Source organism: Ylistrum balloti, unplaced genomic scaffold (assembly GCF_031769215.1).
Source record: "Ylistrum balloti isolate Yb309-2 unplaced genomic scaffold, AGI_CSIRO_Ybal_v1 Utg369818, whole genome shotgun sequence".
Taxonomy (NCBI): Eukaryota; Metazoa; Mollusca; class Bivalvia; order Pectinida; family Pectinidae; genus Ylistrum; species Ylistrum balloti.
In genome coordinates, this window is record NW_026781987.1 from 594,248 (window position 1) to 665,221 (window position 70,974).

General features: G+C 34.5%; 4 protein-coding genes across 4 annotated transcripts; 2 read left to right on the plus strand and 2 right to left on the minus strand.

The window, feature by feature from the left end:
• Positions 1–6,991: 6,991 nt before the first annotated feature.
• On the plus strand, positions 6,992–22,408 carry LOC132545007 (protein tyrosine phosphatase domain-containing protein 1-like). Its single transcript, XM_060208670.1, has 13 exons — positions 6,992–7,070; positions 7,500–7,659; positions 9,230–9,310; positions 13,262–13,380; positions 13,793–13,814; positions 14,225–14,331; positions 15,121–15,208; positions 16,080–16,169; positions 16,673–16,772; positions 17,720–18,205; positions 19,079–19,180; positions 19,871–19,954; positions 22,091–22,408. Exons 1-13 carry the CDS (start codon positions 6,992–6,994, stop codon positions 22,406–22,408), a joined length of 1,836 nt encoding a protein of 611 aa, XP_060064653.1.
• A 10,189-nt stretch (positions 22,409–32,597) lies between these two features.
• On the plus strand, positions 32,598–39,013 carry LOC132544990 (prostaglandin reductase 1-like). The gene is made up of 9 exons (XM_060208655.1): positions 32,598–32,706; positions 33,191–33,236; positions 34,300–34,359; positions 36,000–36,164; positions 36,633–36,750; positions 37,116–37,268; positions 37,989–38,094; positions 38,567–38,685; positions 38,903–39,013. Exons 1-9 carry the CDS (start codon positions 32,598–32,600, stop codon positions 39,011–39,013), a joined length of 987 nt encoding a protein of 328 aa, XP_060064638.1.
• A 2,794-nt stretch (positions 39,014–41,807) lies between these two features.
• LOC132545008 (prostaglandin reductase 1-like) lies at positions 41,808–52,064 on the minus strand. Its single transcript, XM_060208671.1, has 9 exons — positions 51,944–52,064; positions 50,775–50,820; positions 49,823–49,882; positions 49,108–49,272; positions 48,783–48,900; positions 48,346–48,501; positions 46,827–46,938; positions 42,715–42,833; positions 41,808–41,995 (listed from the first exon to the last, which is right to left on the minus strand). Exons 1-9 carry the CDS (start codon positions 52,062–52,064, stop codon positions 41,879–41,881), a joined length of 1,014 nt encoding a protein of 337 aa, XP_060064654.1. The 3' UTR covers positions 41,808–41,878.
• Positions 52,065–64,428: 12,364 nt separating this feature from the next.
• Positions 64,429–69,275, minus strand: LOC132544986 (uncharacterized). Its single transcript, XM_060208652.1, has 4 exons — positions 69,179–69,275; positions 67,952–68,193; positions 66,616–66,772; positions 64,429–66,006 (listed from the first exon to the last, which is right to left on the minus strand). Exons 1-4 carry the CDS (start codon positions 69,237–69,239, stop codon positions 65,657–65,659), a joined length of 810 nt encoding a protein of 269 aa, XP_060064635.1. The 5' UTR covers positions 69,240–69,275; the 3' UTR covers positions 64,429–65,656.
• Positions 69,276–70,974: the final 1,699 nt, after the last annotated feature.

Below are 70,974 nucleotides of genomic sequence, written 5' to 3' on the forward strand. Positions count from 1 at the left end.
TGTCTATTTTTGTTCCTTCTCTGCACTTTCAAGTGTTGCCACTTCACTCTCCTCTTTGCTTTCTATTTGTACTTTTTCAGTGAATTTGTTCATCTCATTTTTTACGATTTCCTACACTTTCTCTTCGTCACATTTCGAATTTATCATAGATTCTAATGATACTAGTCTGTTATCAAACTCTCTCATCATTTCTTCACACTTCTCCTCGATCTTTCTTTCTATGATTATATTCTTTTCTACTGCTTCTTTGCACTTACCGCAAAACCACATAGCATCAGATGATTGGAGAAACCTGTACTCCCTCGCTCTTGTTTAAGCATGCGATGCAGTAGTGTAACCTACATTTTTGACATTCCAGCATTTTTGCGTCAGGATTATCGAAGATATGTGAGCAATTTTCACATTTCCAAGCTTCCTCTTCCTCTCCCTCATGATCACTTGCCCAGGGTGTAGTAAATGGAGATGCTGACGGCGATTGTTGCCTAGAGCCTGTTCTTGAGCCTCCTCTAGAGTTTGTTGATGTTTTTACTTTCTTTTTCTTGACTTGCTCTTTGACCCCGCTAGCTCCGCATAGTTTCTGGTTTGTTGACATTTTGCAAGTTGTGTTATTTTACATAATTATGGAAAATACGTGCAAGAAAACATTTAAAATGTAACTTACAACCTTTTGCTACCTATTTTTCAGCTCACAGTTAAGAATCCGCCTCGATGATCATAGATTTGATTTCAATTTCTCTGAATAATTTTGACAGCTTAAAATTTTAAGTGTTTATGTATTGCATTAAATCATATTAAAATAATAATAATAATAACAGATTTCTGGTGGGCATATACAGTGAAGTGTAGACTAATATTTACACCTAGTGCTCTTGTAGTGCACAACATTAAGACCAGATATAGACAAGGTTTAGACTACAGATAAACTATAGCTGGTACAGATGATGGCACTATCTAGATCTCCCCAACATAGGTCATGGACATTGCTTGTGCACATGGCTACCTGTAATTTTTACCTGTGTAATGTTGAAATCCTTACCAGTATAGCATCCTTCAGGTGTGTCAATGGCATTGTTTTATTCTTATGTAAATTCTTACGCATTTCATAATTCAAATAAAAATCAATGGAATAACTACATACTTGCAAGGATTATTAGGATTGAAAGATCTGTGATGAGTGAAAGTGATTGTGATTTGAGGAGAAACTTTTAATTCGCAGAGTCAAGATTGTTAGGAAATGAATTAATTGAATTTTTGTTTTATAGAAATAATATTGTCAATATAATCATAGTCCCCAAATTGATCATTCAGATAGAAGTGTTTTATTTCATTATATTAGGAATTCAGTTTATATTGATGTAGACCACTACTTTTTATAAGCAGAGGGTGCTGGTTCTACTATGGGAATAGAACTTTTCAGTCACTAAAAGTATATACAATATACCTGCTTACTCCCATCAGAAACCTAAATAACAGTTATTCAGGTATTTGCTATTATGTCTTTCAAATTTTCATCTAGTTGAGCCTAAATATTTACATGAAAAAATGGCAGGTTTTCTAGTATAACCACAAAACATATATACCTATTTCTTGTATTAGACCCTAGGCCTGATATTCATCTCGATAGGTTTAGATGATGCAATGAGGACAGTCAGAAATGTATCTTAAATGCATTAGGTAGAACAGGCACTAGGAAGTGATTAGCCAATAATGATGTAAAGAAACCAAGTGTTGAAAGACATTTAACAATTCCTTATATGGGCTAGGTGGCACCCCAGGCTGAGGTAACTGTAATGGGAGATCTTGTATATATACCAAATTAGTTTGAAGGGTACTGAAGGGTACTGGCTTTTGATAGATTGTTTAAAAAAGAAACAAATCTAGGTCTATATATGAAGTGAAATGAGAGATGTGATCTAATGGACACAAATTTCACATCTCTTATAGAGACATTTCATGAACTGAAATTATTTGTCTCATGTAGGACACAATGAATGTTATGGTAAAACTATATAATAAGCCTTGCAGACTAATGATGCAGATATTGGACCTGTAAAATACTGGAATGAATGGCTAATAAGTTTGTGTAATTGAAATGAATGACTTCGACCTACATTGTACTTTCAAGGTCAACAGGTCAAATGTGTTAAAAGATGTTCAATCCTCTTCTGATCAATAGCTATATAACTATGATGCTCAGGATATCACCATACTGATATCAGTTGTGTAACATGCTGGGCTACCAGGGTTGTTCAAATGAATGGCCTTGACTGTTTTCAAGATCAAAGGTGTGAAACATGTTAAAATATTAAAACAATTTCTTCTGAAGAATCAAATGGCCAAGGGTGCTGATGTTGGGCCTGTATTATGCTGGAGTCAAGGGCTACCAAGTTTGTTCAAAGACTTGCCTTGAAAGCTGGGATAAAAGGCTACATAGTTTGTTCAACTGATTGATGTTTATGACCTACTTTCAGGGTAACAGGGATGAAATGTGTTCAAATCTTCAAACAACTTCTTCTTAATAACCAAAATTTTATAGCATTAGAAAAATGGGATGAAAGGCTACCAGGTTAGTTCAAATAATTGACATTGACTGACTTTCAAGGTCGCAGATATCAGAAATTGAACCAACAAAGTTTTCTGTGTAAGCTGCAGGTTATTGATTAAGGCCCATTGGGCCTCTTCTGATTATTTTTCTCCCTTTGCCAGTTATTGATTTTGTTCCAGAGAAAATATTTATGAGTCCAACTTATCTGTGGCTTTGTTTGCCACAAGCATTTATTTATTGCTAAAGTAAACAGACGTTTTAATGTGTTCCTGTATTGACATTTCTGATTAAATAGAAAACTGGTCTGTTGCTATCAGCAAGGAAAACAACCATATATTATATCATTAGTTTTAAAACTGTTAATCTCATATATTTCAAACACCCCCCCCCCCCCCCCCCCCCAAAAAAAAAACAAAACAAAACAAAACAAATACCCCCCACCCCTTGAAGTTGTTTCCACTGACAATATAATTATTGTCAAGACTTAAATACAGAGACATAAAAATCCTTTCTTTATAGGGTTATGTCACAAGATTTATAAGTTGGTCATGTGTTGTCAGAAAATCAACTGATTGTTACAAGCTGTCACATTTACTTCCTGAATGTAAATATATATTAACATAGCATGTAAATGAGAAATCAACTGTTTACTTGAATAGTCTATTGCATAATGCACATGTTATGGAAACAAAGCCCAATCTTAACACAATATACCATTTGTAATAGATTACCTTTTAACTTGATGGTACCTGTTGAATCACACACACCTTGATGCTGCTATATATATATATATATATCTCATCTGGCCATGAGATTCTGCTATACTGGACTGTAAGAAAGTGCTGGCTTGATGCCCTGCCTATGTGCATCAATTATGTATTATTGACCCAGGTGATAACACTACAGTAATTATATATTACTTGGCTGCAAGGAAACCTCATATTTCTGGTGGTTCTTCAAGGTGCTTTAGTGTAAAATTAGCTGTACAATTGCTATTAGCTATCCTACTGTATAGATCATGTGACCTGATCTTATTACATACTGGTACTGCTGGGAACACAAGGAAGTCACCATGCCAAGTAAGTGTGAGGCTGGAGTTTTAAGGAGTTTTTACAGTGCTACAATTTTAACCTTGAAATGGTCCTGGTACAACCTAATGATATCCCCCTAACTGACACTCTCACCAAACAGTCTAACCAAACACATTTCCAGAGTCTTCAGGAGTCAAACTTTGGTCTCCATTAGTATGGAACTCCTTAATTCCGTATTCCAAATTATTCATGTGATGTCTTACAGAGCAGCATTTAATTTGTTTGCGTAATACGGTCTTTAGCAACAGTTATCAGTGTATGTGTTGGTACTTTCCGATTGGTACTTCTTGAGCAATTTTTTTTCTTTTTTTTTTTTTTTAACAGACCAGGAGTTTTTATTTAGCAATGATTTGCTTGACTTACTACAGCATTTCAGTTTTTGCGGTAATTTACGAGATCTTGAGTTCCTAACAACAATAATCTCTTTTGATATCTGTCCTTTAGAAACACTCTTGGTATTCAGTAGTCTATTATTTTATAAAGGAACTAGTAGCCCTTTAATAGCAACAGTTGTTACTATTGTGACTAAAATATTTCAATTTTTACCTGTAACAGACCAGAGGTCCTTAGCAGCAATCACCTCTCTTGGTGCTAGTAAAGTATATACATACATATATTTCATTTATTTTTTTGACGTAATAGACTAGGTCCATAGCAACGCTGTTGGTATCAGTACAGTATTTCAATATTTACCTGTAATAAACCATGTGCCATTTTGTTTCTTCCATTGTAATGGATAAAACTGGTCAAACTAATAAACAAATTACATGTACCCAGTTTTGTTTTTGTTTTGGATCGTTATTTTCAGTAGCTAAACTGGCATGTTTTGACTGAGCTTTCCAGACTGAAATAAGATGGCAGCTCAGGTTGAAAAGTAAACTGATGAAGTAAGAAATTCATAAAATTTAGCAATAATTCTTTGTTTATGCACATGCTAACATTGGTAAAAAGAAATTGTAGATTCCAGCATTGTTTTTTTTTATGATAGATGACATTTTGCCAATATATTCACTATATCATTAAGATGAATGAAGACAAAAATTTTATCAGTGTTGGTCATCATACTTACAGCAAATAATTTGATGAAAATGAACACTTTATTTCAGCTGTGTTTGAAATATTCTAATAATATTATTTGTTTTTTTTTGTTGAATACTGTGTTGTATTGGGTTGATCTAATCATAATTGCTTGATCACATTCCTATAGATAAGTAGGCTGTAGGTGAAAGATAGAAACTCTCAATCATAACATTTTGCAGAATGCTATGTATTTTCAGAAGTTTTGGAAATATTTTTTGATAATCAGAATAAAGGCTTTTTGGATGGATGTCTTATTTTCAGTGTGAAATTGAAGGCACAAAGTTAAAGAATTTTGTTTTATTCATTTTTAGCCAACCACAAAACGTGACAAGGTATGATGGTATGATGGCTATTCAAATTGCCCTATATCTGTGGTATGTGGTCTGTTGTCCCTTGCCAAGCCATTGTTTGTCTGTAGAATTCTCCTTATCACATTTTCTTGAGAACAAATTTCATATTTTCCCCTTTTCCCCTTTTGATTTTGGAACTAAACAAAAAAACAAAACTGCTGACAGTGGGCCATATTGGATTTTGACAAAGAAAGTCTGTTTTTATTAGTTTTCAAGAAGAACTGGATTCATCTTTCTCAAATTTCTTATTTACAGTTTCTCTTGGTTTCTAGTTGTGCCCTGTTAACTTTAGGATTGGTCATTATGACAAAATGGTTGACCGAGTCCATCTTGGTTTTTGACAATGGAAGTTTGTTATTTTGAAAAGCACTTGTTGGACCATTCTCACATTTCCTTTGTAGGTTGCCTTCGACTTCTAGTTATGTCGTTTTGATCTTGAAACTTGTAAGGTGAACAAAATGACTGAAAGGCAGCCATCTAGGACTTTCACCATGTAAAATTTGTTATCACTATTTCATAAGAAATACTGGATATGAAGTTTTCTTCAGATCTAATATGTAGGATCTCCTTGATCTTAGTTTTGTCATTTGGATTTTCTGACTGATCAGAGAAACAGGGGACTATCTTTGATTTGACAATTAAAGAATACTGTCACTCTTTCTTCAGAGAAATTTCCAAATCTCATATGATTAAGAGCAAGAACAAAGGAAAGAATGGAAAGCAAAAGATCCAACCGTTTAAAGAACAGATAAAAAACCCAGTTTTATGTACCAACATCCCTCTAGGATTCCTTATTCAACACCTGGGAAAACATGCCAATACCAATCCTTTGTCACCCTCCCATGTCAAGGTTTTTTAGGATCTCGGTGTAACTCAACTGACAATGAAGTGCATTCATATCAAAATACTGTATACCAGTTGAATTTTCTGTGGATTATGACAAAGTAAACAGCAATTGATGTTAAAGTTGATAAAGACTTTAACAACGTATTTTAACATTATGACTTTGTCAGTGTTTACATTCTACAAGATACTACCACCCCAACTTTAATTAGCTTTAAATGGTTCTAATTGTATATTGAAGATACATAGACCTAAACAGCAATGACAAATTGCATTCTGCAATGAATATGTTTTACAACACTGAGTAAGTATTATAAAAGATCAATTTTAAATGTCCTCCACTTAACCAGTGCTGAAGTACAAGACACAGTTGAGGGATTGTAATGGGCTGTGGATACTAGCATACACTTATATCATTTTATTCACCTGAAAATGTCGTGTGAAGGATCATAAACATTTAAATCCAATGACTTAAGTGTCATGATTGGTCCATTAGCACTTTTATAATTCATATGATGTTGGCCTACATTATTATTTCTATTTTGCCATACGGGATATATATGTTTAAATTTGTAGCATTTTAATCTAGAACTATATATAGACACATAAAAAGTTGCCCTCACCCCTTACTTCTGTTTTATCTAAATGTCTAGCATTTTAACCTAGAACTATATATAGACACATACAAAGTTGCCCTCAGCCCTTACTTCTGTTGTATCTAAATGTCTAGCATTTTAACCTAGAACTATATATAGACACATACAAAGTTGCCCTCACCCCTTACTTCTGTTGTATCTAAATGTCTAGCATTTTAACCTAGAACTATATATAGACACATACAAAGTTGCCCTCACCCTTACTTCTGTTGTATCTAAATGTCTAGCATTTTAACCTAGAACTATATATAGACACATACAAAGTTGCCCTCACCCCTTACTTCTGTCGTATCAAAATGTCTAGCGTTTTAACTTTGTACTATATATAGACACATACAAAGTTGCCTTCACCCCCATCTTCTTCTATATTTTGTAAATCTAGCATTAATGTATGTCTTTTCTCATATAGAACTAAAGATAAGAAACATGGAGCCTGACCAAGATGAGCATTCTCATCCTGGGGAAGAAGGACTGGTTTGGACAGAGGAACAAGCTCAAAGTTCACGTAAGTAAAATATATCATGGATATATTTTATGAAACATACAGAAAAAAATTTAATCTGTATCTCTCAAAACCTCCAATTTGGACTTGTTTTGTTTAAAAAATAATTTGGTTTACATGTAGGTATATAGATATTTATTATGCATTGCGTTTAAATGAATACATTCCATAAAGTGTATAAGGTCTTTTAAAAAAGACTCTATTGTTCAGTTTTTGCTAACATGAACTGGAGCTTTAAATTCAAGAGTTCTTGATTTTAACTTCTATGTTACTTTTTAACATAAACAATGGTGAAGTTACAGAATTTGATAGCAAACTTCAATATGAATATTTGATTGACATTAAGAACAATGAATAAATGATGAAAATATTTCTTATATGTGTTCAACTTCTCACTGAATCTACACACACTTAATTTGATTGTAGGTTTAGACCCAAAGGCAGGCTATAACAAGTTCACAGAGCAGGCACGGGGGATGATCTCTCAGGAAAAAATATGTGCTATTTTCTGTGGAGGAAAGAAATGCAAATACTGTAATCCAGACTTGTGGCCAAAAGAAAAAATGGCCATCAAGGGACTCTTTTCCAACTGGTAAGATAAAGAATGGTCTCAGTATGACTTTGCTCCCAACATGTGATAGAGTAGTTAGATTACATATTGGAAGTTTCAGGCCCGGGCTACACTCATCAAGTATTAAATATATCACTACATGTGATTTTTTATATTTTAACTTCATATATTTTCTGATTTCTGTGAAAAAGTTAACTTCCTTTTATGGTACTGAACAGCAAAATAAATCAACAGTGTCCTGGAGAATGTTGTATCATAATCATATTATATAACCCTTTTGTAAGATATTTGATCGACCAGTTGTCGTTGTGTTTTGTCAGTCGTTGTAAGTCTTCTGCATTTCCTGTCTAATTGTCCACTGTCAAAATTCTCAAAATCCACTTCTAGAATCTAGTTTAACTTTCTAGAGACCTTTAAAGTTTTATTATTTTTTGGGTCATCAGTGTCACCATCTTGAAAAACCTATTACAAACTTTACTTTTTCCGCTGGCATCAGCTATTTGAGCTGAAACTTGTCAGAGATATTAAGGAAAAGAGGCTGACAAAGTGTAATTATTCTTCAACCTGGCAAAAAGTTAGACATAGCAGCCATGTGTGACATTTTCCAACCGATTTATGCAGTTATGGTATTCCTGAACTTGCTTTAAACTTTTCAGTTTCCCTTTTTGGAGACAGCTCAAACTTGCCTAACACGATCCTGATATGATTCTGACTCAGTTTTGTTATTTAAGTTTTTTTTTCTGAAATTGAAGATATATAGCTGCCATGACAGCCATTCTGAGAAGATCAGGTTTCAAGTTTCTATAATTTCACTTTTGTTTTCCAAATTGTTGCCACTAACACTGATATTAAGATCTATATCGTGAAGCTAGAAGACAATTAAGGTGCATGAACTCATTATTTTTTCATTCTTGTGTTTACTAAATGAAATCTTAAATTTATGTACTTTTAAGAATCATTTGTATGTTTATTTTGGCTTTCAGTTTCAAGTTATGTAAATGAAAAATTATTTTAAATTTTGAATGTTGTGCCTTGTGTACTACATGTTTACTTATTACAATGACTTTTCGACAGTCTATAAGAACCAGCTCACTGTTACACATTCTGTGATTTGTTGACAGTCTATAAGAACCTGCTCACTGTTACACATTCTGTGATTTGTTGACAGTCTATAAGAACCTGCTCACTGTTACACATTCTTTGATTTGTTGACAGTCTATAAGAACCTGCTCACTGTTACACATTCTTTGATTTGTTGACAGTCTATAAGAACCTGCTCACTGTTACACATTCTTTGATTTGTTGACAGTATATAAGAACCAGCTCACTGTTACACATTCTTTGATTTGTTGACAGTCTATAAGAACCTGCTCACTGTTACACATTCTTTGATTTGTTGACAGTCTATTAGAACCAGCTCCCTGTTACACATTCTTTGATTTGTTGACAGTCTATAAGAACCTGCTCACTGTTACACATTCTTTGATTTGTTGACAGTCTATTAGAACCAGCTCCCTGTTACACATTCTTTGATTTGTTGACAGTCTATAAGAACCTGCTCACTGTTACACATTCTTTGATTTGTTGACAGGATTACAGAGAACATTGTTGCTATGTCCAGACCAGCTGATCAGCTGATTGACAAATATAAGATCATAGATCAGTTTAAAGAGTAAGTTTTATATAACAACAGTAAACAGTGGTAAGTAACAGAATGTACTGATAGTCAAGTCAGTACCAGTGGTAAGTAACAGAATGTACTGATAGTCAAGTCAGTACCAGTGGTAAGTAACAGAATGTACTGATAGTCAAGTCAGTACCAGTGGTAAGTAACAGAATGTACTGATAGACAAGTCAGTACCAGTGGTAAGTAACAGAATGTACTGATAGACAAGTCAGTACCAGTGGTAAGTAACAGAATGTACTGATAGACAAGTCAGTACCAGTGGTAAGTAACAGAATGTACTGATAGACAAGTCAGTACCAGTGGTAAGTAACAGAATGTACTGATAGACAAGTCAGTACCAGTGGTAAGTAACAGAATGTACTGATAGTCAAGTCAGTACCAGTGGTAAGTAACAGAATGTACTGATAGTCAAGTCAGTACCAGTGGTAAGTAACAGAATGTACTGATAGTCAAGTCAGTACCAGTGGTAAGTAACAGAATGTACTGATAGTCAAGTCAGTACCAGTGGTAAGTAACAGAATGTACTGATAGACAAGTAAACAGTCAGTACCAGTGGTAAGTAACAGAATGTACTGATAGTCAAGTCAGTACCAGTGGTAAGTAACAGAATGTACTGATAGACAAGTCAGTACCAGTGGTAAGTAACAGAATGTACTGATAGACAAGTCAGTACCAGTGGTAAGTAACAGAATGTACTGATAGACAAGTCAGTACCAGTGGTAAGTAACAGAATGTACTGATAGTGTAGTAAGTAACAGAATGTACTGATAGTCAAGTAAACATCTATATCAGTACCAGTCAAGTAACAGAATGTACTGATAGACAAGTCAGTACCAGTGGTAAGTAACAGAATGTACTGATAGACAAGTCAGTACCAGTGGTAAGTAACAGAATGTACTGATAGACAAGTAAACATCTATATAACACCTCAATCAGTAAGTAACAGAATGTACTGATAGACAAGTCAGTACCAGTGGTAAGTAACAGAATGTACTGATAGACAAGTAAACATCTATATAACAGTCAATAACAGTAAGATAACAGTAATGTACTGATAGACAAGTCAGTACAGTGGTAAGTAACACTGATAGACAAGTCAGTACCAGTGGTAAGTAACAGAATGTACTGATAGTCAAGTAAACATCTATATAACAATGTACTGATCAAGTAAACATCTATATAACAACAGTACCAGTGGTAAGTAACAGAATGTACTGATAGACAAGTCAGTACCAGTGGTAAGTAACAGAATGTACTGATAGACAAGTAAACATCTATATACCAGTGGTAAGTAACAGAATGTACTGATAGACAAGTAAACAAGTCTAGTACCAATCAGTAAGTAACAGAATGTACTGATAGTCAAGTCAGTACCAGTGGTAAGTAACAGAATGTACTCAAGTAGTACCAGTGGTAAGTCTATAGTACCAGTCAAGTAAGTAACATCTAATGTACAGTGGTAAGTAACAGAATGTACTGATAGTACAAGTAAGTAACAGAATGTATGATAACAAGTCAGTACCAGTGGTAAGTAACAGAATGTACTGATAGACAAGTAAACATCTATATAACAACAGTACCAGTGGTAAGTAACAGAATGTACTGATAGTCAAGTCAGTACCAGTGGTAAGTAACAGAATGTACTGATAGACAAGTAAACATCTATATAACAACAGTACCAGTGGTAAGTAACAGAATGTACTGATAGACAAGTCAGTACCAGTGGTAAGTAACAGAATGTACTGATAGTCAAGTCAAGTAAACAGAATGTACTGATAGTCAAGTAAACATCTATATAACACCTCAATCAGTAAGTAACAGAATGTACTGATAGACAAGTCAGTACCAGTGGTAAGTAACAGAATGTACTGATAGACAAGTCAGTACCAGTGGTAAGTAACAGAATGTACTGATAGACAAGTAAACATCTATATAACAACAGTACCAGTGGTAAGTAACAGAATGTACAGTACCAGTGGTAAGTAACAGAATGTAGATAGACAAAACATCTATATAACAAGTCAGTACCAGTGGTAAGTAACAGAATGTACTGATAGACAAGTAAACATCTATATAACAAGTCAGTACCAGTGGTAAGTAACAGAATGTACTGATAGACAAGTAAACAAGTGGTAAGTAACAGAATGTACTGATAGACAAGTAAACATCTATACAAGTCAACCAGTAAGTAACAGAATGTACTGATAACAAGTCAGTACCAGTGGTAAGTAACAGAATGTACTGATAGACAAGTAAACATCTATATAACAACAGTACCAGTGGTAAGTAACAGAATGTACTGATAGACAAGTAAACATCTACCAGTGGTAAGTAACAGAATGTACTGATAGTCAAGTCAGTACCAGTGGTAAGTAACAGAATGTACTGATAGACAAGTAAACATCTATATAACAACAGTACCAGTGGTAAGTAACAGAATGTACTGATAGTCAAGTAAACATCTATATAACACCTCAATCAGTAAGTAACAGAATGTACTGATAGACAAGTGTAAACATCTATATAACAACTCAATCATTTAGTAACAGAATGTACTGATAGACAAGTAAACATCTATGTAACACCTCAATCAGTAAGTAACAGAATGTACTGATAGTCAAGTCAGTACCAGTGGTAAGTAACAGAATGTACTGATAGTCAAGTCAGTACCAGTGGTAAGTAACAGAATGTACTGATAGTCAGTACCAGTGGTAAGTAACAGAATGTACTGATCAAGTCAGTACCAGTGGTAAGTAACAGAATGTACTGATAGACAAGTCAGTACCAGTGGTAAGTAACAGAATGTACTGATAGTCAAGTAAACATCTATATAACACCTCAATCAGTAAGTAACAGAATGTACTGATAGTCAAGTAAACATCTATATAACACCTCAATCAGTAAGTAACAGAATGTACTGATAGTCAAGTCAGTACCAGTGGTAAGTAACAGAATGTACTGATAGTCAAGTAAACATCTATATAACACCTCAATCAGTAAGTAACAGAATGTACTGATAGACAAGTAAACATCTATATAACAACAGTACCAGTGTAAACATCTATATAACACCTCAATCAGTAAGTAACAGAATGTACTGATAGACAAGTCAGTACCAGTGGTAAGTAACAGAATGTACTGATAGTCAAGTAAACATCTATATAACACCTCAATCAGTAAGTAACAGAATGTACTGATAGACAAGTAAACATCTATATAACACCTCAATCAGTAAGTAACAGAATGTACTGATAGACAAGTAAACATCTATATAACACCTCAATCAGTAAGTAACAGAATGTACTGATAGTCAAGTAAACGTCTATATAACACCTCAGTCAGTAAATAACAGCTGATGTTTTTAAAATTCAAGTTACAAAACAGGTATAATTTATCACTTAGTATGTTTAAAGATGGCCAGCAGATAGGGGTTTGTTATAAAGTATTCACTTGGTTAGTGAGATCATCCTGTGTGTACGTGTTGCAGTTCATAGTAATTTAAAACTGTAATGTGTATTAGATATCAATAACCTGGAAAATTGATTTGGTTTATATATATATATGTATACAGTAGTCACATCACACTCTATTCCTGATTAGAATTTTATGGCTACAGAACAATAGATTAGTTTTGCTAACATTTTTGAGCCTGTAATTTATCCTGTTGATATTTCCTGTATATTTATATATATTCAGATGATGTACAATGTTTTCTAGAAGTTAAATTATATATGTATACATACAGACACTGTAAATCGGGACTATACATGTATCCTGTTTGTTGTATTATACAATAGATCAGAATTATATATTTATGTATATGTATATTTTATAATAAAGTTTGTGTACATATAAATATTTATTATACTACATATTGACATTAGTGTGTGTTGTTAATATAGAATGGGTACATATAGTACAACTGTTATTTTACAGTATGGGTATCAGGACTATCATTAACATGCAGTCCCAGGGTGAACATGCTGACTGTGGCTATGGAGTACTGCCTAGTAGTGGCTTCTCCTACACTCCTCAGAGATTTATGGATAATGACAGTAAGTCTATCAAACACTCTAGTATTTGATAATCAGAAATGTAATTAGTCAATCACCTGTTGATGATGTAGACAGAAAAATCCCTGTTTACATCTGACAGTTTGTTGACAGATTTATTCACCTAGTAGTAAGCCTATATTTCATAATAATGCCCTCATCCCTATCCACAATCTTTTCCTTTTCTGCTAAAGTGCCAACAAAAACTATCATATAGGTATATATATATACAACATACACATGTTTCTCTACACTGAGGAACTCTTCAGGCAGATAAAATATGACAATACTGAGGCCTGATTTTAGGGATCACATTTCTTAAGTTGTGAAGCGAACAATTTTTTTCTCCTGCGTTTATGCAGATTTCAGTTAATCTTGTTGGATCTAAACCATTGTTTTTTCCCTATTTTTTCAGTTTATTTCTACAATTTTTGCTGGTAAGTATAAATTAATTCTCAGCAGTTTGACCACGGACTACATTACATTAAAGGGACATCACAGTAAAAACATATTATTACTGGTTGTACATGTTTTATACATTTCTGCTTACGTTTCTATGGTATCCCGATATTTACAGTTGATTTCCAATGTCCAGCTTGACCACTTCTTTGGTTCAGGAAACTCCTCTCAAATTTAGCACTGATAAGGTTACACAATGATTTTTAAAACTTGGCAGTTCATTCTGTAAAATTCTTTTACTCATGTCACCTTCAAGAGATTAACTTCATTTTTACTACTTCAGTACAACCTTGGTCAGCAAACTCTATACTTGACATGGTGAAGGTCGTACATTTATCTCTGAAGGTCATTATGTTGGTTAAACTTTGATATTTTACTCTGCCTTTAGGCCAGACTATGGTGTAGGATCACTAAGCTCTATACTTGACATGGTGAAGGTCATGCAATTTGCTATATCAGAGGGCAAGGTCGCTGTCCATTGTCATGCTGGTCTAGGTAAGTAAACTAAATTACTGTCAAAGTAAACTGAAATATTTGGCCAAGGTTTGAAGGAATCCATGTGGTTTGAAAACATTTACCTGAGCATGGCAACATCTTTTTTGGAAAGTTGGTAAAAAATGAACAGATCAAATTGAACATTTTAGTTTACGTATTTGCTTGGTTTGAGTTTCAATTAGGACAATTTTATACTAGTTATCAGCCTATTTTGTTTCAAAACAAAATTTTTGTGTAAAAAAATTCAGTAAACCAGAAGTTGAAAAATGGAGGCTCACATATCATTTTCTTGGTATTTTTTCAATTTTTCAAATTTTTTATTATAACATATTAAGACGTGATTTTTAGCAAATTAATTTACAAGTAGATTATCATTCATCTTGCATGCTTGATACTCCCAAGCTGTCACCACCAACACCACCACCACCACCATCATCATCATCATCATCATCATCATCATCGTGTTATCATTTTCAAAAGGACATTAATTTGTCATCAGAGGCTATCAAAAAATTCAGTGATGAAGTATTCCCTTTCTGTGTAAACTTTGATAAGTATTCAGCTTTTCAAATTATGACAGTATCTAATTAGTGTGTATTAAAGTACAGTAAAATTAAGTTTTCATGACATGCTTTTCACAGATTCCTTGACAGCATCAAAAACTGATGTGATAGAAAAACGTAATGTACATGAATTATGTTGCCAGTAAAAAAATCATGATGTCTTTCCAAATACATTTTGTTGAAGAAAATGAAATGTCCTACATGTACCGATTTCTGCTGGTTGCAGGACGAACAGGGGTGATGATAGCAACCTATTTAGTCTTCACAAACAGAATTTCTGGTAACACTGCCATCCATTATGTTAGATCTCAGAGGTAAGTAACGATGGCCCCGAGGACTTAGATCTCTGGTAACACTGACATCCATTATGTTAGATCTCAGAGGTAAGTAACGATGGCCACTATGACTTAGATCTCTGGTAACACTGCCATCCACTATGTTAGATCTCAGAGATAAGTAACGATGGCCACTATGACTTAGATCTCTGGTAACACTGACATCCACTATGTTAGATCTCAGAGGTAGGTAATGATGGCTGCGAGGACTTAGATCTCTGGTAACACTGCCATCCACTACGTTAGATCTCAGAGGTAAGTAATGATGGCCCCGAGGACTTAGATCTCTGGTAACACTGACATCCACTATGTTAGATCTCAGAGGTAAGTAACGATGGCCCCGAGGACTTAGATCTCTGGTAACACTGACATCCACTACGTTAGATCTCAGAGGTAAGTAATGATGGCCCCGAGGACTTAGATCTCTGGTAACACTGCCATCCACTACGTTAGATCTCAGAGGTAAGTAATGATGGCCCCGAGGACTTAGATCTCTGGTAACACTGACATCCACTATGTTAGATCTCAGAGGTAGGTAAATTTTACCACATGATATAGGAGGTCCTCACAAGTCATCAGGATGTTTTTTATGAAAACCTTACCAGACTATATACAGGATCTAGTAGATAGTTTAAAATTGTAACATCTATTTACTTTCTGTATGTAATGAAATTAGAAGTTGTATTTGGAATGAACAGGATTTTTATTTTATTACTTGAAACACAATCCAATTATTATGCCAGTATTATTCATCCTGTCTTCCATTTTTTTAAAATCTTCATTTTTATGTATTCATCTGATGTTTTGGCAGTTACATAGTTTTTGATATTGCTTTAATCTGTTCTTTAAGGCCAAGTTCTATACAAACACGAGGACAGATGGAAATTATACAGGAGTTTGATGCCTATTTGAAACCATTTAGAATTGTTTTTGCATCAAAGTAAGTATCCACTTCTACCTAGATTATGATATCACATGATAACATCTTACTGAATTATATTTTATTTCAAATCTTGTTGAATCATATTTCATTTGTGATACTTTGCAGGCTTATATCTAATTTTTAATATTTTGTTTAATTTTACTTTATTTTTTATATTTTACTGAATTATATTTTATTTTGAAAAAGTTTTTTGAAATATATTAATTTTTTAATATTTTGTTGAATTATATTTATATGTATATATATATATATTTTATGTTTCGCTGAATTAGAATTTGATTATTATGTGCTATTTAATTGTATTTTATCTTTGACATTTAGTTGAAATTTTATTGATTATAATTATCTGTGATGTTTTATTGATTATAATTATCTGTGATGTTTTATTGATTATAATTATCTGTGATCTTTTATTGATTATAATTATCTGTGATGTTTTATTGATTTATATATAATTTTTGATACCTTGTTGAATTATTTTTTATATTCATATTTTCCAGGGCTAAAGACACTCATGAATTTACACTACTCCACTTTTTAAACAGACAGAAACATATGTTACATGGATATGAAGCTAGGAAATTGAAGTTTGTGCCAAAAGTAAGCATCTCAGTATTTTACTTTCAAAAGCAAAAGAAATGGAAGATGCAAAGACCTTGTATCAGATCATTTATGTATGCCTGTTATTATAAATGAATGACCAGATAGTCTGATTAATATCCTTCTGATTTATATTGTTTTATAGGTGAGCCCTAACATCATACTTTTCAATAGTTTTATACACGTTTTCAATCTGGTACAACTGTTGTAACCTAGGCACACTCAAGCTATCATCTGATTCATTACATTATAGAAATTATTCCTATCTATTACCGAAAAATGTATGATTTAGGAAATTTTCATCATCAAGGAATATTAACAAAAATGATTGTATTCTGTATTTATGAGCCATTAAGTCCATGCCGAAGGCCCATCTACACAGAGTTATATGTTTTCAGTAGTACAAATCCTATTTCCTCGTCCCGCTGTGTAATAAGTCTATACCAACTTTGAATCAGAATTGGTATCAGGTGTTTATGTTGGCTATTGATAGCTTATGGCATGTTAACTACTGTAACTGTAAAATAGCTTTGACACAAATTTCAAATGAAACATTCGGTTTATAACCGAGGTTTGATGCTGAATTTAATCAGATATGTACAGATTGTGAGACAGTGTTATTGAATGAAAGTTTATTTTTATCCAGGTGTGCTGTCAGTACATTTTGAAGTTGTATGTTCAGCAAACAATATGCAAAATTTTGTACATATGTTCATTTATCAATATGTCAGCATTAAATTTGTTATTTAAAAATCAGAAAATACTGCATTAGTAGACTGATCTAGTCACTGTATATAAACATTTATATAAGTGGTTTAGATCTGATAAGATTTCTAGGCTTAGAGATTTCCTTTTCATTTTATGCTTCTCAAAAATTTTTGGGGAAGCATTTGGTTGCCGCTTTGTCTGTCCATTGAGGACTTCTTTTCAATCCTTTGTTTTTACAGATCATATATGTGACATGTGAAAGACTACTAGAACTAGCACAGCTAGGAAACTCTTTATCCAGATTTATAAATTCTAGTGAAAATGAAGTTCATAAAGAACATTTAAAGGACATTCCAGTAGCAGAAGTTGTGAAAGGACTTCCACGTAATGAGTCGAAATCATCATTAGATGAACTGGCTACATCATCAAGTAAGAATATCATGGTACCAAAGGACAAACTGCCTCTGTCTCGCACAAGGAGTCTCACTTTGGAAGATCTGAAGGATGAAAAACTCAAGACATTGCAAGTGCCAGCTGATAATCAGTCTGATACCAGCTCAAGAAACCTGTCCCCAGACACAAGTCTTGAAGGGGACCAGGGGGAGGAGGTCACAAAGTCAAAATCTATTGACATTAGAAGGAAGTACACCCCGGGTGATGTAGCTGCAGAGCTTGGTGCCACATCATATTCACAAGAAGTGTATGACAAGGCTGATAAACATGAGGTGGGATATTGATAATGGCTTCATATTTTGTTTTGGCTTGTTTGGCTTTTATTTTTGTTTCTTTTTTTAGCCGACCATCATCAGATGGTGGGCTGTTCAGATAGCCCTGTGTCCATGGTCCTATGTCCATCTGTCCCTCTGTAAACAATTTTTGTTAACACTATTTCTTGAAAAGTACTGGATTTATTTTTCTCAAATCGCTTATGTAGGTTCCACTTGGTCTATAGTTGTGCCAATGTAATTTTGGGACTGATCAGGAAAGAAAATGGCTGACAAATGGCCATTTTAGATTTTGACTCTGAAAGTTTGTTATTGCAATTTCTTGAGAAATGGTTTTTAGATTTCTCAGATTTCATGTATAGGTTCCTTTTGGTCCCTAGTTGTGCGTGTTAGAATATGGGACTGATCAGAAAAACAAAATGGCTGGAAGTCATTTTTGGTTTCACCTAAATAAGATTGTTATCCCTATTTCTTAAGAAGTACTGAAGAATTTCTCTCAAATTTCATACATATGTTTCCTTTGATCTCTTCATGTGCCTGTTTGATTTTCGGACTGATCAGAAGAAACACATTGGCTTCCAGATGGCCATTTTGGATTTGTCAGGTAAAAATTATCATTGCTGTTTCTGCAAAGGAATGTTCAAATGTCTCATCATTAAGAGCAAAAACAGAGAAGAAAAGACAAAAGAAGGGAAAAGATCCAACTTTCAGTAAGCAAATAAAGATCAAACAATGGTGGGCACCAAAGTCCCTATTGTTTTGTCTTGTAAGCCCTTTAGTATTTATAGGTTTTTGACTAAAAAAATAGAATAGAACCATATATAAAGCTTTGTTTTCTTTATACTAAAAGAAATTTCATTCTTTTTCCTGAAGACGGATCTTAATGAAAAAGATGATGCATGGGCTGAGCTTGCAAAAGAAACAGATCCTGGGGTTGTCTCCCTTATCTTGTGGGAGTGGCTTGACCATCTAAAGGTATGCAACACATATTATTACATCAAATGAATGAGTACTCCACTGGTTTATAAAAGTAGGATTTGGCCAACAATGTTTGTAAAAGGAAATGATCTTGACCTAAAGGCAAAATTACAGGGGTCAAATTGTTGAATCCTTTAGACAACTATGTATGTACTTCTGATTACCGCCTAGCATCTTGATATCTATGGTTGGTTCCAGGGATGAAGTCCATAAAAGTTGGTGAAAAGAAATGGCTAGACTCATGTTTAAGGTTACAGGGTTCAAATCTGTTAGAACCTTCAAACAACTTCTCAATAGCCAAAAAGCATAGGTCCTTGATATTAGACAAGTACTTTTCCCTGCAAAAAATCTAGAATCTTTAAATTTGGCTGGTGAGTTCCTGGAATGAAATCTGACCCCTATTCAAAGTCACAGTGGTCAAATTTGTTACAACTTTCAAATGACCTCTTCTGTTTGACTGAAAGGTCTAGAATCGTGATATTTGAGTGTTAAATTCCTGAAATCAAGGATGTGAAATATATCTGTGAAAAGTGTTGATTACAAAGTGAGTTCTGCTGGCCCATTTTGCCTCTTGTTTGAATGTTAAGTGTAGAATTGTTTTCTCTCTTTTTATATTTTAATTTAAGAATTGTATTGATCTATATGGTATGTGAGTAAGTGTTACACTTTTAATATTTTTGTTTGTAGGAACCTATTCTACGGACCCAGGATCTCAAAAGCATACTGCCCTATAAAGATGACCCTGAAACTGGACTGCAGAAATTGGAGAAGGTATATGGGACTTGAGGTTGACAGTAACACAAGATTGATAAACATGTTCATCAAATAGTGTTGAGAGTACCCCATAACTCACATGTACTGCCCAACTTGGATTTCAATTTTTAGGTTATCTGAAGGGGATAGATGACATATACCACAGCCATTTAATTTTATCTGTTGTAGTGTGTTGTGCATAAATTTTCTATTCAAACAACTTCTTCTTAATAACCAAAATGCCAAGGGTGCTGATATTGGGCCTTGAGCATGCTGGGCTGAATTATTATCTTGACCAGACATCCCTTCCGTCAGTTTTCAACCTATTTCTATCAAAGGTTGTAGGCTTGAAAACTACAACATGGCATTGTATTCTCATGAATAACATTTGATCCGACAATATTTCAGAAAGTTATTTCCCATAAATTTGTTCTCAACATTTTAATCTTGTCCAGAGATTTCTTATTTCTTAAAACATTTGGTATGATATAACACCTTAACTCCCAAGAATATTTAATGAACTAAAGAAAATCTGTCAATTTGCTTCAAAATGAATTTTCACCCTTCTCCAGCCAACGTTTTGGCTAACAACCTCTCTCTCTATATATATAGCATTTACTAGAAGTTACAAACAACAACACATAACTTAGATGAAATAATTTTAATCTTCCATATAAATAAATGGTGAGGAGAAAGATACTTGCTGGCTATGATGGCACAGAATGACTTGGATGTTCCAGTATCACCACACTTTGTCCATGTTGTAGCAGGCCTGTGTTGATACCTGAAGTTAGCAATTAGAAAAAAAAATGTTAATATAAGCATCCTTTTGTACAATTATGAACATTTCAATTAATACTTCATTACAAAATAGCTGAAGGTTTGAATAAAATAGAAATGCAATGTTCGTGTCACCAGCTTTATCCTATCAGTAATACAGGTAAAAATCTGTTGACAGAATTTATTTAGGAATATAGATATCAAAATCATCAAATGAATTATAGTCAATTCCTAAATGGATAGCAATTCAGGCAATTCAAATTTTACATGTACACATTATACAAAACAAAATATTGCGGAAGTTCAAGCAAGTAAGGGTTGAGAGTATCACTATGATTGTAATGCTACATTTATCAAACTTCTTTCTTAATAATAGAGGTTTCCAGATTATAGGGGTTGGGAGATCTTGATTTTCAAAATACAATGTGTAAGTCTCACCGAATCTAAACTCAAACAGTGAAAAAAAATTACATATGTTACTTCAAAGATGTTTTCTTTATTGTGTTTTTCTTTCTTCAAAATTGTTGCAAAATTTGTTCAGGATGTGTACATGTACAGTGAGATATTTGTGGTCTAGTGAATGTCATTGGACCATCAGAGGCCAAGGTTTAAAATCACAGCTTAATTACTTATATGGCTTCTCATAATCTAGTACAATGTGACCAGAATCCATGTTTATTCATGAACTGTCTTGGTTATTTCAGCTATCATTTTCTAAATAAATTGGCAACTAAAACAAAAAAGTTGTAGATTAGTTTTGCCGGAATTAAAAAAAAAGAAGATACTAGGACCAAACATGAAGGAAAGTATCAACAGGGATCTGAATAAGACAGGAGCCACTTTATTCAGGTTATATTGTACATCTCTAATCACCCTGCATTCATGTGTCCCCACTCCCTATATCATTTAAAGGTATCATGATATCATCCCTACTCTTTCTGATGAAAGCCAGGAGGCACTGATCCCTATAATTTGTCCTTTCCATACAATAATGTGTATTTTGTGAATTCATTAACATATCGTGCTGTTATCTCTCTTGACATTTGACTCATTATTACCAGTGTTATATCTATATTCTTTTCAATACAACAAATTCAGATTGTTTCTTTGGCATTTGACAGGTGTATACTATTCCTTACTTAATATGCTTCAGCCATGCATATCCTATAAAACTACATGTGTATGATTTGAAATTCATTTCCAATACATGTATTATTATAATGTCTATTTTTATTCCCATTTATCTTGTTTTTTTTCAAGATTTGACTCTCTAGAGGTGAAATAATTCAAAACATTACAACAGAAAATTCAACCAAAGCACATTAAAAAAATGTTTTTACAGCTTGTCCTAAGTGATGTATTTTTTACTAACAGGGTTCTCGAAACACTATCCTATACATGGTGAAGGTGATAGAGAAACTGCGACCTGTCAGTGAGGATGTTGAGGCAAAGATCTACGAGAAACTGATGTCCTATCTGACTCAACAATGGGTAACTGCAAATACTGACTATATGAGTACGACGGAGAGCTCCTGGGCCATGTCGACACGAGACAGTAATGATGACCGTGAGAATTGTCGTGATCACTGGAATGACATGAAGCAAAACGTAGCTAGAGATCTCATGCTGTTCTTCAAAAACCTGCAAGCTTTCGTGCAGTCTTCAGACAGACAACGTTCAACAACTAAGTAATACCTAATGGTTTTGAGGGAAATTTGACACCCATTTAAAAGTTGCTGATCCATTTATTATAACTGTCTTTGCCCATACAGGCTGTACAGCATGGTGTGTAGGAATATTTTGGAAAATTTTCTTCAGGTTGGTAATGTCAATAGAACAGAAGTTTTTATAACACATCTAGCAGAAGATTAGAGTATGATGTTACAATGACTACACAGTCACCTTCATCAGACCAATTACCAGTGTGGAACGTACTAGCACTTATGTACGTAGTGTACGAGATGGTACTGGTCATTTGTCTGATATGTGTGACCGTGTAGTCATCAAAACGTCACACTCTAATCTTCTACTGGTTGTGTTATAAGCACGTCTATATTATGGTGTGTAGGTATTTCAAAGACATTTCCATTTCTTTGTCATATCAAGAAGACCTTTAATCATCTTCTCATTTTTTGTAATGTAAAATTCCTTTTAAAATTTCCACATTTTCTAAATGTTAGGGGACCATAATGCTTAAAAAAAAGTTAACTCAGTAAGACCCATCTTGTTTATGTTATAGTATATTATAGGGGTGTTTTGCACCAATTTCTGGCTGTTTTGCACCTTTTTAGAAATCTTTCTGACCTCTTTTATAGCGACGTACAGTAAAAACATTTTTTAAATTAATCGTACATGTTTATACACGTCCCATTATGTTTCTATGCCATTCGAATATTCACCATTGATTTTCAGTATCTAGCTTGACCACTCAACTTATTTAAGAAACTTTTCTCAAATATAGAACTGAAAACATCGCATGGCAGTTTTAAAATCAAGGCAGTTCATTTGTAAACACAAATATATGATGGTGGAGACAAATGACAGGAACAGTTGTGACACAGTTCGTAAACACCTGTTTTTCAGACATTTATTTACAGGTGGTATGTATTCTGGGCATGCATTATCATAAATGACGTAATAATTTACATATCCAGACTGTTTATGAACAGTTAGGGATTTCTGTTGTATAATTATATTGATTAAAATATTAATGTGCGAAGGTTTTAACATTTGATATCAATTCTAAATATATGAAATAGAAAACGTCCTGAACAAATAAAAATCATTTGATGTTGCTTTAAATTGGTGGAAATACTCTGTACCAATACGAAATTAGACTGTCTACCAGGTAAATATAGTACATTGGGGGAGTCCAGAACTCGCTGACTTTGTCCTACATTTTATGCAGAGTGTTGGATAAATACACAGGTCTGTACACTGTTCATCTATGATTTCTGCTGGGATCAGAATTCTGTTGCTTCTTTTGGCTTCTTTGTTGTTAATTTTAAAATATACACAAATGTATTTTATACAGTTTGGCTAATAAAAAGCAAACCTTTTTTTGCTCAGTCATGGTTGAGCTGTTTGTGTAGCTACAGGTAGATCAATATAGAATTTCCACAAATTGAATATTTTATGTATTTGTTTATATAGTGAACTGAGGTGTACTCTTTCTATAACAACATAAGTAGACCCTGTTGTGAATTTTTAATATGAAATCCTGACTTATTGTGTTGAATATCTCTTTAGAGAAATGATACTGCCCAATACAGCTGCTCGTAATCAACAAGATTAAAATAATTTTGTATTTAATAATTCAAACTACGAATAGAATTATTTCAGGCATAATAACAATATTTAAATGAATATTGATCTCTCATACAAATGATATATACATTATTCAGAGCTTACCATATTTAACTGCAAATAATTCCCCTCTCCAATGAAGAGGACTCATTTTGTGATCGTCATGCCACTCCCTTCCCCTCCTGCTGGGATTTTTTTTTTTAAATACTCTGTACATATATAATTCTATATTTGACAATGGTGCATCATATAATAGTTGTAGGGGTTAAGTTTAGATGAAAATGTTGTTGTTGTGCAGTGATTTAATCATTTATAAACTGATGTTACACATAATTAAATTGTTGTTACACATAATTAAATTGTTGTTACACATAATTAAATTGTTGTTACACATAATTAAATTGTTGTTACACATAAAACCATTTATTTTGTGAATTGTTATTATCTGTGTATATAGTGACTTGTCTATGAAAAGAATTCTCTTTGATAACAAAAGGTTTTAAACGAATCATGCACGAAATACATGTGATAGAAGAGAGAGATGTAGTGTTGTATTTATTAGCCTTGAAGCTTAGTGCAAAGTTATTTAGTAAGTGGAGAAAGAAAACAAATTCTGTGAAACCATAAAGTCATTCGGAGGATGATATCTTTGTATTGTTATTTTGTTTTAAGGAATCAACCATAACACCATGGTGATCATTAATTAACATGTCTGTTTCCTTCTTATCAACCATAACACCATGGTGATCATTAATTAACATTGTCTGTTTCCTTCTTATCAACCATAACACCATGGTGATCATTAATTAACATCAACCATAACACCATGGTGATCATTAATTAACATCAACCATAACACCATGGTGATCATTAATTAACATTGTCTGTTTCCTTCTTATCAACCATAACACCATGGTGATCATTAATTAACATATTGTCTGTTTCCTTCTTATCAACCATAACACCATGGTGATCATTAATTAACATCAACCATAACACCATGGTGATCATTAATTAACATTGTCTGTTTCCTTCTTATCAACCATAACACCATGGTGATCATTAATTAACATTGTCTGTTTCCTTCTTATCAACCATAACACCATGGTGATCATTAATTAACATCAACCATAACACCATGGTGATCATTAATTAACATTGTCTGTTTCCTTCTTATCAACCATAACACCATGGTGATCATTAATTAACATTGTCTGTTCCCTTCTTATCAACCATAACACCATGGTGATCATTAATTAACATAGTGTCTGTTTCCTTCTTATCAACCATAACACCATGGTGATCATTAATTAACATTGTCTGTTTCCTTATCATCAACCATAACACCATGGTGATCATTAATTAACATCAACCATAACACCATGGTGATCATTAATTAACATCAACCATAACACCATGGTGATCATTAATTAACATCAACCATAACACCATGGTGATCATTAATTAACATCAACCATAACACCATGGTGATCATTAATTAACATCAACCATAACACCATGGTGATCATTAATTAACATCAACCATAACACCATGGTGATAATTAATTAACATCAACAATAACACCATGATAATTAATTAGCATTGTCTGTTTCCTTCTTATCAACCATAACACCATGGTGATCATTAATTAACATTGTCTGTTTCCTTCTCATCAACCATAACACCATGGTGATCATTAATTAGCATTGTCTGTTTCCTTCTTATCAACCATAACACCATGGTGATCATTAATTAGCATTGTCTGTTTCCTTCTTATCAACAATAACACCATGGTGATAATTAATTAACATTGTCTGTTTCCTTCTCATCAACCATAACACCATGGTGATCATTAATTAACATCAACCATAACACCATGGTGATCATTAATTAACATTGTCTGTTTCCTTCTCATCAACCATAACACCATGGTGATCATTAATTAACATTGTCTGTTTCCTTCTTATCAACCATAACACCATGGTGATCATTAATTAACATTGTCTAAATCCTTCAAAACACCATTACTACATCATTGTATGTCAGTTCTTCATTTCACAATTCAGAAAAATAAAAACATTGAAAAGCATTTTTTTTTATGGTTGGCAAACAGTTTCATTCCGACACATCATTTTCAGGATTCTATTTCATTTGTTTTCACTGCTAGATACACAAAATATAAATATATAATAATATATCTACATTGTTGATGTTTGTGTAGGGAACACATTCTGAAATATTTCAGGAGTTACCATACAACTAATTTTGAAGGTATATGCATAATCCAGAGTATGATAAAACATTTGAAGAATGTATTTGAAGAACTTTTTAAATGTATTATCTTTTCCTGGAAATGGGAAGCTTCAAATGACTAGTCGCTACCATACATTACATAGTCCACATATCCAGATATACGTGTAATGTATGGTACTACTATATATCTAGATATATGGAACATGTAATGTATAGTACCTACCAGATGTCTAGATATATGGAACATGTAATGTATAGTACCTACCAGATATCTAGATATATGGAACATGTAATGTATAGTACCTACCAGATATCTGTGGAACATGTAATGTATAGTACCTACTAGATATCTAGATATATGGAACATGTAATGTATAGTACCTACCAGATATCTAGATATCTGTGGAACATGTAATGTATAGTACCTACCAGATATCTGTGGAACATGTTATGTATAGTACCTACTATATATCTAGATATATGGAACATGTAATGTATAGTACCTACTAGATATCTGTGGAACATGTAATGTATAGTACCTACCAGATATCTAGATATCTGTGGAACATGTAATGTGTAGTACCTACCAGATATCTAGATATATGGAACATGTAATGTATAGTACCTACCAGATATCTGTGGAACATGTAATGTATAGTACCTACCAGATATCTGTGGAACATGTAATGTATAGTACCTACCAGATATCTGTGGAACATGTTATGTATAGTACCAACCAGATATCTGTGGAACATGTTTTGTATAGTACCTACCAGATATCTAGATATCTGTGGACCATGTAATGTATAGTACCTACTAGATATCTGTGGAACATGTAATGTATAGTACCTACCAGATATCTAGATATCTGTGGAACATGTAATGTGTAGTACCTACCAGATATCTGTGGAACATGTAATGTATAGTACCTACCAGATATCTAGATATATGGAACATGTAATGTATAGTACCTACCAGATATCTAGATATATGGAACATGTAATGTATAGTACCTACCAGATATCTAGATATATGGAACATGTAATGTGTAGTACCTACCAGATATCTAGATATATGGAACATGTAATGTGTAGTACCTACCAGATATCTGTGGAACATGTAATGTATAGTACCTACTAGATATCTGTGGAACATGTAATGTATAGTACCTACTAGATATCTGTGGAACATATTATGTATAGTACCTACCAGATATCTGTGGAACATGTTTTGTATAGTACCTACCAGATATCTAGATATCTGTGGACCATGTAATGTATAGTACCTACTAGATATCTGTGGAACATGTAATGTATAGTACCTACCAGATATCTAGATATCTGTGGAACATGTAATGTGTAGTACCTACCAGATATCTAGATATATGGAACATGTAATGTATAGTACCTACCAGATATCTGTGGAACATGTATAGTACCTACCAGATATCTGTGGAACATGTAATGTATAGTACCTACCAGATATCTAGATATATGGAACATGTAATGTATAGTACCTACCAGATATCTGTGGAACATGTAATGTATAGTACCTACTAGATATATGTGGAACATGTAATGTATAGTACCTACCAGATATCTAGATATCTGTGGAACATGTAATGTGTAGTACCTACCAGATATCTAGATATATGGAACATGTAATGTATAGTACCTACCAGATATCTGTTTAACATGTTATGTATAGTACCTACCAGATATCTGTGGAACATGTAATGTATAGTACCTACCAGATATCTGTGGAACATGTTATGTATAGTACCTACCAGATATCTGTGGAACATGTAATGTATAGTACCTACCAGATATCTGTGGAACATGTTATGTATAGTACCTACCAGATATCTAGATATCTGTGGAACATGTTATGTATAGTACCTACCAGATATCTGTGGAACATGTTATGTATAGTACCTACCAGATATCTGTGGAACATGTAATGTATAGTACCTACCAGATATCTGTGGAACATGTAATGTATAGTACCTACCAGATATCTGTGGAACATGTAATGATATCTGTGGAACATGTAATGTATAGTACCTACCAGATATGTAATGTATAGTACCTACCAGATATCTGTGGAACATGTAATGTATAGTACCTACCAGATATCTGTGGAACATGTTATGTATAGTACCTACCAGATATCTGTGGAACATGTTATGTATAGTACCTACCAGATATCTGTGGAACATGTTATGTATAGTACCTACCAGATATCTGTGGAACATGTAATGTATAGTACCTAGGTATATGAATCTTACTAGATATCTGACATGACATGCCTTGCTAATACTCTTCTTCATTGATGTTAATTATACTTATATTTTCTCAATAGAACAGACATAATTTGCTTATTTCTTCTCATAATCATAATTTATATTTGTTTTGGTTTTTTAATGTTTAAAAAGGTTTACTTAACTCTCCTTTTACAATATATGTATATTTAAAATTTTGCATCTGACAATGAAGAATCTCTAGTTTAACAAATCAATCAAACCACTCTCAGATTTTTTTTTCTTTCATTTTGGATGTTTTAATTATTGCTGATAGATATATTTCAATAATTTCATCACGTGTAACAGATTCCAATAAAAAGCTGTACAAATATATTCACATTGCCATGAATAACAGCCAGTTCAATGTTCCATTGATATCTACATGAAATATAAATCCAACACTTTAACAAGGTTTTAAATTTTTTTAATTATATTTCAAAGAAATGAGGCGTTTATAAACCCATGGTTGTGTACATAATGGCATTATATTTTGTTATACATAGAATGATGTTTTGTCTGATTTTAATTAGAAACTACATGTGCCAGGTAATCATATCAGAGGTGTTGAGGTATGAATTGATAATGTGCACCCAAAGACAAAACATGTAAATATGAACAATGATATGTTTATTTATCCATGTGCCATTTTATTGACTTTTAAGTTTTTGAAATTGATTATTAAGGCTAACTTTAAATTTCTTAGAAATATCTGCAGTACTTCTCATAAAACATGGAGATCATTGTAAATGAATTGATGAGTAGCACACAAAATGTCAATAATTTCTCTTACTAGTGAGTAAGTTATCAGAAAAGAATTCCTAGGATCAATAATATGTAAATTTCTTACATCTTACATAGGTTTTAATACAACCACACCATGACAATGCCAAGGAAATGTTTAGTTTTCTTGATGACCTGCATGCACACTTCGAAACAGGGAACATTTCTTAAAACAAATTAACAGAACAATGCAATATTTTCATTGCAGATGTGTGTGATAATTCCTTTGGTTCATGATATGATGTCATATGTATACAGGGAAATCCCAGGTGGTCAAATATCTTTTTGATGGATGACACAGTAATGTTATTTTTTCATCTGATTATGAAGTCATGATGGTCTTGGAGTGCAATTTTTACTGATTTAATCTTACTTTCAAAGTGTATTGGAGAGAGAAACCCTGAAATTGTTTTGTTTCTGGAATACTGAACACACACACACACACACACACACACACACATATATATAGAGACAGTAATCTATTTCAGCACTCTTCACACCTGATATGTGCTTAGTCACGATGGAAGACCATTGTTTTTCATTTGTTTCTTACAAAAAACTTGTCACAAGGCATCAATTTGCTTATCTTTAGGAATAATGTACATCAGACTTAGTATGTATACAGTCAATTTATCATCAGTGTAGAATTTTGTGCCTTCTATTATTGTACATTGTCACACAGAATATTCAATATGTTGTGCTAAATAACTTCTGGAGAAAAATCTCCCAATTTGACAATACCTGTTGTTGATCATAGGTTAATTGTAAAATTCTTATATTAGTCAGCTTGTTTGTACATTTGCAATATGATTGAAAAATAAATATCCGTCCATATTAGATAAAATGTACTTGCTATGCATGTCAGTGAATTTAGTATGTGAATCTCTGTTATAATGTTATGATTACAGCTTGCCTGGTCCTTAGGGCCTTGAGATCTACATTGTACATATGCTGTGGTGTATTGTCTGTCATTTATAAAACTTTTAATTAAAGAAAGCTACTAGTTCCGAGCAACTGGATTGATTTTTTACAAATTAAGTCAGCGGCATGGGGGCACAGTTTTAGGATGAGAGGGAGTTCCTTATCCCTTTAGAGTGGACAGGTCAATTGGAGAAAAATTCAGAAACTCCATCTCCTTTGGTAATAGAGGAGGTGTGATTAAAACCAATTCCGATATGATGATAATTGGTTAGGTCAATCGTATTTATTTCCCTCCATACATAGGAATTGTGCAAACATCATTTTTGGATAATAGATTATTTCATATTTGGGATGTTGAGATTGGTCTAAGGATCAGATCCCATCCCGGGGACATTACTCTCGGGCCGTCATACTAACATCTGTATCAAATCTGATTTTGTAGTTGTAGAATATATTGCTTACCAGGCAAAAGAGCACTGCCCGAAAAGGAAAAAAAACATACCAATATTTCGTCTCTGAACTGTTTGAATGGATTGCATTTTAGCAAGCTATGGAGAGTGTATGACATTAGATAATGATGTAGGAGGGATATTGTCACCTTTGGTATCGGGAGAGTATGTTGGGGAAATCATTATAATAATATTAATGACAAGATATGTTATCACTGTTTACAATTCCAGGTTAGTGATGTGGGCCCTTTGGGCCTCTTTCTTTTTTCGATATGATTTAATAAACTCTGTCATTCCTAAATGCCGGCAAAACGGAATGTTTTTGTTGTTGTTTTCTTCAAATTATAAAACAAGAGCAACAGTGACACGGAAAGTGTCTGAGTTATATATGTCAAATAATTAATCTCCGTCACCTACATCTACACAACATTGGTCTACAATTTACATCCAAAATCAGTCCCGCAGGAAGTGATTCAAAGTGTGTCAGCGCATTGTCGGGAAAATGTCATGCACCTTATTTTTACATTAGTCTTCACGTTGACCAAATTATAGCGATATAGAACAAGTATGTTATTGTCATAGAGGTGGTAGCTTAATGTGTAATAACCTTGGGCCTGTGCTTTCATTATGATGGATTTGTGGAAATGTGAATGTCTGGCAGCATAGTCACTTGTGTTAAATGTTAAATGTGAAAAACATTCCTAACTTCTCATCAGTACATAAAACGAACGAAACAATAAAGCCCGAAATTGACTTAAGTTAAGAAAACTTTTATACATCGCTTTTATATTTCCAAGTCAGTTAAAACGTTGCAACTCTCGACAGCTTCGTTTAAGGGCATACAAGGGTACTATCGAGGTAGAAACAGTCTGCTTGCTCCATATAACCATTTTCAAACAGTGTCGGAATCATTCCACGAGTGTGCTCGAAAACGGTCTGAAATTGTTTGTGTGATTTCAACGCAATTCTCTTCTACATCGTCTGCAATTTAACAGTGACGTTTACGCCGTCGACAATGGTGTCATGTACACGGTTTAAATATGTCACTGTTTGGCAGTAGGCGTGTGTAATGGCTAGTCTTGTGGCCGATGGCCGGCGATTTGTCAGTTATGGTTGAGGAAGTTGGTTATAGTGTGGAACTCGTTTACTCCATCTCTATCCTATCCCCGTTCTCCCACTATCTACTGTCACTTAGTTCTTTCTCCTTTGTAATCACTCTAGATACCTTGCCAAGTCCTCCGATTTCACGATAAATCGATCATTTCTCGTCTCTACACGATATTCACGTGTACGTAGTACTTGGTCAATCTGATGTACCCTTCACCTTGGTCTTACCAGTAAGTTGTATGATAACTCAAGTTTCCCTACACGATGTGTTGGATTCCACGAGACTGTACCATGATATTTTTCCCTGGATAGATGTGATATTGGATATGATGTGTGCAAAAAAGCTTTCCTACAATTAAACATTAGTTATATATCTTTAGGCTGACACATCCGATTGGTGAAGGCTTTTCTGTAACTATTTCATTCATTCATGTTTTTACTCCACAACCGATTTTCTGTTAAAATTGAACCTTTTTCGCAAATCAGTATATATTCTAGCTCTCATAGCTCTTATTTAATACAAAATGCTCATATATTTTATATATTATTAATAATTTCATGAAATACACAATCAGTTGTTTGCAGTTTAATGTTGTGTTTTGGTGTAAGATTGTAAAATCGTACCCTGTACAGCCCCGCTATGTGCCCTACATTCAGTTAAATATTTTTCAGTAATTTTCATGCGTCAATGAACATCCTCGTTTCAAACTGACCGATTTTATTTCGGTAGGATACCAGTTTAGCTGCGTGGTGTATAACGAAATGGTGATTGCTAAGAAATGGGTGTTAGTAAGAGAGTTTGTAGGAAAACCAAAGAACGGCGACTTTTCTCTGGAAGAAGAAATATTACCAGACGAGGTCAATGATGGAGGTATGTTTCTAAAATGAACCACAGTGTTTATGAGATCTAGACACACCTGACTACATCTGCCCTTCTTATTACTGTGATAGGACGAGTTATTCCCCTTGTCACTTAGCTAAGTGGTACTCTTTAATTGACTTTACCATCATCAGTTTAAACATCCTAACTTCATTTATGATCATCCGTCATGAAGTCTTGACATTTTAAGTAAATGAAAGTCCTTGTCATTTTGTGAGACAATATCATAACGGAATATTATCACAAAAATGTACACCATGAATTGTCTGTCATCTTGTTAATGATATATAAGCCCATTAATTAGCTTCCAGCATTATTTCACGACACTCTGACCCCATTAATTGACTATCGTCGTAGATCCATGCGCACAATTAATTAACCACTATCATCAGCTCAAGCTCAAGTTCTTAATATATATGTCATTTATTCACTGTCATCATCATCATTCTCGCCCAAAATGTATTATTAATTTCAGAGGTGCTGTGTGAGGCGTTATACCTGTCTGTGGATCCTTACGTGAGGTGGGATGATGTAGACTTCATGCTTGGTCTACCTACTGTACGATATGTTGTTTATCACGTACAAATATTTACTCTGACGTAGATTGACGTAAAGTCATGTGAATGTACGAAGACAATATTTTCATCTCGGTCGCAGTCGATATGAGGCCGACAAAAAGATTCTTCTATAGTCTTGGTTTGTGTGCTGATAAACCAATAGTTACATGATGCTTTATAGTTTTATCAATGTTATGAAGTTACTTCAGGTATCTGACATTAATTACCTACAACACTGTGAGTCTGTGATGTTGTTTCATTCGTTCATTGGCTCTATTTTATCTTATCTAAATTTTTAATCAAATGGTAATTCCACTTGTGTGACTCTTGTACAATCTTTTATATAATACATCTGTTTTCTTGTGTCATCTGTTTTCTTTTGTCACATGTTTTCTTGTGTCATCTGTTTTCTTGTGTCACCTGTTTTCTTGTGTCATCTATTTTCTTGTGTCATCTGTTTTCTTGTGTCATCTATTTTCTTGTGTCATCTGTTTTCTTGTGTCAGCTGTTTTCTTGTGTCATCTATTTTCTTGTGTCATCTGTTTTCTTGTGTCATCTGTTTTCTTGTGTCAGCTGTTTTCTTGTGTCATCTATTTTCTTGTGTCATCTGTTTTCTTGTGTCATCTGTTTTCTTGTGTCATCTGTTTTCTTGTGTCACCTGTTTTCTTGTGTCATCTGTTTTCTTGTGTCATTTGTTTTCTTGTTTCAGCTGTTTTCTTGTGTGATTTGTTTTCTTTTGTCATTTGTTTTCTTGTTTCAGCTGTTTTCTTGTGTCATCTGTTTTCTTGTGTCACCTGTTTTCTTGTGTCATCTATTTTCTTGTGTCATCTGTTTTCTTGTGTCATTTGTTTTCTTGTGTCATCTGTTTTCTTGTTTTCTTGTGTCATCTATTTTCTTGTGTCATCTGTTTTCTTGTGTCATCTGTTTTCTTGTGTCATCTGTTTTCTCGGTGACTTCGATTTGCTGATATTTCATCCATTAGATCATGTTTGTTTAAAAACTTAAAGTATTAATTTGCATCTTACAGGTTCTTGTGTAATGTGATGATGAAGCCAGGAGACACTGTGGTCGGGGAACAGATCGCCAGGCAAGTCAACACAGCTTTAAAAATACGTCCGAATTCAAATGCAGATCTCATAAATGAAACTGACAAGTCATTCCTATTTAAAGACTTTCTCACAGATGTAGGAGCATCCCCTAAGTGTTTATGGGCATGTTGAAATGAATTTACCGAGGTGAACTTACTTTCACTGGAAGTAATTGTCATAATTACTTATTAATTAATAGACCCATTACCATGACGATTAATCAGTGACATGCTACATATGTCATGAACGGATACATAATTTCTTTAAAAAAGTAACCTTGATTCAGTTCAAGGTCACAAGAGTGAAACGTTTTTAAATCCTTCGTCGACTTCTGTTGACTGACAAAGTGTCTAAATGAGGTGATGTACCATGTCCATGTAGACTGCTGGCATGGAGAGTTTAAAAAAGACAAGAAAATACCGACCTATGTACAGTATGGATGAAAACGAAATGAATACTGGGAAAGTAAGACCGGGTGTTCCGAAATAGTAAGCGACTTGTGCTTCATCAACGACACCCACTATGTGAATGTTGTTCAGTGCAAGTAAACAATGCCACGTTCTAATATGCGAGCAGAATTAACAACAAAGTAACCAATAAACAAAATAACGATCATCGAACACATAAATCTAAGGAGATGATTATAACGGCCATAAAACGTCGGCGTAGTATTCATCAAACCAGCATAGCTAAAAGCTATGGACATCGTACACGGATATTGTGATATAACGAGGAAGTAACTGTGACCGGAGACGTTGAAAACATAACAACATATAACATTATAAGAACCCTTATGTACTCTAAAAATTTAAGTGTTTAACGTTAAGTCTTTTTTTGAGTATCGAAATTCCATCTGATTTTCACGGAACTTTGATGCAAAACTAGCGAATGCTACTGATAAATAATGTTTGCTTACGTTTTCGACAATTCATCATGTACATATTTGTTTTGCTTTTAGATTTGTTTACAACCGGAAACATGCCATGTCGGTATCATAAATGTTCTGAATTACTCAAGCATTTATCACCTGCAACATAAAATAAAAACTCATTGAAATATCACTTTAGTATGAACAATTACATTAACTGGCAATAACCGCGAACAAAGAAGAAAATTGTCATGCTTAACGTTAACGGTTTAACGAAACCAGTTAAATTTACCTCAATGTTTAGTACACATAACAGACATGGAATAATGGAAAAGTTGATAGATAAGTAGAGAATAAAAGAAAAAAGACGTCAATCCTTCGCTACATAAGTCAATATTGAACTGGAGTTCGGAAGGGAAGACCATCTGTCACAGAATTTAACAATGTTATCCTATATACATAAACTTAATCGTCACTTTCTTCATGGACAAAAAGTACACGCACAAATAGTCCGTTCAATCAATATATCATACTGCATTATTATCAATGACTTAATTACATTATGCAGATGTCACCATCATAGTGACGGATATAAGATGAAAGATTATTATAAAGCATGTGGTGCCATGAACGTGTACCCTGGTATTTAGTCCGAAGGGTTTTGTCTACCTGTCTATCGCGGAGAGATAGTCGGAACCATTCGGTCTTCCTTGGATTTTAGATATTTTCATGTTGATCCATGGACTTGAAGTAAATGTTTGTGTACTTCAGGGTTACCACCAGTAAAAACCTTAAATACTCAGTCGGTGATGTCATACGTCTGTCGTCCGGATGGCGGTCACACACTCTCGTCACGGACGTATCACAGATAGAAGCCATGCCTGATCTGGGTGATCTCCCTTTATCAGTGGTTCTCGGAGCGGCGGGGGTAACCGGGTAAGTCTCACTGTCCCTCCGGCTCGCGGGGGCGACTGGGTAAGTCTCACTGTCACTCCGGGCCGCGGTTGTGATTGGGTAAGTCTCACTCTCCGTCTGGGCCGAGGGGGGTGACTGGGTAAACCTCACTGTCCCGCCACAATGCGGGGATGATAGGGTAAGTGTTACTGGGTATTTTCTGGGTCGCGGAGGTGACTGAGCAAATGCTACTGTCCATCTTGACCACGGAAGTGACTTGATAAGTCTTACTGTCCCCCTGGTCTTCTTAAAAGCAAAATGACTTGAGAATTCCCTGAAAGTATTGGTTTCTCCCTTAACCACAGATTAATAGCAATAGTTTGAAAATAACTGTAAGATTCATGCCTTTTATGAAATATGTTCTATTATTTTCTGTTTCTGAAGAATATATATATTTTGATATCTATATGGTTATTTTCTGCATCATGAAATGGCAGTTTCCATATTCAGGTTGACCGCGTTCTTCGGCCTTGAGGACAAGCTGCAGCCTCTAGAGGGAGAGACATTGCTTGTGAATTCGGCTGCCGGAGCTGTAGGCAGCGTAGCCGGACAGATCGCTAAAATGAAAGTTAGTCATTGAATTTATGCATTTCAAACCTTCATGTTTTCAGTATTTGAAAATGTTTTGAAATGGTTTCTTCAAAATGTATTGAATAAATCGGATCCTAAATTGCAACGCGGCTACACGTGTAACAACGGAGAAATTTTGGGCATTAAATAAGACCATCACGTGACTTTCAACACACCATAGAGACATTATTTACCTGAAGATTTGTTTTGCATGTCTTTCAGTAGCATGGCTGTCAGTGTTGGCCGCCTGGAAGTCTGTTTGAATACCATAGAATGTTAGAGCGTTTGAGTATCAGCGTTTTATATAGGAGTATCAATAGATCACTGCATTGCTATGTACTGTCTGTGCGTCTTGTTTGACAGGGTTGTACCGTGATCGGATTCGCGGGGACAGACGATAAAGTGGAATGGCTGAAGGAACTTGGATTTGACCATGCCTTCAATTATAAGAAAGTCGATGTAGATGATGCTGTATCCATGGCAGCACCTAACGGCGTCCATTGTTACTTTGACAACGTAAGACTCTTAGAGAGATCAACCAAGATTTCTACCTGAGCATAAATGTCTATAGTTACAGGCATATAACGATTGTCAACAACTCTGAACTACGGTCACAGCAGAGTATTCGCATCCAAATTCACCATAGAGATATTTTGAACTTGTTCAAAACTTTTTGGCTATTTACGTGCAAATCACACGTTTTTTAAAAGTTAAAAAAAGTTTATGAGTAGAAGTACAGAGAAACATGTTTAACTACTATTGATAACTTTGATCATCCTTCACTAAACATTACTACGTACGAGAGATGTGGCTTTTAATCGAGTGGGGACGAAGAGTGAGTATTCTGACTAAGCACTCATACTCTTTATAGCATGTTACTGACTCTAACCGGATTTCGACTCGGTATAACACGTTACTGACCGGATTTCGACTCGGTATAACACGTTACTGACTCTGACCGGATTTCGACTCGGTATAACACGTTACTGACTCTGACCGGATTTCGACTCGGTATAACACGTTACTGACTCTGTTTACCGAACATTCCGTTGATAAAGCGGAACACACGTACTCCATTTCGAACACCAAAACTTGTCCTTGTAATTTTCTCTTCATTTCTTTGTGTTCATTGACAGTCACCCTCTGTCTTAGTTATGTCAATCTAAATCTATATTTACGGCTATTTTGTATATCATATTTGTTTATGTTCTTTTATACATTGTCGTTATGTTACAGGTAGGCGGATATTTAAGTACCCAGATTCTCCCACACATGCACAGGGGTGGACGTGTACTCATCGTCGGAAGTATTGCCACCTACAACGATATCGGAAAATCAACAGGTATTGCTTTTGATAATTTCATTTTGAGTTTTTGATTTAAATATTCTACAATGTATCGAGTAGGACCAGTGCGAGTTGGGCACACGTTTTCCAATTCATATGAGGATATTTCCTAATGATCCCTTTGATAGGAACTATTCATCCCAAACTTTGTACCTGAGTTTTCCAACAAACGAGATCACTCTCAAACTTTGGTCATAAGTTGCTCTCAAGTTGACATATCAACGAGTTAACCAGAGGTCAGTCTTTATTGTGAATATAAACCATATATAAATCATCCATCGAAAACAAAACAGACATGTTTAAGTTTACAACAACTTTCGGTATCCATAACTTTAACACAACGTGATACAATGAAATGACAAGGATTATACACCTATATATCATACTCGCTACATGAAGTTATATCCTTCTTAAGGTAGACATGCCTCACATGTCAAAGCAGTTGTAAGCACACCTCTTTCCGTTTCAGGACCATATCCATTTGAGGACATCCTTAAAAAGTGTGTGAATGTTAACGGCTTTTCCATCTACGATATGTATCAGAAATGGCGGTATGGGGAAGTGCATTTGGTGAAGTTGTTACAACAGGTGAGACAAGAGATGTCTTTGTGAAGAAATGATTTACATCAGTAGTATAGATTAGTAATAATACTGCACATTTCTTGTTTGTGAAGTTTTAAGATGCACCACACGATACTGCACATTTTGACGAAGATTGTGATATAATTTTAACCACAGTCAAACTATTTCAAACATTTTTATTACCTCGGAATGTTTGTGTTAAACCTTCACCATGATTTTACAGGGGAAACTGCGACACCGAGAGACAATAACAGAGGGATTCGAACTCATGCCTAGTGCTTTCATTGGACTGTTTGAGGGTACTTGCACTGGAAAGGCCCTTGTCAAAGCATAGCTATGTTCACTATTTTCAACTCACAGTAAAGGGTGTTGAAACTAGTTTTGCCCCGGAAAATTGTTGATTTTAAAATCGTATCACAATATGGAATGAGGCACTCGCTTCTAAAACATCAAAATTGTACTTACTTTAAACGTTTTTGATTTTTGATACATGAACTTTCATATTCAATGCCATTCTATAGTTAGATATGTTTTGGCAACAGAATTTCTCAAATTGACTTTGAACATTTGATATATATATTTTTATATAAACATGGATATGATCCGATTCACAAGGTGAACACCTTACTCGTGATAATCTTTGAGAGGTGAAGTTTTCTTGTATAAGTTCTATGAATCAATTCGTTCGCACATTGACCTGTCTTTCAAGATACCGTCAACAAACATGAAAATAGAATAAAATGTTTTTACAAAAGATATCTTATCAACGTATTAGTTATTGTGTTTATGCTATATTTCCAGATGTAAAACAGGGCTGTTATATATTAAAACGTAGCATTATTGGGATTGTTAAAATTTACAAGTAATGTACAACATAGTTTTTATCATCATATATATAACATTAAATGATTTTGTACATTCATTATTATCGTCAGTGTGTTGGGTTTTATTTCTGAACATATTCAATTATTCGATGAAGGGAACAAAATCGCTTAAAGTATCAAATTTACATAGATCAATATAACACATATACAAAACAAGCTTATCGTGGTCGATATCAGTATATATAACAGAATACCAGCTGGTGTAATGATTAACGTGTTATCTATATCGGAGTCGATATCAGTATATATAACAGAATACCAGCTGGTGTAATGATTAACGTGTTATCTATATCGGAGTCGATATCAGTATATATAACAGAATACCAGCTGGTGTAATGATTAACGTGTTATCTATATAGAGGTCGATATCAGTATATATAACAGAATACCAGCTGGTGTAATATCAGTATATATAACAGAAAACCAGCTGGTGTAATATCAGTATATATAACAGAATACCAGCTGTTGTAATGATTAACGTGTTATCTATATAGAAGTCGATATCAGTATATATAACAGAATACCAGCTGGTGTAATGATTAACGTGTTATCTATATCGGAGTCGATATCAGTATATATAACAGAATACCAGCTGGTGTAATGATTAACGTGTTATCTATATCGGAGTCGATATCAGTATATATAACAGAATACCAGCTGGTGTAATGATTAACGTGTTATCTACAATCAATATCGGAGTCGATATCAGTATATATAACAGAATACCAGCTGGTGTAATGATTAACGTGTTATCTATATCGGAGTCGATATCAGTATATATAACAGAATACCAGCTGGTGTAATGATTAACGTGTTATCTACAATCAATATCGGAGTCGATATCAGTATATATAACAGAATACCAGCTGGTGTAATGATTAACGTGTTATCTATATAGAAGTCGATATCAGTATATATAACAGAATACCAGCTGGTGTAATGATTAACGTGTTATCTACAATCAATATCGGAGTCGATATCAGTATATATAACAGAATACCAGCTGGTGTAATGATTAACGTGTTATCTATATCGGAGTCGATATCAGTATATATAACAGAATACCAGCTGGTGTAATGATTAACGTGTTATCTATATCGAGGTCGATATCAGTATATATAACAGAATACCAGCTGGTGTAATGATTAACGTGTTATCTATATCGAGGTCGATATCAGAATATATAACAGAATACCAGCTGTGTAATGATTAACGTGTTATCTATATCGAGGTCGATATCAGAATATATAACAGAATACCAGCTGGTGTAATGATTAACGTGTTATCTATATCGAGGTCGATATCAGTATATATAACAGAATACCAGCTGGTGTAATGATTAACGTGTTATCAATATCGAGGTCGATATCAGTATATATAACAGAATACCAGCTGGTGTAATGATTAACGTGTTATCTATATCGGAGTCGATATCAGTATATATAACAGAATACCAGCTGGTGTAATGATTAACGTGTTATCTATATCGGAGTCGATATCAGTATATATAACAGAATACCAGCTGGTGTAATGATTAACGTGTTATCTATATCGGAGTCGATATCAGTATATATAACAGAATACCAGCTGGTGTAATGATTAACGTGTTATCTATATCGGAGTCGATATCAGTATATATAACAGAATACCAGCTGGTGTAATGATTAACGTGTTATCTATATCGGAGTCGATATCAGTATATATAACAGAATACCAGCTGGTGTAATGATTAACGTGTTATCTATATCGGAGTCGATATCAGTATATATAACAGAATACCAGCTGGTGTAATGATTCACGTACTGTCAATTTTCTACATATTAAATCATTTGTTATTGTTAAACAGTATAATATCCTTTTAAAATCCTTTGTTAAGTTAGGTTATCCTTTTTAATTCAGTTTAGGGCTGATGTCTATTGTCAAACAGTGTTATATCCTTCTCAAATCCTTTGTTAAGTTAGGTTATCCTTTTTAATTCAGTTTAGGGCTGATGTCTATTGTCAAACAGTGTTATATCCTTCTCAAATCCTTTGTTAAGTTAGGTTACCCTTTTAAAAGTTTGATAAAACATATTGAAGATTGATATCCCTTACTGAACTTACTTTAGATATACGGTAAATATATGGGAACACTTTTTCCCCGGATGAAGTTCTTGATAATGTACTACTACAAAAATCACTAAACTATTGTCGTTACAAATCTTTAATTCAATAACAATCACATATTGCAGTCTATGAGCAACTTACTGACAGCAAATGTACAACTATCAAACACCATATACCTAATATCTCGCTGAAATCTCGCTGAAATCTCGTTCAGTCTTGGATTTTGACAACTATTTTTCCTACGTTTCCGCCTTGAAACAATTTCAAAAATGCTTCCGGTACTTTATCGAATCCATCATATATCAATTCCTTGCTCCGAAGTTTTCCCTGAAATCAATATAGAATAATCATCAAAACATTTACAGAAAGTTACTTCCAAATCTACATACAATTTGGTTTTATCTCTGTGATATCTAATGAGACGTATTTATGAGCAGGGCGGCTCTGTTAAGTTTTACGTCGGCATCGCTCATCTAGGAAGACTTTATTACGTCAACATGGTTAAATCATGACAACTTTATTACATCATTATGTTCATTTAGGACAACTTTATTACGTCAGTATGTTCATTTAGGACAACTTTATTACGTCAGTATGTTCATTTAGGACAACTTTATTACGTCAGTACGTTCATTTAGGACAACTTTATTACGTCAGTACGTTCATTTAGGACAACTTTATTACGTCAGTACGTTCATTTAGGACAACTTTATTACGTCAGTACGTTCATTTAGGACAACTTTATTACGTCAGTACGTTCATTTAGGACAACTTTATTACGTCAGTACGTTCATTTAGGACAACTTTATTACGTCAGTACGTTCATTTAGGACAACTTTATTACGTCAGTACGTTCATTTAGGACAACTTTATTACGTCAGTATGTTCATTTAGGACAACTTTATTACGTCAGTATGGCTCATTTAGGACAATAACTAGATTATACAGGGCGTGTGATGGTCCTTACCTCTTTAGATAGACTATACAGGGTTTTAATGGTCCCTACCTCTTTGACTAGACTATACAAGATATGTGATGGTCCTTACCTCTTTGACTAAGCTATACAGAGCCTTGTATCCTACATCCCAGTCACTAAACCATTTGATGACGTTGAAGCCTTGTACGGTCAGCTGTCTCGCAACTATAGCTCGATAGATGGACAGTCCTGTACAAAATAATCATATAACAACAAAGTAGCAATACAGCAAGAACAAGTGTTTATAAAGCAGGCGTTATCATCTGATGGATGAAACATAAGGTTATTTACAATCAAAATACAAACGATATTTTTGCTGCGTGAAAATACTACGTTTTGATATTGCATTGTAAATAACAATCTTCCTAGAGTATACTGCGGACTTACAGCGTGATAACACAACAAGATACAACCCTGTGAAATAGCAAGAAACTCGCTTCACTATAAAGTATTGATTTTAGTTAATCAATGTAATTACTATCATTATGTTAATTAGTTTGAAGATCGGTTTCTTTGATGTGAAGCTAAATATAGACAGAGAGGCAAATTCAATCTGAAAGGTGCGAACAATTGTTATAGAATGATTATTCATTGTATCTTGATGACTACAATTGATATCTCTCGGAAAATAAGAGTGTCATTTTGTTTTCTTTTTGAATGCTATAAACTGCTGAAACAAAATGACAATCACAATGGGTGTGTTCTGTGCAACTCAACAGTTTTGCGGGATGCAGGTTGATGAGTATGAGGAAATTTAAAGGCCTTTTCAAGACGTTTAATCACTTTGTCTTATTTGACATTTACTTTTCCATTTGTTGCCCCTGTTTACGAGATTCCGTCAACTTGTCGGTAAATTTTTACTTTTCCATATGTTGCCCCTGTTTCCGTTAATTTGTCGGTAAATTTTGACTTTTCCATATGTTGCCCCTGTTTCCGAGATTCCGTCAACTTGTCGGTAAATTTTTACTTTTCCATATGTTGCCCCTGTTTCCGTTAATTTGTCGGTAAATTTTTACTTTTCCATATGTTGCCCCTGTTTCCGAGATTCCGTCAACTTGTCGGTAAATTTTTACTTTTCCATATGTTGCCCCTGTTTCCGTTAATTTGTCGGTAAATTTTTACTTTTCCATATGTTGCCCCTGTTTCCGTTAATTTGTCGGTAAATTTTTACTTTTCCATATGTTGCCCCTGTTTCCGAGATTCCGTCAACTTGTCGGTAAATGTTAACTTTTCCATATGTTGCCCCTGTTTCCGAGATTCCGTCAACTTGTCGGTAAATCTTTACTTTTCCATATGTTGCCCCTGTTTCCGTTAATTTGTCGGTAAATTTTTACTTTTCCATATGTTGCCCCTGTTTCCGAGATTCCGTCAACTTGTCGGTAAATTTTTACTTTTCCATATGTTGCCCCTGTTTCAGTTAATTTGTCGGTAAATTTTTACTTTTCCATATGTTGCCCCTGTTTCCATTAATTTGTCGGTAAATTTTTACTTTTCCATATGTTGCCCCTGTTTCCGAGATTCCGTCAACTTGTCGGTAAATGTTTACTTTTCCATATGTTGCCCCTGTTTCCGTTAATTTGTCGGTAAATTTTTACTTTTCCATATGTTGCCCCTGTTTACGAGATTCCGTTAACTTGTCGGTAAGTGTTTACTTTTCCATGTGTTGCCACTGTTTCCGAGATTCTGTTAACTTGTCGGTAAATTTTTACTTTTCCTTATGTTGCCCCTGTTTACGAGATTCCGTTAACTTGCCGGTAAATGTTTACTTTTCCATGTGTTGCCTCTGTTTCCGAGATTCCGTTAACTTGCCGGTAAATGTTTACTTTTCCATGTGTTGCCTCTGTTTCCGAGATTCCGTTAACTTGCCGGTTAATGTTTACTTTTCCATGTGTTGCCTCTGTTTCCGAGATTCCGTTAACTTGCCGGTAAATGTTTACTTTTCCTTATGTTGCCCCTGTTTACGAGATTCCGTTAACTTGTCGGTAAATTTTTACCTTTCCTTATGTTGCCTCTGTTTCCGAGATTCCGTTAACTTGCCGGTTAATGCTTACTTTTCCATGTGTTGCCTCTGTTTCCGAGATTCCGTTAACTTGCCGGTAAATTTTTACTTTTCCATATGTTGCCTCTGTTTACGAGATTACGTTAACTTGCCGGTAAATGCTTACTTTTCCGTGTGTTGCCTCTGTTTCCGAGATTCCGTTAACTTGCCGGTAAATGTTTACTTTTCCATGTGTTGCCTCTGTTTCCGAGATTCCGTTAACTTGCCGGTAAATGTTTACTTTTCCATGTGTTGCCTCTGTTTCCGAGATTCCGTTAACTTGTCGGTAAATTTTTACTTTTCCATATGTTGCCCCTGTTTCCGTTAATTTGTCGGTAAATTTTTACTTTTCCATATGTTGCCCCTGTTTCCGTTAATTTGTCGGTAAATTTTTACTTTTCCATATGTTGCCCCTGTTTCCGAGATTCCGTCAACTTGTCGGTAAAAGTTTACTTTTCCATATGTTGCCCCTGTTTCCGTTAATTTGTCGGTAAATTTTTACTTTTCCATATGTTGCCCCTGTTTCCGAGATTCCGTCAACTTGTCGGTAAATTTTTACTTTTCCATATGTTGCCCCTGTTTCCGAGATTCCGTCAACTTGTCGGTAAATTTTTACTTTTCCATATGTTGCCCCTGTTTCCGTTAATTTGTCGGTAAATTTTGACTTTTCCATATGTTGCCCCTGTTTCCGAGATTCCGTCAACTTGTCGGTAAAAGTTTACTTTTCCATATGTTGCCCCTGTTTACGAGATTCCGTTAACTTGTTGGTAAATTTTTACTTTTCCTTATGTTGCCCCTGTTTACGAGATTCCGTTTACTTGCCGGTAAATGTTTACTTTTCCATGTGTTGCCTCTGTTTCCGAGATTCCGTTAACTTGCCGGTAAATGTTTACTTTTCCATGTGTTGCCTCTGTTTCCGAGATTCCGTTAACTTGCCGGTTAATGTTTACTTTTCCATGTGTTGCCTCTGTTTCCGAGATTCCGTTAACTTGCCGGTAAATGTTTACTTTTCCTTATGTTGCCCCTGTTTACGAGATTCCGTTAACTTGTCGGTAAATTTTTACTTTTCCTTATGTTGCCCCTGTTTCCGAGATTCCGTTAACTTGCCGGTAAATGCTTACTTTTCCATGTGTTGCCTCTGTTTCCGTTAACTTGCCGGTAAATTTTGACTTTTCCATATGTTGCCCCTGTTTCCGAGATTCCGTTAACTTGTCAGTAAGTGTTTACTTTTCCATGTGTTGCCTCTGTTTCCGAGATTCCGTTAACTTGCCGGTAAATGTTTACTTTTCCATGTGTTGCCTCTGTTTCCGAGATTCCGTTAACTTGCCGGTAAATGTTTACTTTTCCATATGTTGCCCCTGTTTACGAGATTCCGTTAACTTGTCGGTAAATTTTTACTTTTCCTTATGTTGCCTCTGTTTCCGAGATTCCGTTAACTTGCCGGTAAATTTTGACTTTTCCATATGTTGCCCCTGTTTCCGAGATTCCGTTAACTTGCCGGTAAGTGTTTACTTTTCCATATGTTGCCCCTGTTTCCGTTAACTTGTCGGTAAGTGTTTACTTTCCCATGTGTTGCCTCTGTTTCCGAGATTCCGTTAACTTGCCGGTAAATGTTTACTTTTCCATATGTTGCCCCTGTTTACGAGATTCCGTTAACTTGTCGATAAATTTTTACTTTTCCTTATGTTGCCTCTGTTTCCGAGATTCCGTTAACTTGCCGGTTAATGCTTACTTTTCCATGTGTTGCCTCTGTTTCCGTTAACTTGTCGGTGAATTTTGACTTTTCCATATGTTGCCTCTGTTTCCGAGATTCCGTTAACTTGTCAGTAAGTGTTTACTTTTCCATATGTTGCCCCTGTTTCCGAGATTCCGTCAACTTGTCGGTAAATTTTTACTTTTCCATATGTTGCCCTTGTGTTATTCTAATGGTACTTTTTCAGAAGTTTCCGTATGCATCATTCTTATGTTCTTTATGTCTGGTATAACAGGAAAAGCCAGACAAACACCGATAACCTCGGGTTGGAAATGTCTTATCACATCCTACTGGAAAAGGTTGATAGGACTGGATATTGTGCATTGATAAATGAAATAAGGTGCAGTGTGAATGTATCTCTTAATAAAGAAAATACTGTGTAACAACTGACCTTGGGAGGGATGGTGTATATCATCACAATAAAGTGATATAGCCCCGCATAAAGCAGCACGTCCACCGACTGACATTTGACAAATCACAGCCCCGGCCAGATCACCACCGACCTGTAAATATTCATAAGAAAGCATAGTGTTTAATTAAGTACACAGTACATGACATTTTACACAATTCCCGCAAGATCACCGCCGACCTGTCAAAATGTGTACTACAGTCAAGTGTTAGGTTAGTACACTGCCCCAACCATATCACCGCCGACCTGTCAAAATGTGCTAGGTCAATCACAGGCTCGGCCATGTATATATAGTCGCCGATCATTATAACTTGTTACAAATTATCACATTAAACTAGTACACAACCTCGAAAATATCGGTCAGTATTTCGCAGCCCCGAACTTATCGACTCCGACTTGTCAGTATTACACCAACCTTGACGCAGACATTTCAGTAATACACCGACCCGGACATAACTACGCAAACCTGTCAATGTAGCCCCACAGACCCCGGTATATCGACGCAGATCTGTCAGTATTACACCGACCAAGAAATATCGACGCAGACCGGTCAGTATTACACCGACCAAGAAATATCGACGCAGACCGGTCAGTATAACACCGACCCGGACATATCGACGCAGACCTGTCAGTATTACACCGACCAAGAAATATCGATGCAGACCGGTCAGTATTACACCGACCCGGACATATCGACGCAGACCTGTCAGTATTACACCGACCCAGACATATCGACGCAGACCTGTCAGTATTACACCGACCAAGAAATATCGACGCAGACCGGTCAGTATTACACCGACCAAGAAATAGCCGAGAAGTAAGATATAGGCACTGTTCGGAAAGTCCCGGAAAGATCACCACATATAATATCGATGAATCCAAACGTGAAAGAAAGACTTTATTGAGTCCTCAAATTTTGCTTCTTGATGTACTGATGATATTTTACCAGTAAATAACAATATACTGATTATCCATGTCCCTCAAAATTCACCGACTTAGCCGGTTTCCTCGACCGTTACCTAAACTCCACATTAAGGAAAACTTTCCTTCAAACTGTATATATGACCGAGACCTTTCTAGACCCTTTTTTCTCTTGTAACCTTTCATTTGTTTATAATTTGCTGCCCCTTTATCGATGTTGTGTTTGAATTCAGATTTTATCAACATAGCTGTATTTGTTGTACATGTAGTTGTTTTCTAACTGTGGTTTCGATACAACAGAATTAATTCCAGACCTCAACCCCCATAACAGCGTAGTTAGGACCACTAAAAACATTTAACTTAACTGTTCAAAGTTACCGACTCAAATTAACAGTGTGAAATAAGCAACTCCTGTTTAGGCTTAATAATCTGAGTTAGAATAATTATATTTTATACTCTATTGTTTCTAAAAGATACACACTAGGAATTGTTTCATACAACACCGTACTATACAACACCGTACTATACAATTAACTTGTAGAATTAATAGGGTACTGTGTTTGTAGAAAAATAATCGTACGTTGTCAAAGAAACAGTTCACTCCGCTTGGCGCTGTCTCCCTGAGTTTTTCACCGACGTCATCAGTTTTGTAATTAATAGCGACATCCATTCCCAGCTCCTCGGTAATCCAGCGACTTTTTTCATCGCTCCCACAGATTCCGATCACTTTACACCCCTTTAAATAAACAAGATATTTCAGAGAAACACAAAACATGCAAATATTCGGGTATGAGTGAGAAACTAGATAATGCAGATTCCGCTGCTAATACACGATATGTACCATGTCCTATCACTTGTTTATAGAAATGAATCACATAATTAATTTGAACCAAAAGCGCCATCTGACGGCATACAACATACAATAACATTTCGGTAAAATATTTTCGCAATTAAACAACAATGTGCTTTGAAAGTGCGTTGCTTTAAAAAGGAGATTTTTTCAAATAAAAAAAATACCGCTGCTTTGGCCATCTGACCTGCGACACTACCCACTGCTCCTCCCGCCGACGTCACGACGACAATGTCTCCTGATTTTGGCTTACACACATTCGTCATACCGTAGTAGGCTGTAAGGCTGTCACATTCAAAACAGTTATTATCATATGTTGGTGGAGACATAATTATTACGTTGTCCGATAAACAGATCTTGTTAACACTTTTTTCGTATTGACTGTTACGGATCTTTTTTTTTTCGCGAAAAGAAATGATATGATGTACGACATTCAATCTCTATAACTAAATCTGTATGTTTTCAGGGAAGGAAAATACAAAACTTTCATACCCTGTAAGTCCTAGCATACCAAGAGCATTAGAAACCGGAAGATCCCCCATGACAGGTAGTTGTCGAAGTAACGTCATATCAGATACCCGTGTCAGTGTACGCCATCCTACATTTGCCAGCACCAGTGACTGAACAGGGAACTGTGGATTTTTACTCTTCAGAACCCTGTATTAATGACATTTGAGTCATTTTAATGTCACAAGACATGGTTGTATGTATATTCTGAAATGTTAGTGATATACGCAAGGAATCGTTAAAGAATAAAGCATATTTACATCTTACACAATTGAAGGCAAAATTAAGGTTTATCAATATGACTATATTTTGGGACAAAAGTAAGTATATTATGTAATGTGTTTGAAAGTTTGAATTTTCATCGCTCTTGTTTGACTTTAAAATATTAGTGTCGAAAAATTCAGAACGTAAATAAATTAATGTTGCAGCTAAAAATGTCCAGTTAAGTGAGGTGTTTTCTTATTTTTAGTTATAATGTCGTTTGCCTTTCCTGTTCAAAGGATTACCTGAAAGACACTCTAACTATCAAATATCTAAAACTCCGAGACTCTACCACACTACTTTTGCTGTATAGGAGAGGTTAGCGGCTCTCTGTAACAGACATATGGCGTTCTTCTCTTATCGTTGTGATAATGAGTTGTTTGTAGTAATATCGATACTACCACGCCCCTCATAAAGCAAATTAAACACTCTACAACACCTCGCTATCTGCTCAGCCATCATCATATCCCCCTCGGAGAGTGAGCGCTCTGCATACGGTCTGTAACATAGAATTTATCGTTAAGTGTGAAATAGTCTTACAGAACGTGAGGAGGTGACTGATGGATATGGATAACATTATTATATCGTGAATCGATGTCTACACTTTGTCACGACTGCTATTTTGTGTGTGATGTTTTGATGTTAACACTTTGTCAGGACTGATATTTTGTGTGTGATATTTTGTGTGTCTACACTTTGTCAGGACTGATATTTTGTGTGTGATGTTTTGATGTCTATACTCTGTCAGGACTGATATTTTGTGTGTTATGTTTTGATGTCTATACTCTGTCAGGACTGATATTTTGTGTGTTATGTTTTGATGTCTATACTCTGTCAGGACTGATATTTTGTGTGTTATGTTTTGATGTCTACACTTTGTCAGGACTGATATTTTGTGTGTGATGTTTTAATGTCTACACTTGGTCAGGACAGATATTTTGTGTGTGATGTTTTGACGACTACACTCTCTCAGGACATTTGAAAACAATATGCGTCTCGCCTCTTTTACTTGGTGAACAATTGAACCATCTAGTAATGAATATACATATAAACATTATGCACTACACAATAATTGCGAAGCAAGCTATCAGTTTATATTAATCGATCTTGTTGGGCAGCTGACCCCATACCTTTTTCACGTCCGTTTCGAACGGGAATCGAACCACGGACGGCTAGGTGAAAAGCGAGCGCGTTACCACTGGGCAACCTGACCTTCCATCTTGTAATAAACATGTCAATATTTAAACAGCTAGCACCGGTTGGTTCATGATCTTAGTTTCCTAAGAAACACAATCTCATTTGGCCCCCTCCCCCCCCCCACACCTCCCCCCGCCGCCCCTTTCTTCTGGTAAAATGATTAGATCTAAGCTTTATAATATGTTGTAACTTACTTCATATAGGGATCGACGCTAATATACACCGCTTCGCAAAGAACTTCTACAAAATAAAAACAAAACATGCACCTGATACACAGCTTGACAAAAAACGGAATAATCAGAAAGATGCGTGAATGGTATTTTTAATCGGTTAAAGATATTTTGAATCTATTTTTAACCAAAGTATTGAAGTATATTGGAGTGTCGACTGTCAGTATCTACAGAAAGATTAAATACATTGTCTTGGTCAGTGTCATGATGCTGGGAATAACAAAAATAAACAAATATAGTTCTCATTATGTGAATCATGGCAGTCTAGTTAAGAAAATTCACTTAGATGATCGCAATCTGCCATTAACATTTGTCATATAGTCAACATTTAGTCGTTTGGACAGCTATATCTTTCACTTTCAGTGCGAATGATTTTGATAAGGTTATATAGATGGTAGGTAAATCTCCATCAGATGTAAGTACCTGTCGTTAGGTTTTAATGGCATGGAATACAGGTAGCGTTTCGTTATAATATTTTAGTGTACAGTGTGTAAGATGACAATTCCCGGTACTGACAGCACAGGCATAAGCGAACATATGAAAACGAAATTAATTTTATCATAAAGGAAATCAGTTTCTAAAACATTCGCACCACAACAGGAAATATGCCTGTTTGTTTTCAGTGTGCCGACAATATCTGATGTCTACTTAGAAGTAATGATTTACCGGTCTATTTCCTACAGAGAGATATAACATGTGTTGGCACGTGTACAACATTAAAACCAATCAAAATACATCTAAATAACTCTATGTATATTTGAATAGCTGAAAAAGACACAACAGGAAATTAATAAACAATAGTACAACTCATACAGAAAAACCCTCAACACATTCAGTGTAAATGGATCTCGCATAGTTCAGTAAATTGATTCAATAATTTTCTAAAATTAACCAATAGATGAAAGTCAGCTTGCCAACTTTACACAACAAAAATGCCATCCGTTTAGGAATTTCATATCAGAGAAAAAATGGGGAATAATTCTAAACATAAATCTGAAAATTAAATGATAATGATAATTATGATAAGCAATAAATGAAAAAAGTAGAAAAAAATGTGTTTATATATATATATATATATTATATATCAGTATATGAGTATGGTAATGTAATCAGATGTGTCTCCATGTACTCACCTCCGTCCTGTAGATCGGTCAAAACATCCTCCTCTTCTAACCGAAAGTGAGACAATGTCGGCTTCCCTTTCATCTTTTTGGCGAGTACCCATTTTTTGCATCTTATGGCCTGATCTGCCATGTTCGGTTAATTTACACCTACAATGACCGTATAATCCAGATCTATACTGATGTTCACCCAGTACATTGAGGAATAAACCTACAGTCCTAAACGATGATAGGAGATGCGTCCGGAAATTCCTCTTTATGTGGTATCCGGAAATTTCTGAATGTGATAGGAGTGAGTTTTATACACGATCAGTTCGGGTTTATCAACTGTGTACAAGGCTGCAGCACACGAATGATTAGGTCATCATGGCAGAGTATGCATCTTTTGTCCCGAAAGGCTGAGAAATCGTAACATATATACCGTATACATAGATATACATCTTACTTTGGCAAAGGTTCAAAAGAAGGAGACAAGGAATCATTTTTTATGTAGTGAACGTTTCCACACTTTCGCTTTTTAATAAGAAAATCTGTGATACTCGTTAAGGAGTGCGGCGTTCGAAAGAAGAAACGCTGTGTGTAACTGCACGAGTATGCTCCCGATAACCTGACGGAATTTATCTAACAGCAAACTGTTGAAGTCATGGACGATAACTGCTGTAGGTTCATCATCGAAAAAAAAGCTTCCCTTTCATCTTCACAATATGGGTTTCAAGAAAAAAAGGTTAATGGGAAAATAAATGAATAGGACAAACTTGTTTTATATTATATAATTTTGATAGCAAACGTTGTTACTTTATCTTTTTTTTTTACTCGACGTAATTGCAAATATCTTAAAAATCACATTCTTGATAGGAACGAAAAAATGACAAGGAAGTACTCCAAGTGTCAAGTAAAGAAACATGGTAAGCAGTTTCCTCGGGAAGTCCGACCAGGAAGACATTGTGGCCTATATTCAAAAAGGCGCTGGATGCAAAGGAAAAGACGTTTTTTTGTTCGGGACATTTTGTATGTAGATGATCAGCTCTAGAGGAAATCCAACAGTGATAATAGCGGTAGTAGCGCCCATGTCCATCAGGGTAACAGAGGGAAGTATTGTGGAAGAGGTGGTAACATTATCAATCATCCCTCAGCATTCACTCACATAATCCATAGAACAATGTGGAGTGTGAGGATGCGTGCCAGAATATGGATATCAAATTGTTGTCTTGGAACATCAATGGCGAACTAAACAATAAACTCATGTCTGTCAGTTTTTATAGCCATGTTAATTCTACCATTGAATTATCCAATTACTTAATGGATACTGAACGAGTATTCTTTGTCTATTGAGAGTTTATCCAAGACAATAAGCCGTGCGATATCAAGGAGGCGGTATCTTGATAAAAGGTCATATATTTTGTAGATGTAACTGAACCAGTGTGCGATTCAGATGTCTTGTAGAAGATATCTAATCATCTAATTAGATTTGTATTGTATTTTCCCCTGTCAAATTCTGTTTTAGTATAATCTATACAGCTGTAATTTGTTTTTTGAGGTTGAAAGAAGTATCGGAAAATATAGCTAATTTGGTGATGTAATGTTGGTGTGATTTTAACAGTCGAACCCATTTTTATATTAAATGATGTAATCCATTTCAGTATCCATGATCAATGATCATTTACAAAAATTGTCAGATGATTAAATGAATTTGATGAAGTATTTAGTGCAAGAAATAAACCAGATGTTGTAATTAATACCTTTGGTTGTCGTGTGATCGAATTATGTAAATCTTGTTATATCGTGTAACGTACCAGGCAAGAATGGATTTTACTTATTTTGGGCATAATGGTATGAGTACTGTTTACCTTTGTATATTGAATGACGCACTGTTTAACTTAACTTAAAAAGTTTCCAACTTTAACTTTCAACTTCTTATCATGCTCCGTTGCATATTCAAATGAAGTCCAGATTGACTCGTCCAAATGTTTTGCTTAATGATAACCTCAGTGTGAGCAGCCAGCGAGAGCCGGTCTACAAGAAGTAGGATAAATCTAATGAAACCTATTTCAATCTATTGTCTGTTAATGAATATTTACAGAATGTTATTGTGGTACCGGAATCTGTTACTCAAGGCGATATTAATTATAGTGTTAGTAAGTTTACTGATGTATCCCTGTGTACCATGGAGTCATTCATTATACATGTACCTCGTGATAGCAACTATGATAATGAGTCTTGTGTTAAAAGCCCTGTATGTGCCCTATAAAAATGCATTTTTGACGTTCAATAAGGATAAATATGTTGTCACCCATTCTACTTTGATTAAGAAGAAAAGGAGGCATGGATTAAATGAATCCATTAAAAATAAAATATACGAGATATGGTGATACAATGGATTATATCAGAATAATAATGAAATGATTTTTCTCTACAAAATTAAAAAAAAACCCACCTGATATGAATATAACCAAACTAATAAAAAACATTATCCAAGAACGATAACTCTGAGTCCGAGATAATACGTGAACATGTTGAAGATATACCTATGTATGATGAAATAAGTAATGCTGTGAAGAATTTAAGAAGAGGCAAGTCTCATGGCCTAGATGGTATCATAATGAATGTTTTTTCGGGGTAGGGATATTTTATTGCCTATTTTGCACATTTTTAAACAACATTTTAGAGTATGCATTTTTTCCTGCTGACTAGTCAATTGCTGCGATTACATAAAATAGGCGATTTGTCTGGTCCGAATAATTTCAGAGGAATACGTATTGTAAGTTATTTAGGAAAATTGTTTATATCTATATCGAAATAACCGGTAATTGAAATTGTCCCAAGCATATGATAAAATATCTGATGCTCAATTTGGGTTTAGATCTGAAATTAGTACTGTCGATTTTTTTTATCTATTCTAGGATATCTAAATCTTTAAATAATAAGAAAATATTCTACGTTGCTTTGGTGATTTTCGCCAATCTTTTGATAAAGTTAATAGCGTAAATATTTGGTATAAACTCTCAAAACTTTGAATAAGAGGAACACTTCTTAAAGTTGTAAAGTCTATGTATCTACAAGAAAAATCGTGTAAAATTAAACGGTAACCTGTCTGATTTCTTCGTTATTAATGACGGCCTCTCGCACGGTGAAATATTATCACCGGCATTTTTTTTCTCTATAAATGAATGATTTTGAATAATTTTTATGTTATGATAATGTTGTCATGTTGGTACTTTCTTGACTTTTTTTATATCCACTGTTGTGTGCCGATAGCCTTGTTTTATTTTCTGAATCCGCGGAAGGTCGTCAAGAATTGCTTGATAATCTAGATGTCTATTGTAATGAATGGAATCATACTGTAAGTCTAGATAAAACTAAAATTAAAAGTGGTAGATTACAATGGTATTATAAAGGTTGTATGGTTTCTTGCGTTGATCAGATTTCATATTTAGGATTTTTACTAAAATGTAATAACAGATTTAGTTATATCCAGAAACAACTGGCTGCCCGAGGACGTAAAACGGTGTTTGCTTTACTTTCCAACTGCTCTTATTCAAACCTTAATATAAAAACCATGTTGCATTTATTTGATACTTATGTGGGTAGTAAAAACTGTTAAAAGTAAAGAAGTCGGCGTGTAACGGTCTGGTGTATTCTGACTTTGGATGGCTTCCTTAGGGTTTTTTGAGAAAATATAGAAAGATGTAATACTGGTTTAGAATGAGACTTTCTGATAACTGTATCCAAATTATATAATTTTCTGTTAAACCTGTGTAACAGAAATGTGTTCAATTGGGTCACTTCGGTTAAAGAACAATTGCATAATTTAGGTTTAAATGATATTAATGTCACTAGTATCACTCGACTAATCAATTATGCACACGTTGGAAAATTCACCGAAATGTCTTATATATAGATCAATTTTAAGTTTGCAGTTTTATATTAGTAAATGTATACCAACGAAATACCGTTTACGTTTGACAAGACTCCGTGCGTCATGTCATTCTCTTGCCATAGAGACACGAAGATATAGCATTATTATTAGTTAATTGAATGCTCGAGTATCCATATACACAATATTAAAGACCTTTGTATGTGTCTATGAAGTTGATAAATTGCGAAATCTCTTATATATAGAATGTGTAACAATAGTCTTCATTCTCTATCATGCTTTGTATATATAAGATGTACTGATGGGAAAAAGGCCTAAAGTTGTACTCAAACGACTAGGAACATCTATGGCAATGGGTTACAAAACAAAGTCGTATGGGGTGTTCCCTGAACGCCAACGTTTTTTTAAACAATAGGAAACAATGGAAATGGCAAGTCAATTAAATGCTGTTTCATATTAAGGGTGCATTATTTTCACCTGAATTGTTACCTGTGATTTACTTGTAAAACAGGTAAGATAAATAAAATAAGTAATTAATGATATATTTAGTATGATAGAGTACTACGTGATAAATAAACGTGATAAAGAAGAAATTTCGATTTCCTGAGATAAAGATATTATGATATTTAGATAAAACTAAAACATTTTTAAAAATTGAAATGAAAATAAATACACTTAATGAACTTGTAGGCTGTGATAACGAACATTATATACTGCATTAAATGGTGTATATTACATTTTGAATTCTCTCTATACTTTATATATGTCGTTAAAGAGAATCGTTTTTACACGTATTCAAACTATTCAACTAGCATGGATTCTGATCTGATAAATTAATCGCATTATTACAATGTACATACATTTCATATTTTACAAAAAATATTAAAAATAAACATACAGGTACGTACAGTGCCCGAGTACCAAAGTTGTACAGGTAAACTTTCCTGCTTGAACTGACATTATTTGAGGAAAAAAGACCATAATCCCTACGAAAAAACCTGCCCTGTGGGGAAATTCAAATTGTTGGTGATCAGATATACACCCAGTTGTATTGCCCAAAACGTCGAACTTAAAAGATGTCGGCAATTGACAGACAAACTCACCACAATGGGGTTCAAGATATGCAGGTTGATGGAAATGATGGGAAAGATTTACGGTCGTCATAGCGATCTCAGGGAAAAATATTCTTATTCCTCGTTCCATATGAAGATGATCGTGTTTGATTCTTGTTAGTATACTTGTCAGTTCCGTGTTGTTTACCTTGTTCTCATTTGGGAACGTGGCATTATTTACTCCGATTGACCAGGATTTGTATAGAGGGTGTCAATGAAGTAGAAGACGCCTGCTGTCGCAGAACACTTGGTGTTGTTCTTCTTGTACATTTATTCCATATCAATCTTTATTTTGGCCATACTACGGTTTGGTTTTTTCAAATAATTGTATTGACATACTTCTTTTGTTGTTTTTATCACTAACAAATGCACGTTTTAATATCCTCTTTTCATGTGTGTCGTATCACGTCTCAGAACAAACAATTTACGACTAAATATAACGAGACTTGTTATTTAAAACACGTTTATTAAAAGGATGAAAAATAACACATTACAAACAACAAGTAAATATCTTTTTCAGAGATTAATAACTACATCCTGAAAATACACAGTCTCTTTATAACCTTTGATTATAGCACAAACTGCCGAGTCTAACTAAACAACGTTTTCCTTTATTCGATAATTTATTGAATCCGTAAAAAAATCCATCTGTAATAATCCCTCGAAAGTAGGATAATGGCATTTTATCCGAAATATATGACATGTACAATATCACAAACAATTCGATACTGTACATAAGCTTATAAATAATTTGTAATAACCATGATACGTACAATGGTAAAATGTTTTATGGTATTCATTTTCAAAATTTAATATCAACGAGGTAGAGACGAATTAGTAATTGAGTTAACCAGATAAACTCTTACAGAAAAGTACACAAATTATCCGTATATTGCAATCAACGACAAATCCATAAAACACTGATAGAAATAACAATAAATATACTCCCATGTCAAACGTGTGTCATATTATTGTCAATCCTCAGACACTGCCCCAGTGTCAATTGAAACGTTTCAGACAGCGTCATCATTAAGACAAAAGATACGCGACAACACCTGATAAATGGGGAATATAAAAAACGTTATGGTCATATCAGTATGATAGCACACGTTAACTGGTCTTCATTACATTTTTAAACATTCTCAAAGTTTCGAATATATCACTGACTCTTTAGAAGTAACATAAAATATTGCCAGTTGAATACGAAGATTAACTGCGTTTGGTTTAAGCATAACGTTCCGGAGGCAAAATTACGGCAGTGACATAAATATTTGTGTACAAAGTTAAACAAAGGTAAGCATGGTCTGGCAGCTTAATATTATTGAAAATTATATCAGATCAATATCGCCAGACGAGGACGTCGCAGCTCTCAACAATGCCATATTTTAGAGGAGATGGGGTTGGGAGTGAGATAGGCAGAAGATGGAGTCGTCACCCTCGTATCTATCCTTTATATTGTCCGTCGTTCCTGTAATCGATGTTCTGGTCAGATGGAAGTGGCTGCTTAACGATATCACCATTATCTGGTGTTACTGAAATATATATATCGTAACTGTTGAGTAAACAAATAACAATAAACCAAACAGACAAAAGGTGATACAATACACTGTTGGTAGATCATTCTTATACAATGGTAATTCGACAGTCCCAAAATTCAGAAAACATTACTGATCTTGTCAGCTATTGAAATAATATTGCAATATTTATTGCTGAATTAATTACTTTATATATTATTGTCAAATTTATCAAGATGTGTGAGCTACTTTACTGGTCATGATATCCTTAAAACTTAAAATGCATTTCCCAGCATACATTTATTGGACAAGCATAGAAAAACAGCTATTTAGCATCTTATACCTGCAAGCACACACTTCCGCTCCTTGACAGGAACCTGTTCCTCTTCATCGCTGACACACCCGCAAGCCCGGCCAATCGACTCGGCCAAGAAATTGCAGGCTGGAAAACAAAACGTCATTCGATAATTAATCATTTCAATATATATATCTAAGAATATATAAGAAAACGAAGAATGCAATTAAAGGATTTTTGTTTTATTGGAACGATGCCTAAAATGGCATTGTAGACAGTAACACATACACATATTATATCACTTGTGTAAAAAAGTAAACATAAAAACTATTTTCTAAAGATGCTACATATTCTGCTGATTATTTTATCATGACTTGAAATGGACATAGACACACCTTTGATATTGACCGCAGCATTTGTCGGCAGCTTTATATCTACTTTATATACATACATATGCATAAGGTCAGAGGTAATATATATTTCAGTAAGAATGTGCGCACGGATACAAAATTTATAAACGACTTGCGTGATTAAACATAACCATGGTGACAAACTACGCAGACAGAACAATGATGTCGATATAAATTATAACGAAAAGAAAAAAGAAATATCTTTACTTTATAGAATGTCGAGCAGCAAAAGCAAAAAATGAGCAGATCGGTACATATTGCTAGACAATGTCTTATGTTCTGTAGATATACCTGTCATTTAAGTCATGTCTTCATTGATTCATTCTATTTATAGACGGACGTTCTACATAATGCCATTGCTTGCACTTATACCCGTATCGCTATGATATACAATGTGTAAATACGCTACAGGACCATAATGTCAACAACTATTTAATCCCACATGTATTGTAATAGGTGTAAACTCATGTTCCTCACTCCACCATTTCACTGTCAGAAGCAGTAACGTACGTACATATAAAACGCGAAGTCATGGTAAACATATATGTGAAGTACTCAATATCAATATATCAAATCTATAAACATCCCAAACACCTGTACACCGAACACACCTGTACACCAAACACTTACCGTTGATTAGTAATCAGCACATGACCAAATGTTTTGACCAGATACAGGTATACTGTATAACTTTTTTGTAGAGTCTTACTTTACAAGCAAAATGTCAACACGGCCGCGCGAACGTGACTTAAATTGTGCTAATTACATGCGATATAGAGCGTTCGGTTTACCTCTAGTATTTTCATTTGAAAGCATTATGGATCGATTTCGCAATTTTGAACGATGATAGAACTTGAACTCAAGTTATTTTTTCTTGAGCAACCTAAACGTAAATTATTGCATGACACTAACCTTTCAAATGAATCCAGAAACATCACTTGTCGTGTATATTGCATACTTCCATAGACATTTACATTGTATATTGCTTTTCAGATCCTTACATGAAATCAACAAAAGATAACACTTGTAAAAATATAAACTAAACTTGGTTAATTGAAGAAGGATGTTTCATCTAGTTCATGTAACAAACATGAGCTACATGTGATTTAAAATATTACAAATCTGAAAATTAAGGACACATTAAATCGTTTCTGTTCTTGATCTCTTTGTTTTTAACCTTCCAAAATCGTGCAAAATGTATGAGAACACAAAGTTAAAAAGTCTTATTTACAATTAATTGATTGTATGATATATATGTATTTACTGTTAATTGTACTGTTTTCCCAGTAAGTGAAGAAGACATATTTGTTAGTCTTGAAGAGTTGATATGTAATTATAAATGGCTAGGGAAGGTGATTATGTTTGTAGATTTTAATAGTAAGACAGATATTCGAGATGACTATATAACTAATGATAATGTAAACCAAGAGAATGTGAATATTATCTCTAATGTTGTAAACTATGTAAATGACTCTGTACCACCAACACATTCTAACATGTACTCCAGTGTTTATAAGTTTGGAAGACGTCTTCCTCCTCTTTGTAAAACTACATCATTGAGAAATATGAACAGGCGCCATAAAGACCATCCAAATTATAGTATAACATTTTTAAATAATAGAGGATATAGCTTGATTGGTTATGCATTGACATGTGATAACCTATTTCAGAATATTGTCCATTCTGAGAGTGGAATCTTAAATATTTTTCAGACCATTCTCCAATATGTATTACTTTTGATTTAAAAGTGATAATATATCTGATCAAACAAAGATAGTAACAAGGAAAAGGGATACACAAATGTAAAACGGAATGAAGATCATGCTGTGAGAGTTCTAAGGTTATTAGAAGAAAATAATATAAATTTATCAAATGTCTTATGTTTTAAAGAATAAGATGGTATAGATAACAGTGTGGCGAAGTTAACAAATGTAATGAATGAATTGTTGATGCCTTTGAATACCGTAGCTACCTACTTAAGGACTTTTAAAAAACGTGTTCATGATTAGCCTTATAATGAAGTTTGTAAAACAGATATGTTGAATATAAAAACGCATTTTTTAATTGTAATACTGTAAAGTCTGATGCAAACATGGATGTACTTGTACCTTAAAAGCGTAACTATAAAAAGCTAAAATTGAAATTAAAGCGATAATATAAATCACAACCAGGTAATATGTTGAATTATATGAGAGTAAGTAATCGGAAAGCTTTCTACAGTAAGTTTAGGAAAAGAAACAATAACGGACTATGTGATTTTACCCAAAAGGACTTTTTAAAATCATTCTAATGAGTTGTCCTCAATAGAACCATAAGAGAATGAAATGGTATTTGATTTTTTAAAAATAATTATGTTAGCGTATCAAATTCTCTTTTCCAAGAAATAGATGAAAAAATATCTGACGGTGAGGTCATTAAAGCTATCTATAACTTGAATACATCTAAAGCGTGTGGACAGATATGCTGATAAATGAATATCTTATTAGGGGAACAGACACATTTGTACCCTGTCTTGTAGTGTTGTTTGATAATGATTTTAATTCCAACTATTTTCCTGCGTCATGGTCTGAAGGAAATACAGTGCCAGTTTTTTTTTTAAAAAGAAAGGTGATCTTAGTAAATTTTTCAGGGAAAATGTTCATTTCAATATCTAATGACGACTTGTTTATTTTGACTCAACTTACTCTAAAATAACAGATGCTCAGTTTGGATTTAGGAAGCAACTGTCAACCATATATGTTATATCTAAATTACATAAACTAATTAGTAAAACATTAATAAAGAAAAGGAGATTATACTGCTGCTTTGTTGATAACAAAATGGCAGTTGTCTTCATGAACAAAAATAATTTATGGTACAAACTGAGACAGGAAGGCATTATGGGTAAGATGCTAAATATAACACGTTTTTAATATAGTAATGTAAAATATTGCGTAAAGTATAATAATAGTTTGTCTGATTTCTTAGCTTGTAGTAATGGATTAATCCAAGGGAAAATATTATCTCCTCTATTGTTTTCTTTATATGTAAATGATTGTGAAATCCATTTCTTAACAGATGAGTATCCATCTACTGAACTGCAAGATACAAATTTATTCTTATTGATGAATACAGACGACATGGCACTTCTGGCAGAAACAGCTTAGGGATTACAGAAAATGTTAGATTCTTTGTTATTGCATACAAATAAACGCAATCTTATAGTAAACGCTTAAAAAGTTGTGGTATTTCAAAATGGATGGTGATAGGTTACGAGAGGAAGATAAAAGGTATTTTAATGGATGTGTTTTAGAAAATGTAGACGAATTCAATTACTTGGGAGTATTACTTCATTTTAACGATAAATTTAATCAAACACAACAAAAAATGGCTGTGTAAGGTAGAAAAGCATTGTTCTGTTATCTCGTGTCTGTAAAGATAATTACTTTAATTTCGAAACACAACTTCACGTTTTTGACCCATATGTTTGTAGTATATACGGTTACGGGGCTAAAATCTGAGGTTTTCATTAAGCACTAGATATTGAGAAACTTCATTTAAGTTATTTTGAAATGCAAATGTTATGATCTACCAAGAACTAGGTAGAGTTCCTGCAGAAAATATCACAAAAAAATCGTATTTTTAAGTATTAAAGCATTCTGATAACTGTTACCAAGATATGTAAGAAAACGTAAGCAAATGACTGTATGGTGTGAGAGATGAACAGTGTAGACTGGATGTGGGGTACAAAGAGCAATATAAAGATATTTTAACACCTGATTATATTATAAACATTATTAAAACTAGGCTATTAGATACATTTAAACAAGAATGTAATGAAAAGATAAATTCATCTTGTTAATGTCCCTGTATAAATTTACCGGAGCGGACTTTTGTTTTCAAAATTTTCTTACAAAGCCTTTATGAATAAATTTGAGATAAAAATGCTACAAAGAGAAATAATATCTTGAACTTTACATACACATATGTCGTATAATTCAATTTACATTTATGTAGAAGTAACAACTTGCTTTTCTCTGTGGTTTTGTCGTGTTGTTGTACTTTAAGAAAAGGCAAAAGCAATATTAATCTCCAAATTTAAATTTAGATGGATTATGCACATCGATGAACGAACGGATAAATTTCAGACACATTTATGAAAATGCTGATTTGTATATAAAGACAGGAGTGAAGGAAATTTAATTTACAAAGTACATGGTGATAAAAGTAGCTTCAATTTCAAACTCAATATAGTATTTACTCATCCTTTTATTACAGAACATGGTTAGACCTATTGGTTAGATGAAAACTATGCCACGTGATTCAACTTGACACATTTTGTAATATAAAGCGATATACGAATGTCTTTTAGATATTGTATGGAGATCAGATTTATAAAAAGGTGTTCGTATATAAGATTTAGGATTGACACGAAATTCTATTGCGAAATGACTTTACCGACAATAGACAATTCTCTAACCGGTTACTTGGTATAGGTAAGGAATGCTGCCTTATCTGTCCCCATAGTCTAAAAATAAATACAGGTAGATCTGACCTAAATAACCCTAAGTTATATTTTAAAGGTCATATACACACATACATTCACTCGTACCTTCAGGTATGATTACACACCTCAGTACAGACTTGGAGAGTGCCTCCTACTTAAAACACGATTCCTCTCAGGAAAATATACACAAGTATTCCTTTATTGAACAGATTAATCCAGTTAATTAATTTCACATTACCAGTAATCAACTAGTTTTAATGTACAACTATTTACTAATTTATCCAGCGTTTCTTCCGTCGTTTGCTATTGACATAATAGGAATATTTCACAATGAGGCTTCACCAAAGTGACATGGTGCATATATCTGATTTTTTGAATGGTAATATCTTTATAAATCATACGTTTGAAAGATGTTAGAGAAGACGAGCGGAACCTACGAAAACTTCTTTGAAATATGTTCTTTTTCTCAGGAGACATAAAAAACCAATAAGCATACAAACAAAAGCCAGCATCAGCTTTGGTTTGCTAATTTAATCTTCTTTCCCCTAGAGTTGAATCCACCTATCTCACCTGCCAAGGGGTGAACTATTCTATAAGTCTCGTACTTAGATTGAGACTGGGGATTTACAGTTCTTATCTGTGATGTCATATCACCGATATGAAGCAATGAGACAACAAAAGCAAACATATACCTAAGGAGGTAAAGAGGCCCAGGTTAAGACAACACAGACAAAATAGTGTGATTCATACATTATCTTTATATCATAAAACACATGTTAACAAATATAAAACATATTGAATTCCATAAACATTTTTGGTATTTGTCTTCAAGACAGATGAATCGCGCATTATTTTCTGAAACAAAAAATCACCCGTATTTCTTTATATTGGTGATAAATCAATAGATAAACTTTTCCCGTTATGTCTGTCATGTTTTTCACCAATTTGAAAAATATATATCTGTATTTACAACTGTGACAATCATCATTGTGATATCACATAAAGCTTACACACTGAAGTCGACAATCATTTGAATTATAACAACTAGCCAATGGCCATGATTCCGCTCCAACTGAACGTACATTTCTGGCAGTTGAGCTCGTGATTCACTCTCCGATTAATTCTACTTGTGATGTTTATATGGAAGGAATGTACAAAGGCACAAAGGTAACAATATCTCAACACGGTGTACAAAACTTCACCGAATTGAACATTAATGTAGCGTTTTTCTAGCGTATCTTAGAAATGGTAACAGTGACCACATTGTATATCTAGATGAACACGTTACATACACTGATATAATATTGATTGCCCAAGTCATAATGACTTAATGTCAATGAAAGTACAGTAAGATTACTTCAATACAATTACGACGGGATTCAAGTCCCTTAGATTCTGGCAGGGATTAGTTAAGTAGCTCTCATCAAGGTTCAAAGTTATGGTAACACCACTTCATCGTACTCTGATTGATATATGATTCAGGTATAAGCATTTTAGTATGTAATTACAATGTTGACAGACAGGAGGGCATGAGATAATGACGTTGTATTTGGAAATAATATTTGGATGAAAGGGAGCGTTTCCAGACAGGCATCAAATGGTTTGTGTCTCTTACGTTCCGGACAACATTCTGTTGTAAAATATTAAGAGACTTTCGTACATTCTGTTGTCGTAAAATGTCAAGAGATTTGCGTACATTCTGCTGTCGTAAAATGTCAAGAGACTTGCCTAAATTCTGCTGTCGTAAAATGTCAAGAGACTTGCCTACATTCTGCTGTCGTAAAATGTCAAGAGACTTGCCTAAATTCTGCTGTCGTAAAATGTCAAGAGACTTGCCTAAATTCTGCTGTCGTAAAATGTCAAGAGATTTGCCTTCATTCTGTTGTCGTAAAATGTCAAGAGACTTGCCTACATTCTGCTGTCGTAAAATGTCAAGAGATCTGCCTTCATTCTGTTGTAAAATATTAAGAGAAAGATATAGATGTACATTATCCTGTCGTCAAATGTTAAGAGACATGCAAAAACTATATACGTTTAGTTGGGTTTCCCCACGGGATATGCTCCTCCCTGCTGGGGGGCCACTGGATACATGCTATTCTGGGCTGTGTTGTATGTGTAGCCCTGGTTCTGCTGGGCTTGTGGAGTGTTGTATGTGTAGCCCTGGTTCTGCTGGGCTTGTGGAGTGTTGTATGTGTAGCCCTGGTTCTGCTGGGCTTGTGCTTGTTCAGCCCAACTTAACGGCTTGTTAGCTGACATCGTCTGTTTTCGCTGCTGTTCTCGTTTCTTTGAAATTCTCCAGAAGATGAACCAACCGACAGCAGTAGCAATGAGGACTACAACGACTCCTGCTGCGGTCGCAATAGGCTGTATGAGATAATAGTAATCTGTAATAGATGATAAACATATGAGAAAAGCATTTTCTCCACAGCGCCAGGAACGATCAGTGCTATATACGTCACTTACATATTGTACGGTTTATAGTGTTTACCGTGCTTTGTTTTTGAATGGATCTAACAAAAACACACAAGAAATAACGATATTTCTCAAGAAATTTTGAATAAGGTACAGTAGAGCCAAATGGTGAAGTAAACCGTGCTGTTTTGTCCTTCCAGGGCTCGTCAGTGATGGAATAGATTGATTAGTCGGACGAAAAGTCAAATGTAGAAAGAGGGAACAGATTAGCTTGGTTTGAAATCGATCTTATATACATACTTTCTCCGCAGATAATCAGCAACATATATTCTTAAGAGCATCCCAAACAAAGGCTGATTTCCTTAATTTTGTAACCAAATGCCGCCTAATAGTTTGGTTGTATCTTATCCATATAGTCACAATGTTCAAAAAGCTGAATTCGTGGCTGACAGCTATTTCTGCTGTCGGACCTAATCTATAGGACTACCACCTATCTCTCCCAGGTGATTCGGTAGGTAAAGCAAAGAATGGAACTACGGGAACCCCAACCCACCCCACCATGTCATTGATTATGTACTTACTATCGTCGTCATCATCACCCTCTTGTATTTGTCCATATACTTTGATCGTGACATTAGAGGAGGAGGAGTAGTCAGCATCCTTAAACTTCACGGTTATCGTCCCTTCGCTCTCGCTACATAACCTGGCAGACCTTGATGTACAATGGATCGACTGAGACTGAAAGAACGGTATACAGAGACGCATGAAGCACGCTTATGTAAACTTATCAGGTAGAAGATAGTATCCTTAATTACGGGCTCAGAATATATGTGGGGTTTCGTCGGGGACACTAAAAAGCACAGATGCCTATGTTAAAAATTCTTCTGTCGGGGAATGTTCCAATTCGTCGAATTACTAACTGGTATTATTGTATCTAGTTATGAAAGGTTATAGTTTATTCTGGGTATTAAAATACTGTGTGTAATTTGAAGATGATGAGTTATCTCATTACTGTTTTCGAGTATGAACGAACGTATTGTTTTACACTCGTGAAAACAATTGATAAAGTCACATGCTATGTAGTTTTTGCAACTGTCCTTTACTGAAGTAGTTATGCCTTTGGACAAGAAGACTCTTTAACAAAATTGCGATGGCTAGCATGCGGTGAGCCTTCCGCACGTTGTTTAATAAGGTAGACACAATCAACAACACCCCTTCTAAAAATAACCCTTGCTGTTGACAGGACAAAAAACTCATTACACAAACATACTGTCATCCTCATGAATCTTACTTTTTTCATTTGTGCAGGTGAAATATCAAATCAAACTTATAAGGAAACAATCACGATTCATTCAGACTATTGATAAATCAGAACAGAGCTTGCTCTCTACACATTGAAACCGATTTTACATCTTTTAAATAAGGTGTGTCTATGTTATGGCTCAGTGTATCTCCAATTGTCTACAATCCCATTCTTTTCATAATTATTGTGATAAGGTGAATATTTCGTAAAGTTAGAAGGGAAAAAGATCGTCACTTCTGTTGGAAACATACAACATTTTCTTTTTGATACACGTGGATTATACCTTTTTACGTACTTAAGTAGTGGGTACATTACATTCCTTGGCTACAAAGACTTGTTGAATATGGACCAAAAGGCAGAAAATCTAGTCGAAAGTCTGGAAAATCGACATCGCAAAAGATATGCACATGGAAGAGAATAAATGCCCCAACTAGAAAAAATAGTTTACATTAGAAAATATTCTAAGGAACATAACATACATGTATTGATTCTGAACAGGTTTGCAATGGTAGCTCAATGGGCAAACTCATTGGATGGCATTTAACTCCTATATTATGATCGGACAAGCACATTAACTATCCGGACGGATAGACAGAACATAACCATATATATACCTGTGTAGAAATGATGTCGGTTCCGTCATAAATGCTAATTTTTTCTTGGCATCTATCAATGGTATGTGCCCTCCCATCAGCACACACCTTGAGGTCATTTTCTCCTTTAAAGGTCAATTTACATCCGTCAGTTACCGATCGACCTTCCCAAGAGATTATGTAAGAGTCATCAGTATCACCGCAAGTGTAGGTGGAGCCACAGTTCGAGTTATCACTTCCGCCGACCTTGATGGTCGTAAGGTCTGAAACACAAATTTCTAATCAGACCACATCCGTTAAGAGAAATATATTGTAGAACTCAATTAACAAACAAAGAGATAGATGTTGATTTGGATTTTTTTTGTTTCCTGCAAACACAGACATATTTCCATCTGACGGGTCCTATCGACCAAAAGTCCTCGCACTCTCCCCAGGGTGCCAGACTATGCCAGATCGACTGTTACAGGTATATTACGACTTCATTTAAACATATCTTGTTGAACAATTTCAATGGGATTGGGTACAAGTTTTCTAAATTATATTAAGCCCTTTCTCGATAATGACTAGACAAAACATGAGAGTATTTATCACTAGCATGTAGTAGTAACTGCAGGTCTAGTTCTTAGTCGAGCATGCAGTACATTAACTTTTCGATTACCAATCAAATAATAAGTTGGAACCAGTTCGAGGGTTCGAACAGAATTTTTAAAACTGAATAATAAGAAACACTATGTCTAATTTCAAGGCCAAACTGGTCCCAAAGTCGGATAGTAGAAGGAAAAACATAAATTTGTTAGTTGTAGTCGGAAATTTGACAAAGAATTGTCAAGCTTTGTGCATCACATAGGTTATATTGCGAGTTTTCTGACACTAAATAAATATATTACTGATTTGTCATTTTAGAATAACCATTCCCATAATACAAAGTAGAATAATTACTTAGTACAAACAACATGTAGATTAAAGTAAGCGATTAAAGATACATGTGTATTCCCCCACCCGGTGACCATGTGTGATCTTACCGATGACTGCCACAATCTTATCTGGTGTAGAACCTCGCCCCACCCCAAATCCCCCATCCCCCGGTGACCATGTGTGATCTAACCAATGAAACGAAAGTGAATACATTCAGAGATTTATAACCCCCTTCACTTTCTAAGAGTATAATAAACTTTGTAGTTACGATTGTAAATAACATACCTTATTACGAGTGAATCACGTAATTCTGAAAGGGTATCATATCCTTACCTGCAGCAATCAGTTGTAACACCATAAAGATGAAAAAGAAGATGTGTTGTCCTTTCCCCATGGCTGTCAATGTCTATTTTCTCTGTCACTGACTATCCTTTGGATTGGTCTGTAAACAGTGTTTTTAAAATAATCAAGTTGACAAGACAACAACCCATCAGCAAAAACCGATGACGTCACAATGCACAATATGGTCATACTCGGCGCTTGAGCCACGATCTAGTAAGAATGAACTTTTGACAACCAAGGACTTCTTTTTGTTAGTCTAAGTTTGGCAAGTCCGTTGTATGCCTTCACAATTCCGTACTGATATGACTTCCAAGAAGTAGAAATCAGAAAACATCTGGTATATTTACTTTTCTTAATGCTGTATATGTCGATGTTTTTATGTGCTTTGTGGCCACTTCCTTACAAGGGGAAGAGAGCAAGTTTCAAGTACAACCCCTTATGTTGGTAAATTGCCTTTTGATGTATATCTGTATACATATCAATCCTGTTCATGTCTTCAAAAACTTAAACATGTATATATATATTACATGTGCCATACCGTGGAAGTAGCCCCATCCGCTCTATGTAGTTTTTTAATGCTGTAGAGTTTATAAGGATCCAGTGAATTATTCCAACAATGATATTTTTTAATCCTGATATCAAAACCGAAAGTAATCGATGCTTATTTTTAGGCTAAACTTACTCAGTACGCATAGCCTATTGCGACGGCCTTTCAGACAAAATTTACCGATCCTGGCCTTCTCATTGGCTGAAATATCGAAAAGAGTTAGAGCCCTCTAGCGGCAATTTTCTGTGTAAATAATGCCGCGATCTTTCAAATCGCTATTTTAAAAGCATCCAAAATTAGTTTTATTTTTTCAATAAAAATACGATTACTATATATTTCAAAAAAGAAGCACAGTGTGGTTGAACTATTGATAAATTTTGAACAATGCATTTTACGGAATTCTCGACATGACGTAAGCGTACAGAACACTGTACGGGCGAGTTGGCGCCATGATAAGAAGCTAGTCCGGGGGCTTGGTTTGAATTATCAACTAACAGCACTTATAAACAAACAAAACTTACAAACAAAACATAAATTTTGCTTTAATCCTTGTCGTTGTGGCAAGATCGCCTTAATATATAACATCACTTTATGTCATTAGACGTCACAAAATTGGACTGTTCGTCCTACGCGCACATCCGCCGATATGACACTTTTTCAGGATTTTCATACCCACCGCCATAACACTTTTTCAACTTTTTGAAGATAAAAAGTTTGCGCTTCGTAGGCAAGGTACATTTGGTGCTCATGATTTATGAATAATATATGTTTAATACTGTACTGATCATGATGTTGACTTTGTTATAACTTATATTTTTTGGTTATATAGGTTTGTTAATGTGTATCAAAGTTCCTTGAAATGAAAATATTCCTTCAAACAAAGCGCGTATTAAAAAAAACCCAAAATATTCATGTTCATAATTATCAATTAACTAAAACGAAATATTTCCATAACACATTTATTCATTTAGCGTGTCATAGTGACATTACCTAATGCATTGGAGATCAGAAATAGTAGTAGCTATAGTGAAAATATTGTAAATTTTGTATCTATATGGAAGTCTGGTTTAATCTCATAGAACTATGCCTTTATAGACATAATTACTGAAAAGTCTAACCATGATACTTCAAGGAAGATAGGCATGTAAATACATTTAATGTAATTACTTACACTTTTACCTATCTGAAATGCTGTTTATACCTTATCTACTTTCCTAAACTACAAATATAATTATAGTAA

What these genes read in the sequence shown, in the direction of transcription:
- LOC132545007 (XM_060208670.1), top strand. Translation starts at nt 6,992, where the DNA reads ATGGAGCCTGACCAAGATGAGCATTCTCATCCTGGGGAAGAAGGACTG. An exon ending in GAGATTTATGGATAATGACA is followed by an intron (nt 13,381 to 13,792) that starts GTAAGTCTATCA and finishes CTATTTTTTCAG; the next exon opens with TTTATTTCTACAATTTTTGC. An exon ending in TATTTCTACAATTTTTGCTG is followed by an intron (nt 13,815 to 14,224) that starts GTAAGTATAAAT and finishes CTCTGCCTTTAG; the next exon opens with GCCAGACTATGGTGTAGGAT.
- LOC132544990 (XM_060208655.1), top strand. Translation starts at nt 32,598, where the DNA reads ATGGTGATTGCTAAGAAATGGGTGTTAGTAAGAGAGTTTGTAGGAAAA. An exon ending in GACAGATCGCTAAAATGAAA is followed by an intron (nt 36,751 to 37,115) that starts GTTAGTCATTGA and finishes CTTGTTTGACAG; the next exon opens with GGTTGTACCGTGATCGGATT. An exon ending in TGGTGAAGTTGTTACAACAG is followed by an intron (nt 38,686 to 38,902) that starts GTGAGACAAGAG and finishes ATGATTTTACAG; the next exon opens with GGGAAACTGCGACACCGAGA.
- LOC132545008 (XM_060208671.1), bottom strand. Translation starts at nt 52,064, where the DNA reads ATGGCAGATCAGGCCATAAGATGCAAAAAATGGGTACTCGCCAAAAAG. An exon ending in GGTATGCTAGGACTTACAGG is followed by an intron (nt 48,901 to 49,107) that starts GTATGAAAGTTT and finishes TGAATGTGACAG; the next exon opens with CCTTACAGCCTACTACGGTA. An exon ending in TATACACCATCCCTCCCAAG is followed by an intron (nt 42,834 to 46,826) that starts GTCAGTTGTTAC and finishes TATTTTGTACAG; the next exon opens with GACTGTCCATCTATCGAGCT.
- LOC132544986 (XM_060208652.1), bottom strand. Translation starts at nt 69,239, where the DNA reads ATGGGGAAAGGACAACACATCTTCTTTTTCATCTTTATGGTGTTACAA. An exon ending in GTTACAACTGATTGCTGCAG is followed by an intron (nt 68,194 to 69,178) that starts GTAAGGATATGA and finishes TTTGTGTTTCAG; the next exon opens with ACCTTACGACCATCAAGGTC. An exon ending in CCGACATCATTTCTACACAG is followed by an intron (nt 66,773 to 67,951) that starts GTATATATATGG and finishes CCGTTCTTTCAG; the next exon opens with TCTCAGTCGATCCATTGTAC.